The sequence below is a fragment of the Ixodes scapularis genome, unplaced genomic scaffold (genome assembly GCF_016920785.2).
Source record: "Ixodes scapularis isolate PalLabHiFi unplaced genomic scaffold, ASM1692078v2 PGA_scaffold8__174_contigs__length_109621045, whole genome shotgun sequence".
Classification (NCBI taxonomy): Eukaryota; Metazoa; Arthropoda; class Arachnida; order Ixodida; family Ixodidae; genus Ixodes; species Ixodes scapularis.
Window position 1 is genome coordinate 63,362,812 of NW_024609883.1, and position 72,089 is coordinate 63,434,900.

Consider the following 72,089-nt stretch of genomic DNA (forward strand, 5'->3'; position numbering starts at 1 on the left):
GGCCTGCACCGTGTCGGCCGTGAACTGACTTGGCGAAAACTAAATAAACGACGACCTGAGCCGTCGACTTCCGTGGCAGCAACTTTACGTCGAAAGTCCAGCACTGTTTACGGCGTACGGATCCTCGTAGGCAACGCCGTCCACGCACAGTTTGTTTCGATACCGCTACCGTTCAGGCTCGGGCAACAAGCTCAAATAGTCGGGCATAGCATACGACATACGTTATGAAGAAATACGACGCACAAGTAAAGATACAAGCGTCCCTACAACGTCAACAACGAGCGCACGCCATAGAGCGCAATGGCGAAAACACGGAGAGCCGGGATGCTTTTGCCCACATAGCTACCGCGCATGCGCGGCCTCCCCCCCCCCCCCCCCCCCCTGGTGAGATCCGGGGTGGCAGAGCCCCCCCCCCCCCCCCCCCCCCGGCCGGGACATAATCCTTACCGAGGCACTGTTTACGTGCCATGTAACAAGCTTCTAGTAGTGGCATGTAAACAAAATAACGCACACAGAGACGGACACGTGGCGATATACATACGCTGTAAAATCTACCCCCTAAAATAAACTACTGATAATTGACGCTGTACAAAATATTGCGCGGAAAGGCACCCCCCCCCCCCCCCCCCCTGGGAAAATGGAAAGTGTACGCCGGTGTACATATATATATATATATATATATATATATATATATATACAGGGTGTTTCAGAGGACGCAGGCTAAATGTCTCCTGCGAAAACTACTCATCGCAACGAAAAAAGGCTTGTGGCGTTTTGGTCCTGGGCCAGGGGCCCATTTAGGAGAATTATTGAAGTCCAGGATAATTAAGTTATTCATTATTTTTGCGTAATTAACTTTTTTAATATTCTCTGAAGAGGTGGTCGCCTTTATTTATTACTTTTTTTTCGACCGACAGGACGGCTTACCCTGCTCTGTTTTGTTTAGCCGCCTGACGGCGCTTCAGCCGGGAATGGGGAGGCGCTTTGGGAGTCGAGTGTCGCGTTTCAAGGGGTCCCGTGCCGTTACAAGTTGGAATTCTGCTTGTTTATGAGCTTTTCCCGGTATCAGTTAAAAGGACGCTGGCATGTCGCCCTCTTCGTTGCATTTCATGCGGAACCCCAGTTTTCGAACCCACGTGAAAGCACTTAACTTGCAGACGAGAGGCTGCGGTCTCAGCGCCGCGTGCGTCTACCCCTTGACCTTGAGACGCGAGGCGAAACGCAAAAGTTTGCCGGGGAACCCACGGCCGAGACATTAACACGTCGCCGGTCGCCAGGCCGTTTGCTGGGGGACAAAGTGCTTCAGAGCTCTCGCAGTCGTGTGTCAGAATTCTTCCGTGACGCCCGTAGACTAGACGCTCCCCATATATTCTGTATAAGCCTGGCGTGCCTTTCTTTCTCTTTTGTTTCAACGGCATTTCGTGGTGGCATCGCATTGAAGTGCCCCAGCCGACATGTCTCGGTGGTTCTCGTCGTTCGCGAATGTGTATCTTCTGTGGCAGATAGGAAAGCCATAAGTCGTATTTTATCCTCGGCTTCTGAGAACCAAGCCTTGGCTTTTGGTTCACTCTCGGAGCAATGACGTCTCACCCGATTGGTCGGAAGTGCGTCGTGTGTAGGTCCCTCTAGCCAATGGGACCAGGGTCGAACCCTGATTGACCTAAGAGGGTTCGAGCACGCTCTATTAGATTCTGGCCGGACAGGGAAATCTGAGTTTTGGAACGGGCTCGTGAGCGACCCCACTGACGTTCAGCTCCCGCGGTGCGCCGTGCTACCTGTCTTGCGCGACAGCGTCTTCGTCTTCGCGGCTACAAGGCAGTCGCCGTCCGTGCGCGGTAGGACCATCCGACGCCGAGGCGTCTTTGCAGTCTGTAAGCCGTGCGCGGCAGTTTATTACAGTTCGCACTTGTATTTTATGTAATTGTTTGATTCTTTTTTTTATCGATGTAAAGTTTCGTTGAGCTCGTTAACCCTCCGAGTTGTCGATCGCCTCTGCATCACCACCGACGCATTCAGCCCTCCAGCAACTAGCTCCATCCACGATCACCCGGTCCTCGACGGCAACATCAAGGTGGTCCATCGAGGTCGGGAAAAACAACCTACCTAACATTTACTTTGTGTTTTAGGGCATGGTTTAAATTAGAAAATTGCCCAGCATCATCGAGAAACACTAAATCAACAAATTGAAGAACGATAGAAGGCACGCAAACCATTTTACGGCTTTCTGAAAAAACTGCACAAATTCATCTCGGCCCCGGCGGCACCGCGCCCCGTGGAGAGATAGTGCAACCAACCTCTGCTGCGCTGTCATCGCGCGACGCAGCAGAGGCTGGTTGCACTATCTCTCCGCGGGGCGCGGTGCCGCCGGGGCTGAGATGCGCTCCGATAGCAAACCGAAACTTAAAAACCCGTCGATTTTGTGCAGTTTTTCAGAAAACCGTAAAATGCTTCACGTGCCTTCTATCTTTCTGCTATTCGTTGATTTAGTGTTTTTGATGATGCTGACCAATTTTCTAATTTAAACCATGCCCTTAAACACAATATTAAAAAGTTAATTACGCAAAAGTAATTAATAACTTAATTATCTTGGACTTTAAGAATCTTCCTAAATAGGCCCCAAAACGCCATAAGCCTTTTTTCGTTGCGATGAGTAGTTTTTGCAGGAGGGATGTGTCCTGCATTCTCTGAGATATAGATATACGAAAGTTGAGGAGCTTCAGGAAAGGCCTTTACTTCAACAACGTTTCAAGCGGGGACCGCTTTTCTTCAGGGTGGGATGGTGTGTCAAATGTCCTCATCTTTTGTGGAACGTTGGTGAAGTAAAGGCCTTTCCTGGAACTACTCAACTTTCGTTTCACGTCCAACCGGCCCGTTGAACCTTCTAACCGTGTATATATATATATATATATATATATAAACAGAAGTATATATTACTTCTTACTCCTTTTTAAAACGTTTTTGAGAAATTATTTGCGTGCAATGTATCGAGGAGTGCAAGTATTATTCAATTACGTGGTAAGGTGTGTTTGACCGTATATTCCAGCTTCTTGAGGTCATGCCTGAATTAGATGATATTGCAGTACTGTATGGGCCTGAGGGCTGTCCGAATATTCAAATAAAATCTAAAAGCTACAGTTGCTACATTTACAAAGCATTCGTTATTTGGAGAACGCTTTCTCGTTCGGAAAGCATCTACAATAATACGCTTGAGCAAGTTACAAACTGCTTATAAAGGGCGGAAGGATATGTAAAGAGGAAACTAAGATAATGCGCCGTCCTTCTGTAGAAGCAAACCGCACCGTCCCCCCAGTCTGGAACATTCACCCCTTGCGGCCTCTCTTCGACGTGTACAGCAAAACTTTATATAATTATATTTCACCCAAACGACTGCATAAATCGTAATATTCCAGAGATTATTATACACATTAATAAAATTATTAATAATACTAATAAGAAGGGAGGAAAGCATATATATTAGAACTGATATATTTATTTGCTTGGGTCCTCTGGACAATTTTCAGAAAATATTTTGGACACCATATTTAACAAAGTTTATATTCCCGAGGATTGCAATAGCTCAAGACTCAAAGTAGATACACAAATTAATATTTTATTATTTCCATAAACCTCGTTATTGTACTTCTTAAGAACATTTTATGACCACAATTTTAGCTCATGTAAAGTTGCCATTCCCGTTTACATCATGGCGCTGAGGCCAAAAGCCTTTGCAAACACCCATGGTGATAGGTGTCATGGTATGGGGCGTCGGCAACACCAATCACATTTAAACACTACTTGGGGTCTTGTTAAAACGGAACGGAAACGAACAATGCAAACCATCGCCTTTTCGCGCGATTATACTTGATGGTTACAGGACGCTACAAACGGATGTGTTCTATATGTGGACTGCCCAGAGTATGCCCAAACAACCCGCCACGTTAGGTGCATTTATTAAATAAGTGTATTAACGAAGTGGTGAGTGAAAAAGACCAACCCTTCGCAGAACCGTTAAGAAGAATCAGTATACTGATTCCTCTCCAGTTTCTGTGAAGTGTTGGTACAACCATGAGAATTCATCTGTTAGTTTCCTAAAGTGAAAATGAACAACTTTCATTATTGGCAGTTTCATATGTTATTCATAATCTATCTTCCTGAAAAAGGTTGACCGATTCATATTTAGTGATTAACAGAGTTCTACACGTCTTACACTCAAAATAGTTTACATATTACAGTTCATAACATCTTTCCACTGAGATACGTGTCTGGTTGAATTTAGATTATTTTAACAAACTCTAAAACTTACCTGAGACTTGCAGCAAACTCACATTAACCTCGTGTGTTTTATCACAGTCTGATCCATCTCATTTATAGCGCAAAGGATCCATACCGTCTCTCAGAAAGAAGCAACGAAACAAGAAGAGCCAATTGGCTGTGATTCAACACTTCGTTAACAAACAGTGTCCCTTTCAGAAAGGTCGACTATGACGCACAACAGAAGAATTCCGCTTTTCATTCGTGATACGCACCTGGACTGAAATTGAAGCAAAGTATAGGCGTAAGCACTCTTGTTTTGGTTTCGCTGTAATGAAATTTGCGGATACAAAAAATGCACGTCTGGAGTTTACACGGCAGATGCGTATTATATCGCGGGAAAGAGGTTTCTGATTAATTTCTAAAGGAGTGAAGAGTGCGCGTTTGTGGCTTTGATTTTATTGCCACATAAAGTTGCCCTCCACTTCGTCTGTGGTCTGGAATTCCTTAGAGCTGTTTCGCAAATGAACTTAAAGACGCCCAACCATCACGGTGCTCGTCAGGTGTTCTGATTTTCGGGCCTACGAGACAATCTAATTGACGGCTGCACGCTACTTAAAACAAAGCGCATTCCCCTCTGACTGCTTGCAGTCCTTAAAGACGGCAGCTGTAATGGTCGAACAATAGCATTTAGATGCTCATTTTGTTTCGTACGACAGACCGACAGACCGACCGACCGACAGACAGACACAGACGATCGATCGATCGATCAATCAATAGATAGATAGATAGATAGATAGATAGATAGATAGTTAGATAGATAGATAGATAGATAGATAGATAGATAGATAGATAGATAGATAGATAGATAGATAGATAGATAGATAGATAGATAGATAGATAGATAGATAGATAGATAGATAGATAGATATAGACAGACAGACAGACAGATAAATAGATCGATAGATAGATAGGTTTTTTATTTATTAATTTAGTGCGTGTCAACAGCCGTGAGGCTTACTGGACAGTACACATTGTCATCTACATTGTAGCATGAATAGGAAGCCCTACACAATATGTTAGTTGCCATGGGCACAATAGAGTTAGGTTAGCATCTAACAATAGAGTCAACATACTTTTAACATGTAACAACACTGTCGTTGGCACGGACACATCAAGGTAAAGAGGTCAATTGAAAATGTCAACCTGAAAAAAAAAAATCGAATTGTATGTGTTGTAACCGTGTCTTAGACCTGAACGACTGCATAAATCGTAATATTCCCGAGATAATTATACACATTATCAAAAATTATTGTTAATACTCATAACAAACTCAGGAACGCATATTCTTTAGAACTGACATATTTATTTGCTTTGGGTCCTCTGGACAATTTTTAGAATATATTTAATTTTGAACACCATAATTAACAAAGTTAATATCCCCGAGGATTACAATAGCTCAAGATTCATAGTAGGTACCGAAATTTTGATTTTATTGTTTCCATAAACGTCGTTTTTTTTTTTTGTTTTTTTTATTTCTTAAGAAGGTTTTACGACCACAATTTAAGCTCATGTAAAGTTGCCATTCCCGTTTACATCATGGCGCTGAGGCCAAAAGCCTTTACAAACACCCACGGTGATAGGTGTCATGGTATGGGGCGTCGGCACCACCAATAACATTTAAACACTACTTGGGGTCTTGTTAAAACGGAACGGAAACGGGAAACGCAAACTTTCGCCTTATCGCGCAATTATAAATGGTGGTTACGGTACGCACCAAACGGATGTGTTCTATATGTGGACTGCCTAAAATGTGCCCAAACAACTCGCCACGTTAGTTGCATTTATTAAATAAGTGTTACATTGACGAAGTATTAAATAGGTGTTATACTGACGACGCCTTCAGCGCTGCTCCGGCACTGGACGCGTCTTATTATTCGTAGCAGTCGAATTCTCTTTTCGACCAGCCAACTTTATAAATACATACTAACACTTACTGCATATGGTGCACATTTACGAGGTGGAGCAGCAAAAAGAAATGCGCAGCTTACTTTACGTCTTGAAAGTCCTCTTGTTACTGAGCCAGCCGTGCGTACCGCAGGACGAGAAATACGCCGCAGCGTCAACACCCAGATCAGTATCGTTGCCAACGTTCTACGCCGCTAGTTTCGGCTTCGCATTGTCGCAGTAACAAAACTGAGTAATCTGATATCTACAAAACTACACATACTACCGAAAACCAAAATATATGTTGGGATTCAGGGTTGTCCATCGGCTTAGTTAAAATGATGATGACCCAAAAATCGTAAATATGGAGTAGAGTTACCCTTTCAGGATAAGAATGGTGTCAAATACCTTGTATTTGACGCCATTTGTATTTGACACATAGCTAGTCATGCTAGTTTACAGTGAAAGTTTTATAAATCAAAGCAATACAAGGTCTGTGCCTCTTGGATATTGAAGGTCTACTAGGCCTGCTGATTTGATTAGATATGTTGCCTGTGGTTTCCCTCTTATCAAAACATAAATAACTATTCAATGCCACAAATTGCGTTTATAATTCATTACAGAACGCAGACAAAATTCAAGAAAACTTTTTTCACAATTCATAGAAACGCACGGGTCGCGATGTCTGACTTAAGTCTTGCAAAACGGAAACGTATCTATTTTTTGTGATATTGAGGCTTAAATATAGAACATAGAAACAAAATACACACTTTATCGACTTGCTTTTCGAGTAGACGACTATCATGTCTACATTTTAGCAAAAAAATAAAAAAATAAAAATGAAATTTTCGAGAAAATAGATTTCAAAATTTATACTTTTAGGTTTAGCATAAAATTAACGTAAACATACCGCAAAGGACATTTTATACAGCTGAGTCATCTTATTATATATATATATATATATAAAGAGCGCGGTTTGGGCTCTCCATGGACATAAAAAATATTTACGGAACTTGAGTAAATCGCCAGTATTTAATTGTCAAAGCTCATCAACAATTAACCGAGGGGGCGCTTTTGACATTTTTACAAAAAAAAAGCAAAATGCTTCAAATTATTTCATGGCATTAGAGCCTTTTACCTGTGCTGACAGAGTGCTTGAAAAGGTTAATAAAATATGGACCCGAAATCCACTGCAGGAGATCGAGCAAAACATCCGACCCACGACGGATGTGAAAAACACTGCGGTCTTTTTTAAAATTCGGAAGTCGAGAACAAAAAAAATCTAACGAACTTGCGGTTTGTGGCTACTGCGTTTTTAGAGACGACGCCATAACATATATTTTTTTTCAGCGAAATTAAAAATTCGACCCTTTTTGCCTGCACGATTTGAGATGAAATTACCCATATATATGTATGTTTATAGCTTATGCTTTACTTACTGTTTATGGCATACAAGTTACTACGAAAACCGCCGGAATCAAGTCCGTTTTTCTGATGGTTTGTCTGGGCCGTTCGTACCCTTATCAAGTGTGCCCTGCGGCTCTAACTTTGGGTCGTTGTTGTTTTTAGTGTTCATTAACGACTTGCCGTCGCAGGGGCAGAACTCAAAAGCATTACTGTGCGCCGATCGATGACTTGAAATTGTTCAGCAGGGTTTATGATGTGCAGGACTGTCTTTTGTTATAAAACTGCAAATGTTATATTGAGCAGTGCACGTGCATATGCAAATAGACTAAACTTAATCTCAAGAAAACTGTGGCCATGTCAATCGCCAGAAAAGACGGGAGCATATTGTTCAACTATAACCTCTCCGGAGGGCAGATGCAGCCGTAGCTCTTGGGATCTTAGTGTTCCAGTGGACAGCAAGCCAGGTTTTCACCAACATCTGTTACAGATAGTCAATCAGGCAACAATAAAATTTCGAAGCCCTCACTGCGCTTGCTCTTTTTATTGTTCACTTGTCACGATACCTTGCAAACAGATATTTCACAAGTCATTCAATGGTGCAATATATATGGCAGATGACTCTCAATTTCGACAAATGTAAATCCCTTACCTTTTGTCGTCGTGCTCTTCAACCTTTTTCTTACCATTTTGACGCGTCCCTTATCACCGTTTGCAGTTCATATAAATATCTCGGTATTCATTTAACATCTGACCTTTCATGGACGTCTCACATCAGTAATATAGTAGCTAGCGCAAACCGTACCTTAGGTGTTTTGCGCCGAAACCTGAAACCCGCAACACCAGAGATAAAACAATCAGCATACTCAACTTTGGTTCGGTCTAAGCTTCAATTCGCTTCTTCTGTGTGGTGCCCTTGGCAATCTTACCTATCTAACAAACTTGAATCCATCCAAAACAGGGCTCTTCGTTTTATTTTTTCTGATTACTCACCATTCACGAGCATATCTGGATTGCCCGAAGCAGCTAACCTTCACACGCTTTCAATGAGGCGCCGAGTGTCCCGTCTCTGTCTTCTTCACCGAATCTTTCACCATAACATGCCTCTTCGTGAATCTCTGCTTTTACCCCCGTTGCAGATTTTCCCCCGCTTTGACCACTCCTGCAAGTTGCGGCCCATTTTTTCGTCAACTACTTCATACAGTAATTCAGCTTTACCTTTGACAATAAACGATTGGAACATACTACCAAATGACATTGTTACCATAACTGACACACATAAATTTGCCGCCTCTGTAACCACTTTCATCTCTTCATTATCCGACTAGTTCCCTCTTCTATTGTGTTAAAATTGCGTGCGGAAGTGTTCGATTAAGAAAAATAATAACAAATGTACCACTCCCTTGTGTAATGCCCGTAAGGGCCTTCAAGGATAATAAATGATGATGAAATGATGATGACTTGTCTGGAAAAGTTTAGAGTTTGCACCTGTAATATGGACCTCTGCTTTACCAACCTATATCAATGTAACTAAAGAGGTAGAGCGGAAGTTTATTCGTATTATATACGATAGGCAAATTGGTCGTCGCCATTTTATATATATAGTTCTATCTTTGCAGACCTAAGCCTTCAGTTTCTTCACGACAAGAGGCTAGACAGTGATATGACATTTTTACGCCAAGTTCTGCGCGGTACTCTTGACTGTGTTGAGCTGTTGGTGTCGCTGTGCTTCCGTGTTCCATCTGGGAAAACCTGTAAACGTCTCCACACGTTTTATGCAGATATTGATTCAAGGAGCTCTAAGACACGGTTACAACACATACAATTCGATTTTTTTTTTCAGGTTGACATTTTCAATTGACCTCTTTACCTTGATGTGTCCGTGCCAACGACAGTGTTGTTACATGTTAAAAGTATGTTGACTCTATTGTTAGATGCTAACCTAACTCTATTGTGCCCATGGCAACTAACATATTGTGTAGGGCTTCCTATTCATGCTACAATGTAGATGACAATGTGTACTGTCCAGTAAGCCTCACGGCTGTTGACACGCACTAAATTAATAAATAAAAAACCTATCTATCTATCGATCTATTTATCTGTCTGTCTGTCTGTCTATATCTATCTATCTATCTATCTATCTATCTATCTATCTATCTATCTATCTATCTATCTATCTATCTATCTATCTATCTATCTATCTATCTATCTATCTATCTAACTATCTATCTATCTATCTATCTATCTATCTATCTATTGATTGATCGATCGATCGATCGTCTGTGTCTGTCTGTCGGTCGGTCGGTCTGTCGGTCTGTCGTACGAAACAAAATGAGCATCTAAATGCTATTGTTCGACCATTACAGCTGCCGTCTTTAAGGACTGCAAGCAGTCAGAGGGGAATGCGCTTTGTTTTAAGTAGCGTGCAGCCGTCAATTAGATTGTCTCGTAGGCCCGAAAATCAGAACACCTGACGAGCACCGTGATGGTTGGGCGTCTTTAAGTTCATTTGCGAAACAGCTCTAAGGAATTCCAGACCACAGACGAAGTGGAGGGCAACTTTATGTGGCAATAAAATCAAAGCCACAAACGCGCACTCTTCACTCCTTTAGAAATTAATCAGAAACCTCTTTCCCGCGATATAATACGCATCTGCCGTGTAAACTCCAGACGTGCATTTTTTGTATCCGCAAATTTCATTACAGCGAAACCAAAACAAGAGTGCTTACGCCTATACTTTGCTTCAATTTCAGTCCAGGTGCGTATCACGAATGAAAAGCGGAATTCTTCTGTTGTGCGTCATAGTCGACCTTTCTGAAAGGGACACTGTTTGTTAACGAAGTGTTGAATCACAGCCAATTGGCTCTTCTTGTTTCGTTGCTTCTTTCTGAGAGACGGTATGGATCCTTTGCGCTATAAATGAGATGGATCAGACTGTGATAAAACACACGAGGTTAATGTGAGTTTGCTGCAAGTCTCAGGTAAGTTTTAGAGTTTGTTAAAATAATCTAAATTCAACCAGACACGTATCTCAGTGGAAAGATGTTATGAACTGTAATATGTAAACTATTTTGAGTGTAAGACGTGTAGAACTCTGTTAATCACTAAATATGAATCGGTCAACCTTTTTCAGGAAGATAGATTATGAATAACATATGAAACTGCCAATAATGAAAGTTGTTCATTTTCACTTTAGGAAACTAACAGATGAATTCTCATGGTTGTACCAACACTTCACAGAAACTGGAGAGGAATCAGTATACTGATTCTTCTTAACGGTTCTGCGAAGGGTTGGTCTTTTTCACTCACCACTTCGTTAATACACTTATTTAATAAATGCACCTAACGTGGCGGGTTGTTTGGGCATACTCTGGGCAGTCCACATATAGAACACATCCGTTTGTAGCGTCCTGTAACCATCAAGTATAATCGCGCGAAAAGGCGATGGTTTGCATTGTTCGTTTCCGTTCCGTTTTAACAAGACCCCAAGTAGTGTTTAAATGTGATTGGTGTTGCCGACGCCCCATACCATGACACCTATCACCATGGGTGTTTGCAAAGGCTTTTGGCCTCAGCGCCATGATGTAAACGGGAATGGCAACTTTACATGAGCTAAAATTGTGGTCATAAAATGTTCTTAAGAAGTACAATAACGAGGTTTATGGAAATAATAAAATATTAATTTGTGTATCTACTTTGAGTCTTGAGCTATTGCAATCCTCGGGAATATAAACTTTGTTAAATATGGTGTCCAAAATATTTTCTGAAAATTGTCCAGAGGACCCAAGCAAATAAATATATCAGTTCTAATATATATGCTTTCCTCCCTTCTTATTAGTATTATTAATAATTTTATTAATGTGTATAATAATCTCTGGAATATTACGATTTATGCAGTCGTTTGGGTGAAATATAATTATATAAAGTTTTGCTGTACACGTCGAAGAGAGGCCGCAAGGGGTGAATGTTCCAGACTGGGGGGACGGTGCGGTTTGCTTCTACAGAAGGACGGCGCATTATCTTAGTTTCCTCTTTACATATCCTTCCGCCCTTTATAAGCAGTTTGTAACTTGCTCAAGCGTATTATTGTAGATGCTTTCCGAACGAGAAAGCGTTCTCCAAATAACGAATGCTTTGTAAATGTAGCAACTGTATCTTTCAGCTTTTATTTGAATATTCGGGCAGCCCTCAGGCCCATACAGTACTGCAATATCATCTAATTTAGGCATGACTTCAAGAAGCTGGAATATACGTTCAAATATACCTTACCACGTAATTGAATGATACGCGCCCTCCTCGATACATTGCACGCAAATAATCCCCCCTCCCCCCCCCCCCCCAAAAAAAAAAACCGTTATAAAAAGGACTAAGAAAAATATGTACTTTTGTTTACGTATACACTAGTCGTATGTAAGTTTACACGATTAACATAGTTTAAGGTATCAAGATCGTGAGTCCATTTAGCAAGTAATAAAATTACTAAATCGCGGTGAACATTATTCTAGTAAATACAGAAATGGGTTTACATGTTCTGTTGAGGGTTGCTAGTAAACTTGGCTTGCATATTTTATTGGCGGTAATGTTATAGTGACATCATTTCTGAATCACAAGCTTGTAAGTTAGAAGTTATAATTTGCAATTTATGTAGGTTAGAAAGCTTATTGGTTGAATTACGCAGACATATTCTGAACATTTTTGTCTAAGACATCAAAAGCTTGAGCTCTACTTGGCCCCAAATCACCAATCACTACAAGTTTTACTCCATACCAAGATAAATCGGGGATTGAATGACCTTTGTATCAAAATGCATAAAAAAAAAAGTTTCAAATTTGTTTTTGATGACAATCGTCCCACAATGAAAAAAAATGTGAAATTGTCGCACCAATTAAAATAACACTCTTGTTATTTCCTTGTAAAGCTGATGAACTCTGCCGGTGCGTTCGCAACATTATTCCGGAAGACAAGAACTTTGTTATATTTTTTTAATAATTCCGTAATAACTTTGTAATTCATTTTCACATGCGATAGCTTATAGTCAAGATATCTATTAAACCTAAAGAACATGGCATTGTAGGTATCTTTGTGATGTTATATAATTACTGTAGGATTGGATTCGTTCGGTTTGAAGCAGCTTGAATTTACAGCAAACTGGCTTGTTGACTGCTTAGGTTCGAAGTATTTAATGCAGCAGTTTCACCAATTCAATCTCTACGTATTTTTTTTTAACATTTAGTGAGACTTGTATCAATCGTGTTAATGTTTCCGAGTCGTATGTTGTTTTAAATACAGGGTGTACGACTTCTTCAAACATATTGTTTTAAAAAAAAAGGGGGGGGGGGGGAGAGAGTTACGCCCGCGCATTAATCAGGCGCGGCAGACATTAGATGGGAAAATGCCCAAAAGTAAGTTGTCTAATTAATTAAATTATGTTGATTATCTCCGTACTTATTATGGGCCATGATGCAGTTACAGTTTCGACGAGCTTTGAAATTGGAGCTTAAACCAATTTAAACATGACACAGAAAGAATAAATCAAACTCGGAACAAAGGACGGCGACCATACCTTTAAGATATTCGAGAAAAAAAAGAAAACTGAAACCAAAAGTTTAGAAACAAAGGTTTCTCAACGTTTCGGGGTCGACTTAACTCCTTCAGGGGTGACTTAAAATGGAATGGGACAGCGCGAGCTTCAGCCTCTGTTGTTTTGTGAACGTGACGCAGGCATAGTGTGTTGCCCGGTGTGCATGGATATGCCACGACACCAAGAACAGGCGTTTTCGAATATCTGGCTCCGTGTCTATCGCGTGCGCGTTTCTGAAGTCGATCCGATGATCAAACACCTCGCAATGTTCCGCGACGGTGCTGCGCTCGCGATTGAAATTGCGCACATCGTTCTGGTGCTAGCGCATGCGCTCGGAAAAAGATTTAGTTTCACCGATGCAGGCGGCGGGGACTCCCTGTCTTCTCTGTTTGTCTTAAATGTTCCTCTTTCCTTACCGTAAACGGGGCACTCTGCACACGGTATCTTATAGACCACGCCTTGTGCTTTCTCTTTTGGGAGGCGATCTTTCGGCCTTGGCATGAGCCGTCCTAATGTTGACACTGGCTTGTGCGCCACTTGGATCCCTTGTTTTTGGGGCACGCGCGCCAGTGTCTCGCTCGTCCCTTTTACACAGGGGACGCTGATGCGCGCGATGGGGCGGGGCTGTGTGTCACCCGACGATCCATGGTTATTGCGCGTGCAGCACTGTCGACGGGCGACGCCTTGAACAAAACTCCTTGAATAGCCGTTTCTTTGGAGGTCAGAAAGTACGTCTGTTTCTCCTATCTTCTGTCTCTTTCCGACGAGCAGATGGTCATTACTCTGGACAAGAGGGTAGAGACCATTGACGTCTTGTGACTCGTTGGGTGGTTCGTCGTCCATTGTCTCGAATTTGTTTCATTCTTTCTGTGCCAACTTTACCATTACTTTCTACAGTTTATGGTCATTTTTAACAGTTTTGGAAAAGGTAACGGGCTTCAAAACATGAATCACCAGGTTTTCACGTTTTTGAGACACTATTTTCAATCTAGGCAAAGAACGTGCGCTGCAACTCTTGTTCATAATAATGCGTGAACGAGTGACCTACTTGTTTCGAACCTTTCGTCATTAGGGAGTTCTTGTAGATTGTTTCTGCCGGCTTGCAACGCTCTCCGTTTCGAAGACGCTCCTACTGCGTATGCGCGCCGCTAGCCTTGTTTGCAGAGTTTCGGGTGTCGTTGCGGGTTGCGATGAGAGGAGGTACAGCGGAAAGGATCTACAAAAACTCCCTAATAGAAAAGTTTTACTAGGTCGTTCCGATACCTCCGATAACGATACCTTATAAAGATACGATGTATGCGCTTAGGCGTCGGCGGTGTATCAGGCATCGATATCAAAGTCATCGGAACGATCAACTAAAACCCTCTAGTATTTTGGCAGCGTGACATCGGTGGTACTTGACGGATAATAAAGAGGTGCGCGAACCGTCTATGACACCTTTTTATGAATCATTGTGGACGAAAGTTTCGGCGTTCTTTCTGCGTCCAATTTCAAAATCAGGCAAAAAAATGAACAAGAAAATTTATTGATGAGGATCTCAAAACTAGTAGGTATTTCGGAAACTGTTTTAATTGGCTTAGCTTCTAACTATCGTCAACACGGCAAGTGCAGCATAACTTACCAATGAGGCAGTAACCATGACGGTAACTGCCTCATCTAATGTTCACCCAGCCTGGTAAATACATGGTGAACACCGGCATTCGCCTAACTCTCACCTACTTTAAGAATCTGTTAGAATTAATGTCAAACAGCTTACACACACAGGATGTTTCAGCCAACTAGTATTTAGACTAACAAAAAGTGGGTGCACACTACGCCTGCCCAACCAATGCAGTATTGTTCGCAGTCCTGTTGAGCAAGTCAAGATACATTTTTTGCAATGTGCCAAACTGGCTAATTTACACAGATTAGCAAGCTAAATTTTTAAATACTAATGTTTATGCGAGCCCTCAAATAAAGAACTCTTAGACCGCGTCGAGAAACATCCCATGGTATCGTTTCCCTAAAAGTAGACTTTATCTGTGTTTTCGAGCATTATAAACCTAACATCAACCGCGAGATTTGGAAAAAAAAAAAAAAAAAACTCTCACGTGACTATCGGCTAGCGAACCGAAAATTTTAAAGATTCATTTGGAATCTTTTAAAATTTTGGCACAAGTTAGCTGAAGCAACCTGTATGCTACATGATGTAGGAAAACCATCGACTTCAGGCACGCGACAGACATGTGTCCAATTTTTTTTTTATTTCAGGTCAGAGTTCCAGCTATTGCCACAGTGAATTAGAAGGAAACAAATCCCACCCTGAAAAAGAGCAATGAATAAAGCAATATTCATCGTCATGGTAACTTCGCATATTTTGTACCATGGTAAATGCCATTACCCTTTGATCTTGGAAACTCCTATCTCGGCAGCCTTCCCCGTGTGCTTTCTCAACTACGGTCACTGACCGGACAAACGCCAGATGAACGATTGTTAGGTTTTTGTCTTTAGCAGGTGCCTTCTTTGAGGGCAGGCTCGAAGCTTCCGCGTTGCCAGAAATTCATAGAACAAAGGGCGAAGAAACTTGCTTTCGTTTCAAAGATAGGGACTATAGACATCCCCGAAAGAGTTATTATTGCCTAACAACTGAGACGGACCCGTAGGACGTCAAATACAGCGCAGTTAAATGAAATAAAGGGACAAAATATTGAAACATGTTAAAAATATATATTTTTTTCACAGCATGTATGAGTATAGAAGCAAAGCAATACTGCTCTAAAGTCTTCAAGCGATGGAGGCAGCGGCGAATAAATCTCCGTGAAACGTTTTAAGCCTGGCAGGCTCCTCGTCAGCTGAACTAGTTCACTTCACTCAAGAAAAATGAAGTCAACTAGTCATAAGAGTGACGCAGGTTGTTCACACCCAGCCATAGCTTCCTTTATACTAAAAACGCCTACCCAATTTTTGGATTTTCTATGCTGTGGTGCCGCTGCGTCTGCTTCACATAATTACCGCCAAAGCGCCACCTCCCGATACAATGAAAATGATGATTGTCTGCTGTGCGCTGCTACACCGCAACGTAGGTAATTCCAATACTTCGGAACACATATTTTATAGCTGGTGAACGACAACATATTACTGTGGGACACGAACGCTCGCACCACAAGGAGTGTAGTGCAAGACGAAGGCTCACGCAACTAAGAGTGTCGTGCAAACAGGGTGTTCGGATTACCTTCTGCCATAAAAATATGTAGTTTCCCAAAGAAAATAAATATAGAAAACAATAGGTATGACCCATCACGAATTACAAGGCAGACGGACGAACAGGTGGTAAACTTTCGTAATGCCGAAACAGTGAACAATGAAAGTTTATAATGTTGAGGTCAAGAACCAGCGCGACGAAGAGCAGGTGAAGAGGAATTGCAACGGCCAGGGTCCTCTGGAGTTACAATCACTATAATCACTACAAAGTCCCCTAAGTAGCGTGGGAGGTGTCAGATGTGTCAGGGCTCACTTTTCGTAGTGACGTAGTATGCCTGTCGTCAGGCACCCTTCACTACCTCGAGCTGCGAGAGAGCGCTGGGCAGGTCAGTCACTCAAACAGCTCCGAAAGATGCCGCGGCAGGATATATGGTCCGATCCAGCTTTGACGACGGGGCGGCCCAAACCAAGCTGGGCTTTGAGTGAAGCTTCAGCATGATGCTGAGGATTCACTCACACGAGCTTTAAGGAAGGTCTGTCTAGACAGGCCTTTCTTAATATATGTTGCAAAAAGGTGCCTACTCTATACTTTCGAGTAACTGAAGGAAGAATTTGGGACGCAGTCTTTCCTCAAAACGGGCGCATCCGGAAAGAAAATGCGCATCCGCAAAGAAAAGTAGCAGCTCTTCATGCCACAGGCATACACTAAATGTACGCAGCGCACCACAGTTAAGTGCCGAGCGACTACGTTTAATGCCTAAATGAACCTTAATATTGAACTCCATTACATTATTACCGTATTTTCCCGGCTATATGCCCGCGCCGATAGTTAGCTTGGGACAGTTTAGCTAAGAAAAAAGTGTTTTTCTTTAGATAGACCGTATCTGCATAAGCCCTCACTATGTGGTTGCTTTAACTGTCCTACTCACGTTAAAAAAAAGTATTAGTCAGCTAAAAGGAGCGCGCAATGGTGACAAATAAAACCATAGGAAGGAATATTCATCTTCGTTTCAATAGTTTTTTTTTTGTTATTTTTAATATCATATTGGTAAAAAAAACCTGACCGTTTTTTTTTTTGTGGAAATCGTGGCTACATGTAGTAGTAATTTATAAGTTATAACCGCAAGCTGTGGATGTTTGTACCATCAAAACCAAGCTTAACATACCCAGTCCGCTTGGGTACAGCTGCCTTGCGAGTCACCCTCGGAGGCATCGAGATCAAAAGCCACACACTGGCAGTCTCAGCTTTTCTTGCTGACAAACGGCTAGTGTAAAATAGCATTATTGACAAGCGCACTCCCCTCTGACAATATATTTTGAAAAAGAAACCCTTGTGTAGTCCGGACCTTCAGAAACTCCGCAAAGAGTAGAGTGTCAAATATTGATACATGTATTTTCCGCGGACTGTTGCCAGAAAAAAAATGCGGTTTAGTTTTCACGAGAGCCCTTCAGCCCTGAAAGAAAGCTAAAAAAAGACCAGCGATAGCGAGGAATTGTAGCGAGACAAAATGCAGACAAATTTGTAGCCGCTCACTGGAAATGCCAGTATTGTGGAAGCAATTACACTTCGAAAAGTCGTACCTCAAGTTTCGTAGGTACTTTCTTGTTGACAATAGGCTCGTTCGATTAACCTGCAGCTCCTGCACCGGTGCAGAAAAGGGTAGGGCAGCGTACTTCCAGTATGTGTATTCAGATACGAACGGAAGTAAACTGCCCTACGCTTTTCTGCACCGGTGCAGGAAGTGCCGGTAGATCGAACGAGCCTAATATAATCACTCGTTATAGTCTGACAGTTTTAAGAGATTCATAATTGTTCCTCTTAGTTGTTCTATGCGTTTTGGACTACATTATAAGCATATAGCCATTGTATATATATGTGTGTGTGTGTGTATGTGTGTGTTTTGTGCTGGTTGATTACGTTTAGATTACAGAGCTTCAAGCCTAAAGGGTTCGCTGCAATTTGAAGAAAATGTAGTCATGGCTCTGCACTTGTTTCAGTTGTGGGACACGGAAACTACGCCAGTTTATGAGTCGTAGTATTTGAGATTACTATCGTAACCCTAATCAGAAGCATACATCATTTTGAAATATTAAAGGAAGGATCTCTAAAAAAAAGTGCTGTCGTCATCGTTGGCACCTCGGATCCAGCTTAGAGGCAAGGAACGGCGGTCTTACACCACCGACGGCGTAGATATTACTATACACGTTTTCACATAAAAAAAGAAGTGTATGAACTAGTTCGCGGTGCGAGTTCTTGCAAGATTTGAGTGTCAGAGGGAGAGATTATGTTTTTTGGCGTTTGAAACCTGCGCGTCTAGATAAAATAACGTGAAGTTAATCTAAGATGCATCTACAACGTGAACCCCCCCCCCCCCTTTTTTTTTACATTTTTTGTATTGCCAAAATGAACTACGCATCGCCGAACGCTCATTCTCCGCCCAAATGTAACACTCGAGGTCCAAACCAGATGCCAAATTTTCCAGTTTTCTAAAGAACTTATAAAAACAAAAACAAATTCCAGAATCATTTTTGCATGTCACATTCAAAACATTATGCTAACACAACAAACAAAGTTCACATTTGAATGTAACATTTTTATTTATTTAATTATCTGCAGCGGTTTCGCAACAACTGAGATGGGTAGATGTGGAGCAGGAATATGGATTCTACGACTGCATGGTAAACTTGGGATTAAAACTAGACGAAGCATGCCAGAAGTTTGGAACAATAGGCATGGTGCGTGATCGACGGATCTTCTATAACGTACCTATAAAAAAACTTTTATAAAATTTATAATACACTGCAAAAACCAACTTGTCTAATTTCTTCAAAACGGGTGGGCAGGAAACTGTGAACTTCACTGACTGCAAGATGGGATGCAAGAACGATACAAAGGACGGATTTGTCAACATTACGTACGACATTCCCGACAACACCCCTTGTGGATTTTTCGGCGAAGTAAGTCCACAAAAAATGTTCCCGTTTTATCGACGGTTTTATGTGCAGAAAAAAAATTAGAGGTCACATTTTGCGCATTTGTCGCTTATTCGTCGGTTCAAGCTGCACAATCAGATCAAAGTACGGGGTGAATCTGTTCTGCTGTATGGTCCGTTGCAGCCTTAGAATAACAAGGCGAGCACCTCTCACAAAGCTCTCTGCTCGCAATGATTTATTTATTTATTTACTGCCTCAGGGCCCGAAGGCATTACAGAGGGGAGTGGACAGAACATCTATAATGCAACACATAGTCAAATGTGTTGCATTATAGTGATTGGTGCCTCTCTCCTCTCCCCTCGCCTCGTCTGTAGCATTCGTTCTGATAGAGTGGGAAGAACTTTCAAGAAGGAGCTTGCCCTGCTATTATTTACCTCCAACACACTACAGCTGATTCTGCAGCCGGCCCGTAAACAAAACATCCAGTAAATTATGTTATAGAGTGTGCCTATAGATTTGAGTGTTCACAACTACTCAATCTAGGTCACCTGGTTTATGGGTTGCGCTTACAATACAAGGTGTGAAGAGGCACTCCGCTTGATTGGCCTCAAAATTAGCTCAACATATTGTTACAGGGATAATGTAAATGATTTACGCTGCGGTTTTTCTTCTTCGTTACGTTATCCCACTCCAGAGGCAAGCGTCGTCCCGCCGTTAGCTGGAACTAAGTACGGTCTGAGTCGCACAACGTGGGCGGTGTCGGCTTGAGTGCGGCGGTTATCGCGAGAGAGTTGTAAAGGTTCCATGGTGGGACGCATAAGGGGCAAGTTGGAGAGAGAGATCATGGAAGCGGCGCGTATACTTGCCTGTGAACCAGACCTGTGAACCAGACCAACAAGTCAGATGCACTGACCTGTTGGTCAGTGCATCTGATCAACAGGGAATTACTATTTCTCAATAGAGCGATCTCACCAAGCGTACGGCGCATGCGTGACGCCGCCATAACTTTAGTTCACAGAAGGAAAACGGCAGTGCATGATAGGGCTCGTGGCGTCTCGTGCTCAACACGCGCAAAGCTCCAGCGAGGTTGTCGCACGTGCGGAAAGACTAAAGTTCCCTCGATGTATTGCGGCAGCGGGGGCGTAGTCAAACTGCCTGGTGAGATCGGTCTATTGTGACCGCATACTGTACACGCGATCTTTAAAGGCCTAAGTGGTGTCCAGAACACGCTGCACGTGGTGCGAACGTAGAGTGTACGCAGCGCATGATCTCATTGTTTTCTCGTGCCGCTGTCAGAATTTTAATATTTTTTAATATTTATTCTGGTCACGCGTTTTGCAACCTCCTCCTAGTGCCGCTGTTTCTTTCTTTATTAGCATTTATCTCTTTTGAAAGAGAAAGAAGAGCTTCTGCTTGCGCGGGCCACTGTGCGCGCGTGGAAGTTAGGGTAAACCTTTGGTTGTTAATCAGCGTATGGTCCTGTGTTCTTCTTCTACTTTGTGTCTTGTCCCTTTTTCCCTGTTTCTCATTATGACGTTCCACCAGCCCGTTAATCTGTAGGTGGTAGACTGTCCTATTTTGGTGGACGATGGCGGATAGTTGTAGAATTTTGGCCACGAGCTGTGACACAAAAGGGCGCCCACGATCAGACAGAAGTTCTCGCGCTCGCCGTGCTTGAGAATGAGGTCTTCTAAAATAAACTGAGCAGCGTCTACCGCCGTACCATGTCAGAAACGGCCTTGTTCTGGCATAGCGTGTTGCATAATCAACGGCCACGGCGATCCAGCGGTTTTCAGTAGAGGAGGAAGGCAGCGGACCAAGGAGGTCCACTCTGTCAAATGGGCAGACCATGAGACGCAGGGGCTACGGAGACCAGCGGGCCGAAATTGTGGGGCCTTTCGGCGCTGGCAGGAATCACATGAGGAGACGTAACGTTTGATGCTCTTGTACTTATTGGACCAGTAGAAGTGATGCTTGACCTGTGCGTAGGTGCGAATGACACCCAAATGATCGGAGGTTGGGGCATCGTGCAATTCGTCTAGGACTGTACCTTGGAGGTGTTTGGGGATTACCAAAAGAAGAAACGGACCAAAGATGAAAGAGCGTGTTGGTGAAAATACAGGAGTCAAAGGAAGAATAAAAACACTTAGGGACAAGGACAGACAGCGCAGTTCTTTCGAAAGAACTGTGCTGTCTGTCCTTGTCCCTAAGTGTTTTTATTCTTTCTTTGACTCCTGTAGAAACGGACCACCTTGCCGAAATTTGTGTGGTACAGAATGGCATTATGAACTGTGTAAAGTCTAGAGGCCACGTTAGGCCTTTTAGCCTTTTGCACTGACTTTTCTTTCGGGCTCTGCCCAAGGGAAAACAAATAAATAAAGAAAGAAAGAATCTGTAGTGACTTCGTCAATGATGGTATGTACAGGGTGAAACAAGTAGACGCCAAGCTCTTTAAATCGACCGGAAAATTCGGTTTCTTAACCTATCACGCTACGACTTTGTGCAGCGTTGCCCACAGATGGTGTATTTTTTTTTTTTTTTTTGTAAAATTGGCGAAGAGCGAACTTACCTGAGGAAAAAGTAAAGAAAGAAAAAAAGCTTAGCTCCTATGGAAACGCAGCGACGCCACCGGTCTGCGAACAACACGGCGCCGTTTCGCACGGGAGACAAGAGATGGCGCAACAAACGCCGCCAACGCAGAGCCGTTTATTGAAAGAGTTTGGCCATACATTGGTTTGAATAGGCGAGCATCTCTGGGCCAACCACAGGCCGCGAAACAGCCCCTAGCGGTGGTCGTGAACTCTAAATTTGTGACACGACTAATTCAAGCCGTTTTAGCGTCGCTAGAGTTAAAAGGCGTAACTCTCAGTGACTGAAAACTTTGTGCGTGCGAGGTTTTCGTCACGCCAATATTCAAGTGTAGAATAAACGAACGTGCGCTCCGAACCAGGGCCAACTTGCTACAAACAGCGTCTCAGCTGAGACGGTGAAAGAAAGCACTGCATGCCTAAGCCAGCGCACGAGCCGAGCGGGACTCCGCGTCTCCAGACGCTCGCGCGCCCAACCCTTTGATTAACGATTAAAACAGCGCATGGACACGGACAAGAACAAGAAGGTAGACAAACAAGGCGCTGACTTACAACTGAAGTTTATTCGTTCTAACAGCGAGTATAAATACTGTATCGTCACAACAAACAAACATGAATAAAAAGCTTGACCTGGATGCCACGTGCTCACTAGCCATCGCTATGCACTGTCACTGTGTGTCTAAATAGGAACGTTCCTTATCTGATAAAGATAGTGACGGAGTGCTGACACAGTTTTGCCCCAATCTTCCAATTTCGCGCGCCTCAATGATTTCCCGAGTGAGTTTGTCTTTATTTTTCCTAACCACTTCACACTTGTCAAAGACGGGAGCGCAGCAACAGTCTCGGCAGTGCAGGCCAAGGTGACCTGACACAACTCTAAACACGTTATACTTGTGCTCCCGCAGCCGATCATTGAGGCATCGCCCCGTTTGCCCGACGTATCTCCTGCCACACGAGAGGGGAATAGAGTACACTACTCCCTCCACACAGTCTACGAATTGGTCCTGGTGTTTTTTGGTGCAACCCCGCTTTTCTTTAGAACAGGAGTTCACTTTTCTGCACAGCCCAGATAGCTTCTCCGGAGCCGAAAAAACCACATCAACTCCAACCCTACGGCCAACTTTCTTAAGGTTGTGAGATATCTTATGGAGGTATGGTAAAACAGTTACTTTTTTGTTAACTTTACGAGCCTGCTGGGTAGTTTCCTCACGTCCTTTCTTAAGTAAGCTCTCAGCAACTGTCGTCAACAGGTAAGACGGATAACCCGCGTGTCTGAGCCTTGCCGCTTGTGTGTCGAAGCTTTCTTTCACCCTGTGGGGGCAAAACTTGAACAGGGCATTTCTAAAACAGAGGTTAACAATTCCTCTTTTCACAAGTTTGGAATGCGCTGACGAAAAAGGCAAGATGGGTTTCTTTGCTCTTGGTTCATATATCCAGCACACATGGCCGTGACCAAGTTGCAGGCTCAGGTCCAGAAACCTAATGGCCCCATTTACAGGTACTTCATGCGTCAGCACCAACGGTTTCAGACACTCTTTGAACGTTGACAGGACAAACGACACAGCCGAATCAAATTCCTCATTGTCACAATCTAGGAGCTCCAAATAGTCGTCTACGAATCTAAAAATTTTCCCCACCTTGGTTCCTTCCAGCGTGCCTGACAGGACTTTGTCGTGGAACGCAAGAAATATATCGCTAAGTACTGGGGCTATACATGACCCTATGCACACGCCATTTCTCTGAATAAAAACACCGTCATTCCGGATCGCGAACGTCGACTTGAGATAAAAAGATAAAAGTTCTAGAAAGTGACTCACACTGAGTCCAGATTCATTCTGAAACGCCACGGTACCATGATTGTCAATACATTCTTCCACAGATGCCAACAGCTCTTTATGGGGAATCGAATAGTACAAATCTTTAATGTCAATTGAGCAAGCCAACAAGCTTCGGTCTGGATGGTCTTTAAAAAAATCTATTATCTCATCAGAGTTCTTCACCCGAAAGGGATCATCAATCATTAACATATTTAGTTTTGTTTGCAAAAATGAAGCCACAGATTTTTGCCATGTCCCTTTCTCAGACACGAGACACATACACATGGCGTCTGGCGTCAGACACATGGCGTCTGACGTCTAAAGCGTCAGACGCCATAACGGCCACGTTTAAGCGCAGGGATGACGTGTCACTTTCGAAGGTGAAAACTGAAGCACGTAAGCTTTGCAAACAGCTAAGCCTAGATAAACTGGGCCAAGCCATTGATAAGGGCAAATGCTTAGGTTTAGATTTATTTTTTTCTGCTAAAACGCACAAGACTAACTGTCCGCTACGCGTGATCGTGTCTGAGAAAGGGACATGGCAAAAATCTGTGGCTTCATTTTTGCAAACAAAACTAAATATGTTAATGATTGATGATCCCTTTCGGGTGAAGAACTCTGATGAGATAATAGATTTTTTTAAAGACCATCCAGACCGAAGCTTGTTGGCTTGCTCAATTGACATTAAAGATTTGTACTATTCGATTCCCCATAAAGAGCTGTTGGCATCTGTGGAAGAATGTATTGACAATCATGGTACCGTGGCGTTTCAGAATGAATCTGGACTCAGTGTGAGTCACTTTCTAGAACTTTTATCTTTTTATCTCAAGTCGACGTTCGCGATCCGGAATGACGGTGTTTTTATTCAGAGAAATGGCGTGTGCATAGGGTCATGTATAGCCCCAGTACTTAGCGATATATTTCTTGCGTTCCACGACAAAGTCCTGTCAGGCACGCTGGAAGGAACCAAGGTGGGGAAAATTTTTAGATTCGTAGACGACTATTTGGAGCTCCTAGATTGTGACAATGAGGAATTTGATTCGGCTGTGTCGTTTGTCCTGTCAACGTTCAAAGAGTGTCTGAAACCGTTGGTGCTGACGCATGAAGTACCTGTAAATGGGGCCATTAGGTTTCTGGACCTGAGCCTGCAACTTGGTCACGGCCATGTGTGCTGGATATATGAACCAAGAGCAAAGAAACCCATCTTGCCTTTTTCGTCAGCGCATTCCAAACTTGTGAAAAGAGGAATTGTTAACCTCTGTTTTAGAAATGCCCTGTTCAAGTTTTGCCCCCACAGGGTGAAAGAAAGCTTCGACACACAAGCGGCAAGGCTCAGACACGCGGGTTATCCGTCTTACCTGTTGACGACAGTTGCTGAGAGCTTACTTAAGAAAGGACGTGAGGAAACTACCCAGCAGGCTCGTAAAGTTAACAAAAAAGTAACTGTTTTACCATACCTCCATAAGATATCTCACAACCTTAAGAAAGTTGGCCGTAGGGTTGGAGTTGATGTGGTTTTTTCGGCTCCGGAGAAGCTATCTGGGCTGTGCAGAAAAGTGAACTCCTGTTCTAAAGAAAAGCGGGGTTGCACCAAAAAACACCAGGACCAATTCGTAGACTGTGTGGAGGGAGTAGTGTACTCTATTCCCCTCTCGTGTGGCAGGAGATACGTCGGGCAAACGGGGTGATGCCTCAATGATCGGCTGCGGGAGCACAAGTATAACGTGTTTAGAGTTGTGTCAGGTCACCTTGGCCTGCACTGCCGAGACTGTTGCTGCGCTCCCGTCTTTGACAAGTGTGAAGTGGTTAGGAAAAATAAAGACAAACTCACTCGGGAAATCATTGAGGCGCGCGAAATTGGAAGATTGGGGCAAAACTGTGTCAGCACTCCGTCACTATCTTTATCGGATAAGGAACGTTCCTATTTAGACACACAGTGACAGTGCATAGCGATGGCTAGTGAGCACGTGGCATCCAGGTCAAGCTTTTTATTCATGTTTGTTTGTTGTGACGATACAGTATTTATACTCGCTGTTAGAACGAATAAACTTCAGTTGTAAGTCAGCGCCTTGTTTGTCTACCTTCTTGTTCTTGTCCGTGTCCTTGCGCTGTTTTAATCTTTAATCATGAAATACCAACTAGCCCAAACTTCTACTTTAGCCAACCCTTTGCACTGTTTTCTTTGCGCCAGTCACTAGATGCTGTTCTAACCAGGGTGTCGAACCGGAACCGAACCGAACCGAAAACCGGAACCGAACCGGTATTTCCGGAACTGAACCCGAACCCGAACCGTTATATTGTTATCGCGATGAACCTGAACCGGAACTGAATCGGAAACAAAATAACGGTTACCGGCTCATGTCAAAACGGTTCGGCCACGCGCTGTTGACAATGAATGTGCTATCAATGTCATTTGTTTTTTAAGTGCCGTCAACTGACACACACCTCGCTTACATATTTTTCTTCTCCCTCAGTCTTAGGAATATAAACGCTGCATCCGTGAACCTTGACATAGGAACCAGTATTGCGCTGGTCGCGGCTTGCACGGAAGAAAGAGAATTGGAAGGCTGTGCAAAAAAAAAAAAAAAAAAATCGCGTTACGGGATTTCATTTTCCTACAATCTCGTAAATCCTAAATGCTGCTGTGTGCTCATTTCATAACACGTTTCTAAAACGCGCGAGTTCTTGAAGCTTGCTTCCATCGGAATGAGAAAAGAAAAGGCTGTGGAGTTTGATAATAATGCATCCGGTTTCGTATAGGCACTTAGAAGCTAACATATTTGTGAGACAGCGAACTCTTCTATTTTAATATTTATCCTATTACGTCCTTTTGGCGTTGCGTTCGGTGAAGTGTTTTTCATATTCCGTATCTTGTCTAATGAAAACTTCTTTAAGGGTCTAATTTGAGTTACCGAAGGCTAGTTCAAATAGAGTAGAAAGCTGTATTTTCTCCCCACTGTTCCTTCAATTGCTTACACGCCGAGGTGGCGGGATAGTTAGCGAGTTCTACTTGTAAGTGGGTTTGTAAGGAGGTCACGGATTTTACAGCTACTGCGTCGGACCCAATTAGATGAAGTCCGAATGCGTAAACGTCGGTGAGGTAACCTTTGAGTGCACATAAAGAAACCATTCCTGGTAGAAATCCCCGAGCCTTACACTACGATGTATCCCGTTTCGTATGTGCTGATTTCAGATGTCTTATTTGTAATTTATTTTGATGTTGCAATTTGTCATTTATATTTTCCGAACGGGTTCGCGAACCGGTTCGCGGATCGAATTAATCGAACCGGAACTGAACCGGAACAAAATAAATTTACCTGAACCTGAACCGTAACCGAACCCGTATTTTTTTCGGTTCGACACACTGGTTCTAACAAGCCAACATTAGCAGTGCAGACAAAGGCAAGGGCACGATCGCGTGGCTTTCGAAAATGGCTCCTATGCACGAGTTCTCGTACAAACAAAAGCGTTTTGCTGAGCTAGGCTCACGCGCCTGTACCTTTGCCTTCACTGCTGGCATTTGTGAGATGGAGCAGAGAGGCCGAGATTGAACTTGCTTAAATGTCGTTTACAATATTGTGACGTCGCGGTCTCCTGATTGGTCGACGCTGTGTCACAAATTTAGTTTACGCTCTAAACGCGGGGGGAGTACTCGGTCTGGCGGCGGCCTTTGCTCCGCCTATTGGCCAAACTCTCTCAATACACGGCTCTGCGCCAACGAACGAGCATACGGCGCCAAGAGCAGGCCTTTTTAGCAGACGATCTTTTCGACTCAAAAGCGGCGCACGTTCCGCAGGCGGCGACAGTCGCAGAAACAAAAAAGACAGGGGCGGTAATAGCAAGGAACTGCAGTTCCTTGTCTGCAAAAGGGCCGGCTCTCGGCGTCGTCTGCTCGTTCGTTGGCGGCAGTTGGCGTCGAGACCGCTTGCGCCATCTCTTGTCTCCCGTGCGAAACGGCGCCGTGTTGTTTGCAGACCGGTGGTGTCGCTGCGTTTCCATAGGATCTAAGCCTTTTTCTTTCTTTGCTTTTTCCTCGGGTAAGTTCACTCTTTGCAAATTTTACAAAAAAAAAAAAAAAAAATGCACCATCTCTGGGCAACGCTGTACAAAGTCGTAACGCGATAGGTTAAGAAACCGAATTTTCCGGTCGATTTAAAGAGCCTGGCGTCTCATTGTTTCACCCTGTAGAGCTGCGTCACGACGCTGCTCTTCTGTGATGTTCATAAAATATGAGATATGAAGTACAGCAAGGTCGGTGTCGTCGACTGTTTCGTCAACAGGATCGACAGGGTGTCGAGACATGCAGTCGGCATATTGGTTGAGTTTTCCAGATTTGTGGATAACTTTGAAATCGCACTCCTGAAGAGAGAGAGCCCAGAGTCCAAGTCGGCCGATAGGGTCTTTTAAACAAGGAGAGCAAACAAAGGGCGTAATAACCCCCGACCCCCTCCCCCCCCCCCCCCCCCCCCCAAACAAAAAAAAAAAAATTGCCTGCCAAATAAGTAAGTATGAAATTTCGAAATGGACCACACAACAGTGAGACACTCACGTTTCGTTTTCATGTAGTTTTGTCCTGCTGAGGATAATGTGCGACTGGCATAAGCTATTACACATTCTTCTCTAAATCGGTGATGAGCTAATATGGCGCCAATTCCATGACCGTCGGCGTCCGTGCGTCATTCAGTAGGTGCGGAATTTTCAAAATATCCTAAAACGGGATTAGAAATAAAGGCGTCCCTCAAACGAGTGAAAGCAGCTTGTTCTTCCGGCTGCCAGAAGATAGGTTGATTTTTCCTGAGGCAGTTTGTCGGGGGACAAGCAATTGGAGCGAAATAATGAATAAATTGTCGAAAATAGGAGCACAGCCCAAGAAAAACTTCGGACATCCTTTGGTCCTTGAGGTGCCGAACATTGTTGGACGGCATTTATCTTGTCAGGGTTTGATTGAACGCCTTGCATGTTGACCAAGTGACCTAGAACTTTAATTTTGGAGCTGCCGAATCTGCAATGTGACGAATTTAGCTAGAAACCTGCTTCTTTGAAGAGGTCCAGGACTTGATCCCAGCGTATACGATGGGATGAGAACGAACTGGAAAAGATGATGAAGTCGTCCAAGTAGCACAGGCAGGTTGTCCAGCGTAAACCTTATAAAAGGCGGTCCATCATTCGCTCAAAATTAGCGGGAGCATCACACAGACCGAATGGCATGGCTTTGAATTCGTAGAGGCCGTTTGGAGTAATGAAAGCCGTCTTTTTTGTGTCGGTGTCGTCCACACTAATTTGCCAGTATATCCTGACCGAAGGTCGTTAGAAGAAAAGTACTTGGTATCGTGTAGACAGTCTAGGCTGTCATCGATGCCAGGCAATGGGTACACACCTCTCTTGGTAATCTTGTTCCGCCTACGGTAATCGACGCAAAAACGCCAGGAGCCATCTTTCTTTTTGACCAAAACCACAAGGGAGGACCATGGACTAGAAGACGGCTGTATTGTGTCTCGCAAAAGCGTTTTGTCCACCTCGGTTTGTATTACGCGACGTTCGCTTACCGAAACTCGAAAAGGCCAGTGGTGTAAAGGTGGATTGGTCCTGGTGTCATTACGGTGTTTAGGTGGCTAATCGGCCGAGAGGATGCGCTGGCAAATCGAACATTTTTGTGATATTTTGAGAGAAGACTATATCTGCTGTTTTTGCGTCCCGTCTAACGTAGAAGCAATCATGTTCACCAGTTGAACGAGATCCGAGGTCAACGCCGCGGACCTTAATTTGAGTTGGTCGGTCGTCGTCGGTAATAACCGATAGTCTTTCTTCAAACAATGGGGATGTGATGGGAAGAGAAGTTCGTCTGAGTAGTTATTGTGGACTATGCCCGAAATTCACCACCCAGATGAAAATGGAACCATCAAGGGCAGAAACAATTGAATGTGCAATACTAATTGTTGCTTGGTGAAAAAGATGCCCATGTTCGGGGACACGACGTAGTCGCCATCAACTGCAGGGTTTTCGGGTAACACCTTAATGGGGACTGCTTTTAAGGGTAGAATGCGGCAAGTTTCCATAGAACATAGTTTGCAAATAACCGGGTCCTGGGGTTAGTTCGAAGCGCAAACATTAAGTTCAATGTTTCCTCATTGTGCAATCTACAAGGGCAATGAGGGCGGATAGGAAGTCACATCCAAGGATCAATGCATGAGGACAATTCAGAATGACGGTAAAAAGGACGGACGTAGTCTTATCTTTCAGAGCATTGCGTGCACTGCACATGCCAAGAGAGGGAATTAGACAACCGTCCGCACCACAAAGTGATGTGGAATTCCGTGGCGTTAATACCTTGCGTAGCTGACGCCTCAGATTCTCCCTCATAATGGGAATAGCGGCACCAGTATCGACGAGGGCTGTGTTTCAATATTGTCGAGTGTAACAAAAATCCTATTATGGGGCGTCACCGAACGTTGTCGAATAGGATTTGTTACCCATGATACTGGAGTAGCTTCAGCTCTCGAAGCTGCATTGCTTAGTCTTCTGATTGACGTGGGACGTTCGACGGAGACATGGGGCAGCGGGAGGCCAGGGGCAATCACTGGCGACGACGTGGAGATGGCGAGCGATTGTATCGAGGAGGAGCGGTGAACTGTCCGTTATCTTGACGATTGGGTCCGGGAGGTGCGAAGAGCTGGTGAACAAACGAAAACCGATAATTGATCGATGTGAAGGTGCATGGACGGTTGTTCCACTGGTTTCGGCGATAGGGTGCAATCTGCCCAATGGCGTTGCCTTAAAAGCATATAGGTCAATTCTCAGGGGTCCTCCATGCTAAGGTGTCATGACGGTTTGATAAAGAATTTTGGGGGGGGGAGGGGAGTCATCATCCAACCGTGTGGAAGGAGGCCGGTGTCCAGGTGGGTATGTTGGAACATGAACTGCTTGGACCGCTGAGACCTGTGCTGTGCTGTGCTGTTCAGTAGGCCGGGCGAAAGTGTTAGCAGGGAACATGGCTTCGAGTTCTCGGCGGATAAGCTTCGCTTTGTGGTCAGCTTGAAAGCTAGGGTTTTCACTTGTCAATGTTAACTGTCGTGTTGGGCAGGCGCACAGACCTTGCTGTGATCCGTCGTTTTTTCGCTTCTTTAAAACGTCGGCACTCTTCGACAGCTTAATTGGCTTAATTCCTCCAGTGTTACGCAGTCTGAAGACTAGAAGATAAAACGGGTCGTTCGCGATACCTTTGAGGACGTGGGGGAGTTTTTCCGAGACGGGCATGTTGGAATCCGCTTTCTGGCAAAGGGACAGGATGTCGTGTACGTAGGTCATGTTCGATTCCGTGAGTGACTGCACACGCGAAGCGAGCTTGCGCTTAGTGGGCAGCTTGCGACCAGTGGGGTCGCCAAAGAGATGCTGGAGTTTCTCTTCGCACATGTCCCAGGATGTGATTGTTTTCTCATGTTTGAGAAACTATGTCCGAGCAGTGCCTTTGAGGCAAAAGATAACGTTGGCAAGCATAATGGCTGGATCCCATCGGTTACGTGGCTGACTCGCTCGTAGAGGAGAAGCCATTCTTAAACATCCTGGGGCCCTATGTTGCGCTTTTTCGACTCCCACGGCGACTAGGGGGAAGGAAGTGACGTAGGTGTGAATGACCGTATCTTGGCAACACCACGCATCGCGGAAACTCACCTTACGCCGGACGACATCGCAGAAATTCGTCATCAGCGACTCCACCAATCAACATCCAAAAAGCGTTGTTGACGTCACTTCCTTCTCCCTAGTCGCCCTGGGAGTCCAAAAAGCGCAACATAGGACCTCTGTTCACCAAATCCAGTAAATTTTCCTGGGTCACGCGGTTTGGAGAGGGACGAGGAAGCAACGAGGAGGGGATGAAAAGAAATACTTTACTAAGAAAATTCCTATCCCCCTGTGAAAATCAAATGACCTTGGCGCAGACGGGTTTTGCGTTGTTTGAAACGCTGGACGCACCGCAGTCTTGCTGTCTTGCTTTTTTGACTTGAGATGGGCGGCTGCCGCCACCTGTTGACGTGGACAGCTCGAGCGCTAGCCGAGACAGCCGTCTCAACTGTCTCAGCGATTCCGGTGATTGGGTGCGTCAATGGTAAAGGGCGGTCCAAAAGCCCGAACCTGCCCGCAAAACGTTGTCCGATACAATCCGTAAAACGGAACGGGCGGAGGGGGAGGGTTGAGCGGGAAAGAGAAAAACGCAAACTATACTTCGTTTCAGCTTTGCTCCGAGCGGAGCCAAAGGCTGGGGGATGCGCGGTGTTCGCTTCTTCTGAAATGCCAAAAAAAACTTGCCTTCGCGCATCGCTCGGAGCATGCGCTGCGAACAACGTCCAAAAAATATGCGTCCCATAGAAGAGTGACACAAAGAGAGGATACACATTGCATGCCCTTAGGGGCAAAGGACATACAATTAAGTTACACTTGATAGAGAAATCTAAAAAATATGTACTTGGATTTCGTAGAGAATGGTTCGCAGTGAATGCCAGGTCCACAATTTGGAGGTGCTGATTGAATGTGTCAAAACATGTTGAGCTAAAAAAAAAATTTCTTCGCTATAAAATAAAAAAAAAAAGGCGCACCGAAATAGACGCATGCCGAAAGAAGGGCGAAAAAGCATGTCATGTGCAGAATAGTCCTCGTACAAAATGTGCACCACAAATCATCCATTTTCCGCGCGAACCATGCGCATGATCAGTTACGTTTGTGTTATCTTGCTCAGAGCTCTCGCTGTTCAGGATAGGCTTACTCATTTTGATGCATTCTTTTTTTCCGCTCAGACATGCCAGAATGGGACATGCGTGGGCACCTGTGACTTACCTGCACCAAACGGATGCAAAAGGAGGCCGACAACATGACAGATCAGTTAACCCGCAATTTCAAGCCCACGCTATAAGTGGTTTGAAAACCATGCGCTCCACTCGAGTCTATCGATAAATATTTGTGTCCAACGTGCTCTAATTAAATTAATTGAATCATGCATATGTCTTTCAAAATCAGAAATAATTTGCGTCGCAGTTTACGTGTCGGAAATGATGATCCCCAACATGTGAAACTGATGGGGCGAAACCGAGTCAATTTAAATAAAATTATCCTTCGGGTGTCCTGTTTAATAGAAGCATTCCTGCTCGTATCAATGCAAAAGCATTAAAACTGTCTCCAGGAGCGGAGCCGGTGTTGGCTGTGACCGCGAAAAACAGGCACCTAAATAAACGGCAGTTAAAATGGCTGCGACGTGTCATATCAGATGCTTCGACACGGAAGTCGGGGGCACGCCGGCGGCCTCGAAAAAAACAACAACAAGAAAACACAAAGAAAAGCACAGCAACGTAGATGGACCGCCATGGAAGGCGTGGAGCCGGTGGAGTTCGCCGCGCTTGCGCAGTGGGGAAGAGAGATGTAACCGCCGGAGCGCCGTGTGCTAAAGAAAGACATGGCGCGCTGCTTGTATGTATCCACTGCGTGCAGCGTGTTCGAATGCTTTCACATTCCTTTTCGCGTAAGCAGTCGATATTTATCTTTAAAAAAAAAAAAATATGGAGGACACACATCCTTCCCGGATGGCAACAAAATGTACCAGGGAGCTCCCAAACGTATTCCTGCAACTTGCCCTTGCAGCACAGATGGTTCTTTCGACGTCCTCGCGATGTCTTAAAATTCGATAGATGCCTTGTAGGCGTTTATAGGACACCTGTTCCGTCTGGGTACATCCCAGAAACTGCCAACGAGAGCGCCTCATGAAGTGTCAAGAAGGGCCTATCGGACTTGTGCGAGATGTAGATGGTCTATTCATAGGGACGTCAGATCTCACACGAGACAACGTTGGGACTTGCAGCTGTGACGATGCAATTTTGACACTGCTTGAGTGGCTCTATTAAATCGCAGTGTCGGCTGAAGCAACTCCTCCTAGACAAAAAAAAAAAAAAAAAAAGGTCCAAGTGCTGAGTTGTTTTGCGTCATTCAAAAAGGCGACCGCAGGGCGCTGATTGGGCGCGACTTTGGTCTCAGCGTTAGGCCGGAATTCTCGTCCAATCACCCGAGTCCCTTTTGGTGACGCAGGGAAATTCCGCACTTAGTACACTCTAAGAAAAAAGGGAGGAGAAAGGTAGCAAAAGCGACTGTTCCTCCTTGTTGCGGACAAGTTGCCCAGAGAAGGGAGGAACAGCAGTTCAGATGAAAGGAGGAGGGCAAGTTCCTCCTTGTTCAGTTGGCGGGAGAAAGAAGAAGACGCCGTTCGAAACGGTCGTGTTTTCAATGCTCTCCAGTGAAAACGCACCGGCCACAGGCCGGGGAACTGCTGAGGCTTCGGCCAGTACCACCGAAATGACGACTGAAGAGTACCGGACCGTACTTCCCCGTCTACCGACAGGTAATTTGAGTCTAAATTCTGTCTTTCTACACGGAGATCTCGCCGCGCGGCCATACCGAGCAACAGACTTTCGAGACGCTTTGCGGGACGTGGTTGACAGCCAGGATATCATCGGAATCGGCCAATTCCAGATGAGTCACGTCTGGATGGTGACCTGTGCAAGCGCTTTGGCCAAGGCCAAACTTGTGACCAAAGCAGAGCTCCGCGTAAAGGGGCGCCGATGCCTAATCATCGACCCGGACACCAGAGACGTCAAACTGAAACTTCTTTGGATACCAGTTCACATGGACAACCAGCGTATCGAAGAAGCACTGGCGCCTTTTGGCACGGTCCGTTCGATTGTTAGAGAAAACTGGCGCTGCGCCGGAATGGAGCAGATGGAGACGCTAAACAAAGAAGTGACGTTGACCCTTCACGAGGGAATGAACGCGAGCCAGATACCGCACCAGCTCACAGTGTTCGGCTGTCGAAGCTTGGTGCTCGTGCCTGGCCGCCCTCCACTGTGTCTACGATGCTACCGAATCGGTCACATTCGTCGCGAGTGTAGGACCCCAAGATGCGGTGAATGCCGACGTTATGGTCATGCAACAAGTGAGTGCGTCACCACCTATGCGGACAAGCTCCGACAAGCAAGAAGCCCAGCTGAAGATGTCGTTTTAGAACACCTAATGGACATAAGCGAAGTGGTCGATGCAACAGGAGAAGTCACCCCTTCCAGCACCACTTCAGGGGTACAGCTGACGGCCCCACTGCACCCACCACCTGACGTCAACCCTGAGTCGGCGACGATCACCACTGAATCTGAAAAGCCTGAATCGCTTTTGCAAGACAGCGAATTCCCTCCTTTAAGTACGACGTCAACGGATGCTTCACAGTTTTCATTACATCGACGAGAGCGCTCGACCACGTCCAGTGGAACATCTGTCAAACGACCCGCCCCAACATCGGAAAAATCGTCTCAGTCGTCTACCACGGATGTCGCGATCGGCCACAACAGCGACGAGAGAGGCGACGCCAAACGCAGGCCAGCTGAGGTGTGTGAGCACCATTACAGTAAGGCCACACGGCCTGCTGACGTAGTGAAGGACGGTGATGAACTACCCCCTTAGCTAACACCTCCCTGGCATTTCCTCCCCTGAGCTTCGCAACCATCAACGTCAGAGGACTGTGTTCGCGTGCACGTCAGTCCCAACTGTATAGGGTCCTCTCAAAGGAACAGATTGACTTTGTTGCCGTCCAGGAGACAAAGATATCGTCCGACGAGGACACAGCTCGTGCATTGGACCCTTTCCTCTCAAGTTATGAGGTATGTGTGAGCCACGCGGATGGCTTGTCGGGAGGGTGCCTTTTATTCTTAAAGAAGAGACTAGAATACTCGTCATTTTCACATGCTGTGGATGATAAGGGCAGGTTTATATGCTGTGATTTTTTCTTAAATGGTATCTCCTGGCGTTTAATTTGCATTTATGCCTACAATGATGTTCGACAAAGACGTTTGTTTTTTGAAAATCTCGCCCCTTTTCTTGACACCGACAGGCAAGTTGTTCTGTTTGGTGATTTCAATTGTGTCTGTAATATCAGTGATAGATCAGTGCCTCCTACAAGACCTGACAGCAGTGCTGACATACTAAACAACCTCACATACGACTTCCACCTATTTGATGTCGGTGCTTCTCAGGTTACTGCTAGTCGATTCACACACATTGATGCTTCATGTAACGCGAGGCTTGACCGAGTTTACGTTTCAAGCCAACTTTTTTCGCATGTGGCTACTTATGAAGTAAAACCCATGTCCTTTTCTGATCATTGCCTTGTAAAGGTTCGTATTGGGGCAGACGTACGTCATAAGTCACGTCCAAAATGGGAATTATGGAAATTGAACACAAGGCTGTTTGGCACTGATAATTTTCAAAAACGTGTTCGTGAATGTTTTAACAATATGTCAACGAATGAAAAATTCGGCATTTTCGCCCAATGGGACTCATTTAAACAAGAGGTCAAAAATGAAGCGATTGAATTTGCTTGTATTGCGTCTTTTCACGCAAAGAAAGACGAAACTGCCCTTTTGCGAAACCTAAATAGCCTTCACGAATTGGAATGTGAAAAATCTGGTGAGTTTCAGGAAGAAATCATTCTTATCAAAAGTCAGCTGCAGCGCTATGAGCAAAATCGCTATAATGGTGCACTGGTACGTTCTAGGTGTAAGCGTTTCTTGTCATCTGAGACACCCTCGCGGCGTGCCATTGATGATGAAAGACGCCATGGGCTTTCCAAAAAAATCAAACTTTTGGACTGCAACGGAACCCTCTCAACCAACGATGTTGATATAATGCGCACATTCGAATCCCACTACAAAAACCTATTCCAGAAAACGCCATCTTCCAACAGTCAAATGACAGACACTTTAGTTTCCATGTTGCCTAAAGTAAGTGAGATTCAACGCGAACTACTCAGTGGACCAGTAACGCTGGAGGACATTCAGAGTGCGATAGATGAGTTGCCTAACTCTAAAACGCCAGGACCGGATGGACTCCCAGCTGAGTTTTACAAGGAGCATAAGGAACTACTGTGCCCTTTCTTACACAAAGTATTTCTTGAAGCTTACGATAGTGAACGCTTACCACCATCTTTTTATAGCAGCCATACAGTATTAATCCCCAAAAGTAAGGATGCAGATAAACTTATACACGTAGAAGGATATCGCCCTATTACTCTCTGCAATGTGGACTATAAGATATTCGCTAAGATTCTGACAAAACGGCTTCAGTTCGTCGCTTCTAGTGTTGTTGGCGACCATCAGACATGTGGAATTAGGGGGCGAAGCATACAGACCAATATACACGTCGCACGTTCGGTCATAGAGAGCTGTACTCGGCATAACAACCAGGTCGCCATAGTCCAAGTAGACTTGGCGAAAGCCTTTGACCGCGTATCTCATAACTTCCTTTTCGCCATTCTTAGACACATAAACCCAGGACCAACGTTGCTGAAAGGAATCGAACTATGCTACCGAAGCTGTGCTACCCGTCTCATTGTTAATGGTTCACTCTCGACTCCTATAAATTTAGAATCGTCTGTTAAACAAGGGTGTCCCTTATCCCCTCTTTTGTTTGCTCTTTACTTGGAACCTCTTTGTTTGAGCGTACTTTCCAACCCTACAGTGGACGGTTATCATTTTTATTCCGCGGAAGTAAAAGTGTTAGCCTATGCTGACGATATAGCGTTTTTCTGCGCTGATAAGAAAAGTGTCGATAATGTCTTTACCTTAACCCAGACATTTTGTGAAGCTTCGGGAGCGTTGGTAAATAACTCAAAATGCGTTGGCTTCTGGTGCGGCCAGTGGGCCACAACACCTTCGAAGTATGCTGGTATTTCGTGGAGCTGTGTAGCTCCTCAGTATTTAGGAGTACCGTTGAACTGCATTCGAAACAGTGGCCATTACTGGTCTGAGCGTGCGGCAAAGATCAAACGTCAAGCCAATTTAATGAAATCAAATCGGTGGTCAATCTTTGGACGCGCAAAAGCATGTAACATTTTCCTTGTAGCGAAACTCTGGTACGTGCTCCAGGTGATTTGCTGTGCGAGAGGCCAAATTAAAAAATTCCATAGAGTTTTTGCGACTTTTGTCTGGGATTCCACTTGGGAACCCATGCAACGAGACAACCTTTTTCGCTCCATTGATACAGGGGGACTTGGGCGGATTCATCTATTTTTAAAACAGGTGGTTGTTCGTTTTATGTTCTTCCGAACTGTATCCCATCATTTCCTGCGCACTTACGTGCAGACAGAACTTTCAGAAGCTTTACCATACTTGGTAGTCTCATCTGTGCCTGTAGGCACATTGCGTCCTTTCGGTTTCCTTGGAGAGGTAGTTAGCGCGATTGAATTTTTGAAAACCCGGTTTTCTCTGGAGTATTTATTTAAAGTTCCCCGAAAAACAATTTATGCTGATCTGATAGACGTTGTTTTTCCTGTACCTTTGTATCGAAGCGTATTTGGTAACGGTTCGGAACAAGATGTTTTTAAACGTGTGAAGAAAATGCGAGTGTCACCTTCTGCAAAAACCTTTTTCTTTAAACTTCACACTTCCACGCTACCTGTTAAGCCTTGGCTTCAAGAAAAAGGCATTTTCGTTCCGTGGTCAGTGAGCTGCCGCCTTTGTAACCAACCGGAAACTATAGAACATTGTTTTATTTTCTGCACTGATGCTTACCTATTCTGGGATGTGTTACAAAGAACTGTGAAAAAAGATTTAAATATAAGTGCCTACACAATCCGTTTTCTACCTTTAAACCCGAATGACAGCTTCCCTTATGATCTGTTTACACTGATGGGTTTGCATAGTCTCTGGAAAACGAGAATGATTGACAGAAATGCTGATGCTCCCCGGACAACAAAGTCGAATTTTATAGAAACTGTATCACATGTACGAAATGTATTTGACCATCTCGGTGAACGCCCAGACTGGTATGCTCTCTTAAATCGATGCATTCATCTTCCGGATTTTTAGATGTATTATTCAATAGAATACTTTGTTGAGTTGTGAAACCGCACTCGAACCTATGAGGGGAACTAAACCCCCACGATGGTGTGAATTTAGATGAACGAAATGTATGTCGACGCCTGTACATGACACCTAACGCCAACCTTGGTGTACCGTGATTTCAAGTGCCTTGTGTTTTCTGACCAAATACCATGTAATAAAAAAAAAAATTGTTCAGTTGGCGCAGAGGTAGAACATCGCGCTACTGACGAAGTGGTCAACGGTTCGATCCCCAGGAAAGTGGGTTTTTTTTTTTTTCTTTTTTTTTTTTTTTTGTAAAGTTTTTTTTTAAATTTTGTTTACCAAAACACACATAAACAAACCCAGACCGATGAAAGGAAAATTAAAGTCCTTATTATTCTCCGAGACGTTTTCCTCCTCCAGGCAGACCGGAGAAAGCTTTCGCCCTCCCGACCCATCTTCTTTCGGTTTCGTTTTTCGAGCACATCGCGCACGTTGTTTAATAAATTAATGTTGAGTTGATTGAGCTTCAGCGGCAGCGAAGGCCGCCTGTAATTCCGTCTTCTAGTCCAAACGTGCAGAACATTTCGGTTGCATTGACGTTTTTACCACTAATTTTATCAAACGAGCTAACGAAGCCGCTAGAAACAGCGAAGTTCCGGAGCAGTGCCAGCAGCGCTACATACACTGGGTAAGACGGCCGTCTCCAATTTGCGGGACACACGCGGAACTACAGCAGCGAAACCACGAGGAACTGTGTCGACGTTTTCGACGTTATGAAAATCGCGGTAACTGCAGTAACTGCGTCCAAGGAAGGCAGGTTTTCCTGCCGGCTGCCTGGGTGTCTTCCGTGCTGAGTTCGGTTCCGTTGTCCCGTGCCGAGTGCCAACCGGCGTTCAACGTGATTCTTCTGCGTGTCAGCAACATCGTCAACGTGGTTCTGTATTTCTTCGTGTCAGCGACATCGTGATGGCAGTGTTGTGGGTTGTGAACAGAAGACTGGAATTATCGCCGATGTGACCGTGTGTTCGCGTATCAGTGGTGTAACAACAAAATGAGATGACGTAAACTGTCGGGCATTGATGCCGCTGGTCGGGCCGTTATCGGAGGGGCCGGGGTGTCGCAGGATGTCATTCCGCTTTACATTAAAGAGTTTAAAACCACTTGAGGGATTAGGTGCAGTCGATCGACGTGTGGATAGTCATGTTGGAACGCTGGTCTGAACGGTAAGCTCCTATCGTACAGTGGCCAATGTGACTGTCGGTCCCCGAGAGCGATTGCGCTCTGGGGAAAAGACAACACTACGAAAGTATGACGGAAAGTACGTATATTTATAATGGAAGTTTAGCATAAAAAAAAGACAGGCAAAATCGAAAAAAAAAAAAAAAAAACGCTATCCTTTATTTTACTGTTTAAATATATTACGGTTCCTGTAGAAACTGCCCTCTAAGTGGCGCGCTGGGATGAGCGCTAGAAGTTTTCGAGCTCGCAACGGCGCAGCTCCGTACACTTAAAAGTTGTCGGAAGTAGCGGCTTTGACTGCATTCAAGTTGATCGAAAAGCGATTTCTGTGTCCGTGAAGCATCACTTCCAGCTGAGTGGATATCCGCTCTACAGAGATTAATTCAAGACGGCAATTTCAGCTTTGCGCGAACAGCACAAATAGAAAAACGAACACTACAATATAAATACTGGCTACGAAGGGCCATGCGGGAAAACAAACTCATGGCTTGGAACCACATTGGAGCGGCTCGATTTATTGGCTTTCAAATAATTATGGCATGATCGAGCGTCTTCTTTTTAATAAGAGATTCATCCCCTGAGCCATTAAAAATAGCCTCAGATGTATGACATTGCTGGAAAAAAATGAACATGTTCGGAATATTTTTTTTTGCTTAGGGAGTCACCGAAAAATTCTATACGTTCAAAACGACCACTATAAAAGACGGAAACGCAGGGCTCGGTAGTAGTGATCGGGGTAGTGTGCTGTTGTATTGATGTTTGTATGTGCGATGCCTGTGTATGCGTTCAATATATGTTGACCTGATGTTTGAAGTGTGCGCAACGTGTCTACATGTGTTATAGCATCCTCGATCATCCGCACCGGTGCGCACCGGGGCACTGAGGTGCGCCCCTTCATCTTCGATCAAGTGCACCGGTGCGCACCGTACGTCCTCGATCAACGCAGCGCACCCTCCCGGTGCGGTTTTTCGTTGCCCCAACGCGCACCGAGAAAATCCGCGGTGCGCCGGGGGGCAGTCCCATCAGGCATTGCAGCCAGGAGCGGGAATCGAGAAGATGGCGGGAGTAGCAGACGCGCAGACTATCGAGATGGCGATCTTGCAAAAACGAACACGCCTCGCAGCTGCACTAGATGATTTCCTAGGGTCTTCTGACGGCGAGACGACGAGCTTCTCACCATCGCCGCGATTACTGGCGATTGCTGCGGTGGCAAGGAGCGCCCGAAAAGCACGAACTTCGTGGAAAGCGGCGCGAGGCGTTTCGATGACAGCGAGGTACGGCTATTATCTGGTGTTTCGTTTTCTTGAACTAATAATGATGGCCAACATATACATGTGGAATTGTCACCCGCTTCGTGATGGACAATCACGTCCACGATGTTAATTTCTGTGGGACCGTCAAATCCGCGAGTAAAAAAATAGAAGAAATTGACAGCAGACGGGCACCGTGCGCTGACCTACGCAAAATAAACGAACAAAACGCGAAGTGACGCAAGGTGGAGCTCGCCGCGGTGCACCGGCGCGGCGCAGTTTGTCCTCGATGTTGCACCGGCATCGCGCTGCACGACCGAGGAGCGCTGTGCACTGTGCTGGTTTCAGGGCGATTCCGGTGCGAGTTGATCGAAGATGCTATTAGAGATTTCGAAGAAAAGGAAACGCAAGTGTGGCGTACGAAAATAAAAATATTTTTTTCTAAAACATGAATTGGGCGGTACCTAGCGCCACCTAGCCTAGCTACGTGCGATTACTCTGCTTGACCCTGCCATCTGGTGGCAAGCGATTTAACATCCTTTTCGCTACGCGGCTACGCCTAGAGCACTATATAGCTCCTACGGAGCAGAGTAGCGCAATCCTTTGAACCCCGTGTTTTGCCGACAACATGGCCGACAGAGCGGCTCGGCGCGAGTCACGTGGTACTCAGGGTTCCAAGAGGCGGCCCGCCCTATGGGAGAATACATGGAGATCGATACAACACGGCTGATTAAAAAATGAACGGCGAGTTCACACTTTTCAAAACTAGTCTGTCGTGAAGTTAGTAAAGCACTAAACACTTTATCAAAGTTTTAATAATATCGGAATCGTGTGCAAATTTTGACAAGGCAACTTCCAAGGCAATGGCGTTTGAAGCAGACGATTTTTGCTCGCAGCGGAGATGGGCTTTTCGGGTTGGCCGGAGCGGGTCACGTGAATGGTGTGACGTCGCCGTGTCGTCTGCTGCATGATGCCGCTCAGGCAATTTTTAAAAAAAAGTCAGGTCCTTGCGGGGCACAAAACTTAGCACAAATTATTCTAAAGTGTTCCATTATTATGTCAAAAACAATTGCGATTCCGTATATTCCCACAACACTGAAGGAACAACGATTTTCTCACGTTCTTTATGCATTTCTGACCGCAGTTGGAACCTCCGGGCGTTCGCCGCTAGTCGCCGAGAGGCGGCGTTCTAGATTGCGCTACTCTGCTCCGAAGGAGCTATATAGTGCTCTAGCTACGCCTAGAGCACTATATAGCTCCTACGGAGCAGAGTAGCGCAATCCTTTCAACCTCGTGTTTTGCCGACAAGATGGCCGACAGAGCGGCTCGGCGCGAGTCACGTGGTACTCAGGGTTCCAAGAGGCGGCCCGCCCTATGGGAGAATACATGGAGATCGATACAACACGGCTGATTAAAAAATGAACGGCGAGTTCACACTTTTCAAAACTAGTCTGTCGTGAAGTTAGTAAAGCACTAAACACTTTGTCAAAGTTTTAATAATATCGGATGCGTGTGCAAATTTTGAGAAGGCAATTTCCAAGGCAATGGCGTTTGAAGCAGACGATTTTTGCTCGCAGCGGAGATGGGGTTTTCGGGTTGGCCGGAGCGGGTCACGTGAATGGTATGACGTCGTCGTGTCGTCTGCTGCATGATGCCGCTCAAGCAGTTTTAAAAAAAAAAGTCAGGTTCTTGCGGGTCACAAAACTTAGCGCAAATTATTCTAAAATGTTCCATTATTATGTCAAAAATGATTGCCATTCCGTATATTCCCACAATACTGAAGAAACAACGATTTTCTCACGTTCTCCATGCATTTCTGACCGCAGTTGGAACCTCCGGCGTTCGCCGCTAGTCGCCGAGAGACGGCGTTCTAGATTGCGCTACTCTGCTCCGAAGGAGCTATATAGTGCTCTACTCCGAAGGAGCTATATAGTGCTCTAGCTACGCCATAATTTCGTGTTACCGTGCTGAGATAAGCCAAGAGGTTGCTTCGGATTTGCTTTTTTTTTGAGAGCGGCTTTTGGTTTTGCGAGCGAATGATTTTCACTCCTCCGTGATGTGCGGTTGACGCTACGGTTGACGAAGGAATTGTGGCTCGAGGAATAGCAAAGGTAGGACATAAAGTGCGCGAACTGAGTGCCGGTTGTCTCCGTTGAACATCGCAGAGCTGACGATGAGAAGACTGAGTGACTGCATGCTTTCGAAATGTAAGTTTCTTTACCTGCAGGGGTAAAGAAACTTCGGAAATAAATACAGTTCGCGGAAAGCTCGTGTTACGTTTTTATTTCCTGCTCCTCTCGCTTCGTGCAATAGACTTAGTGTTCTCGTTAAGCCTTACCGAGCTCGATTTGCTCGATTCGTGGCCGCCATAATGAGATGCAGTCGACGGAGGAACTTTTCCTCCCCTGCTTAAGGGACGAAAGTTTCTCCTTTTCTGAAGGAACATATGTGTCAAGAGCGTTCCTCCCTTTAGGGAGGACTATACTGACCCTTTTTTCTAAGAGTGTAGGCTTTCTTATATAGAAGGTGTTGATAGAAGTAATTTTGTTCCATCGGCCTTTAGAAAGAGAAAAAGAAGAAACAGAAATCAATTGCGCCATTTTATTAGTTATTCACTACAGCAACAGGAGTATGCAATGGCGTACTTTGAACAGAGTGGCGCAATCGCTTTTGGTTCCAGCGTCATAGCCGCCCTTTCCAGAAGGGTACATGTGTTTCTCAAGTTCAAAAAGCTACAAGGAGCAGAAAGGAATGTTGCTTTTAAGTGTAGTAAGAAAATCAAGATGGCAGGCACGCTTTATTTATAATTTTTTTTTATATACAGATCATATTGGGTGCTGGTGCGATATAATAGCCCGCGTGCACATACGACGTGAGTTCGGTGCAAGGTTCTTTGGGTGAGTTTTGGAATGGTGTTGTGCGAATATTCGAATAGAACATTTTCTAGTAATACCCTCTTCCTTTGCAAGCTGCGGGGAAGCAATACTCGCGGAGCCCGCGAGCTCCGCTAATATTGCTTCCCCGCAGTATGTAGGTGCTCGGTGAGAAGCGCACTCAAAGGGGCTAACTCGCCGTGATGCTTTGCAGCATCTGTGCATGAGCGCCGCCATAACATACCTTCAAGTTTTGTGTCCTCTTATTCCATTTACTTCATTTCATCATCGGCATTACCATAGCAGGCCCGGTTATCACCATCTCAGATGCTATAGTGTCCTCCTCCCCAACATTGACCTTTATGGAGGCTCGTCAGCGCCAGTTTCAGTGGCGCGGAGAAGGTCAGCAATGGCGGCTGTAATCTGACTCGTGTGCAAAGCCTCTATACGTTAGGCAGCCGCAGCGATGTCTTGACAGCCCGCGTTCATCATTCGTGCTTGTTTCTTTTTTAGGTCAAATTTGAAATGCCGAAAAGATCCTTTGAAAATAGCAACCAGATTTACTAATCCCCTCGATTAGGATAGTTGCGACAAATCAATCGTTAACCTGCTACACTTCATATCATTTTAAAATTAACTGAGCTTAGAAGTGGACAAGTGCAAGGTTAGGAGTTCAGCTAAATGTTTGTTTAAGCTTAGTGCACAGTAGTGAAAGACTTTTGAGAAACTATTCGATATTAAATTTGAAAATATTTGACCAAAACCATTATTCGTTTCGAACTCAAAATCCACTATTATCACACGACTAGTTTTTAGACTTTGCATTCTTGTTCTGAACTTAAAATGAGACGTATCTGGGAAGAACATAGATTTATAATATGTAATTCAGCTTGTTCTGTCAGACGTTACAGTGTTTGGCTTCTTGGTCGTTACATATAAATCATTACGCTAAAGATTTTTTTACCCCAAAGAAAATTGCACAAAAATCAGAAATTGAAAAAAGAAATGACCGGATCTCCACGTGGTGAATGATGTTGATTGGGGCGAAGCTTTGGTGGTGCTGATGATACAAATTTTATTCTTCATAGGAAGTGCTGATGGTGCTAATATTTTTTTTAATTCCTCATAGGTAGTGCTGAGTTCCGGGTTGCGTTTCAACTTCATTATTACTGCTTTATGGTCGGTGCAATGCAGAGCCAGTGGTTCTTCTAGCGGATCAGCTTGGATCCGCTAGAAGCCGTGGGAACGTATCTCCACCGCTTAAGTCAACGGTCCATGTCAGAAAGAGAATGTGTGGTATGGAACGTGGTTATATACGCATTTGAGCATTTGACCTCAGCGCCCTCTCGTCTATAACGTTGATGTTGATGTTTCTTCTCTACCCCAGTCTCAGGTTAAATCAACATGGTTGAGCCAATGCATGCAAAGTTTAACGCGATCATATACGCATTTGACCGCAGCGCCCTCTCCTGTATAGACGTCAGAGTGTCGAACCGAAATTTTTATCGGTTCGGTTCCGGTTCGGGTTCACGGCTTTCGGTTCGGTTCCGGTTCGGTTCCAGTTCAGTTCCGGGGAGCAAAAAATAACGGTTCAAACCGGTTCGAACCGGTTCGAACCGGTTTGAACCGCTAAATTGAGAATATATTTTTCGCGTTGTTCTGGCAATATACACTATTTACGCCGTGAAACGATTAATTATATAGTTTCTTCGATCGTCCGTGCAATTTACTTTTGTTTTTAGGTACCATAAATATTAAATTCAGATCTTTAATTTAGACGCCAGAGTAGGAAAAAATCTACATTAACATACATAACGTCGTGTTCATACGACTCCACATCCCTTTGTTTACCAGTAACATATATTTTACCTGAATCAAAATGTTTAAGTACAAGAGTAAAGAGTTGAGGTGGTTGGTGATTTCATTTGAATTCGACCAAACTTGTCGGGGGGGGGGGGGGGGGGGTCTTTAGATTTAATCGTAAAAAATATATATGATACCCGAATCCTTGTGATGAAAGAAACTGCCTTTGAAAAAAATTACAATTGTATAGTTTGAGAGAAAAAAATTCTGAGGCGCTGCAGGGTAGAACACGTCAAATTCCCAATTTGATTTTATTTCGACTTTAGCCGCCATTTACAAAATATCGAATTCTTGCAGAATTATTATATTTATTACGCAATATTTACGCAGACTTGGCTATTTTAGAGGTAAATTTCTGTCTTCTGTTATTTTAAATTAATTTTCTAAAAATCTCAAACATGCAACCTAGAGCAAGTGTGACGCAACTTCGGACAGCTATATAAAACGAACGGTCGGGCGCAATGACGTGAGACAGATATCTGTGCGTAGCTATCAATGTGAGCTATCGGTTGACATGTATTTTCTGGTTATTGTGTTTACCGTGTTGTTTTTATTCTCCCACAAATATAGACAAAAATGAAAAATATGCAAATTTTGAAGTCAATTTTCTCAAAAGCCATTTTTTATTTCGTTCATAATTTTTTAATTTATTGCCCAGATTCTGCTTAATAACCGGGTATAAATATTGCTTGACCTTTTTTTGTTGTAGTTTTAGGACAACCAGTTGAATAAGTCATTTTTATCGCGTAATACCAACCTCCGGCTCCGGTGTGCGGGCTTCACCGCAACATTGATAATTGGCTCAGCAATATCAGATTTCACTGACAACCACTTTACCTCGTTGCATTCCTAGTAATATACTTTTTACAAAAAAAGAAATGTCACAAAAAAATGACAGAAGGCAAGTGGCGTAGGCAAATTTTTTTTTCTCTTTCAAACTTTTTTAATTGATTTCCCGTCCTTACCAGCTGGGTATGCACGTTTTCTGGCGCTTTTCTTTATGTTTGTTTTTACATCAAAAGAAAGAGCCATGTTCGTTACATCAGTTGCAACTGGTCCAGTTGTTAGGTGAAGTATAGGTTTAGTAACCTCTTCGCGAGCGCCAGCAAAAGGCTGCGATTCTTATCATGAAGATTACCATGCGACTCTTAGTTGACCTCGGCGTGCGCCGTTGCAAGAGGGTTATACTAATCTTGTTAGAGTGGAACTCGCGTCGTCACAGGCTGTCGCAATGCATCACAGCGAAGTGGAACTGTGTGAAGCAGTCCTTGTCCTTCTCCCAATAAATTTATAGGCGGAAGCTTGAGACTCTTTGGTGCCCGAAGTTTCTGTAGCTCGGCTGGGTCAAGTTTGTCAAAAGGAGAAAACAAATGCAGTAAACACTAGACATTATCACGCCGGTCGATGGAGTCGTAACTGTATACATACAGCTTTTGCGGATACTTATTTGTTTCGAGGGTGGCAAGTTATCACCAGTACAAACATGGCCACAGTGTCGGCAAGAGCATCAGAACAAAAAGGAAGGTTTGGTTGGCTTATCATTTTGTGTCTTCGTTGCAGCGCTTTTCTCCGGAACTAATGTTTGTAGTCCTCTTTGAGCCCCTGGTGCTATGGTCTGTCTGTTTCTCTTATCCATTATTTATTTTTACTTGTAAGCGAATAACACGCACCATGACATTTCTGGCGTCCTTAGGTTGATTCGCTAATCAGTGTCTATATTTGACAAACTCATCTAGTATAAGAGAATAAAAAAAAATATAAGAAGAGGGCTTGCAGCAATGAATTTGTATAAGAGAACTGCGGAACTGCGTCGAAAGCAGAAAGCCGGAACCTCCCGAGGAATGAACGCGTAATTTTGAACTCAGTCATGGCTGCAGTTTTCAGCTTTAAAAGAAAGAGTTGCGCGGACTACTTCGAGAGACATAAGCGAAGGGTATACCGCAACCGACGTTTTCGTTATGTCACCGATCTCAACGTAGACGCCTTGAAGATGATCCTGCCTCCATCGAAAGCCGCGGCTCTTGCGTTGGATGACGTGCTCTGCCAGAACTGTTTCCAGTACACCGGTGAGAAGCTTTCATCATCTGTCAGTGATCCATGCTCGAGCTCTCCAGCAAGCTGCATCGAAGAGCACGAAGTAGTGGAAGGTCTTAACGAAGAGATTTCTGCTGCTGGGCTTGAAACAACTCCTTTGCGCATGCCTTCTACAGTAAACCCGAAAAGCCGTCAGGCATATGCTGAAAGAAAACAGCGGGAGATTGAAGGATCACACAGCCGACAGGTACGAAAAAAGTTGGCGACTGCATATACCTTGGAGCCAAGTGGGTCAAGTTCTCGCAGTGATCAACCATGCCTCGGCTGCGACGGGTGGTGGGCAAACATCAGAGAGGCCTTTGTGAAGGCGGCATCTTACCAGGAGAGATGTCAGCTCCTCACGCTTGTGCCCAAGGGCGTAGCCACTAGGAGGTAGAACGGCTAATTCCTGAGGCATCGAAGTACCTTCTGAAGAAATCAAAGCAGCTTCGTGAACGGTTCGGCGTATGGGAGCGTCCGGAGCCTTATCACGGTGGAAGCATACGCGAGGACACCATACGGGCAGCCACGCAATATTACACCGACGACGATCTCGACTGTTCTCGGCAGAGCCCAAACAAAAAAGATGCTGTTAAGCTTCTGAAGGATGGTGAAGAACATGTGGTCGTGAAGCGGTATATGACAAGGTCTGTCCGAGAGACGTACAGGCTGTTTAAGGAAGCAAACCCGGACTCAAAATTAGGTCTGACTAAATTTTACTCGCTGCGGCCAAAGTGGGTCAAGCTAAACCCTGAACAGACTGTCTGTGCATGTGTGTGCTCTACGAATTTCGATTTGTGCTTTTCCACCCTGAACAGCATGCGAGAAGAAAAAATAACAAAAGAGGAGATTCTCGCTTTGTGCCTCTGCCCTGAACCCTCGTCCGAATGTTTCAGAGGCGAATGCAAAGACTGCCCCTCGACTGACAGACTCTCCTTAGAATCATTGGAAATGGTGCCTGAAGAGGAAATTACATTTTTCACATGGGAGAATGGTAATTTGATAAGCAAGACTGCCGACTCCAGCGCCTTTTTGAAAGAGCTACAGAAATGGGCCACAAGGTTTTCCACGCACGATTTTATTCGTAGGACACAACGGGAAGCCATACGGATTGAGAAGTCTAGTGTGACCTCAAGACACATCGTCATGCACTTCGATTTTGCGGAGAACTGGACGGTAATTTTGCCACACGAGATACAGGAGTACCACTGGCACAAGCGTCAGCTCTCTGTGTTCACGTGTGTGGCATCCACGTCGCAAGGCTCAAAATGCTTCGGCGTTGTCTGTGAGGACTTATGTCATGACACTTCCCATGCGCTGCTGGCTCTGAGACTTATAGAAGACTGGCTGGAGCAGCACATCCAAGTTTATGCTTCACTAACGTACATATCCGACGGGGCACCTGCTCATTTTAAAAATAGATTTCAGCTGCATGAGTTCGAACGAGTGGGCCATACCCAATTGAAGTGGATATTTTCTGCCTCTGGGCATGGTAAAAACTCTTGTGACGGGGTTGGAGGGCTTCTCAAACACCACGCAAAGGTGCACAACCTCCGTTCACCGGAGGAGCAGCTCGTCCGAACATCAGTAGATTTTGTGGACAAGGTTGGAAGGCGTGTCAAAAACGTAACTCTCATGAACTTAACCGAGAAGGAGGTGAGTGACTTCCGCAGAATCAAGAAAACAGAGTGGAGTTGCGTACCGACTCGGAAAGGCATCCGCGCTTCGCACGTGTGGCGACGCGAAAGGGGCGAAGTGCAGCTTGAGCGAACTGTTCTATCTTCGTCTTAATGCATGAACCTCTGTGGTGCACGTGCGGAACTCTCAGATGATCTACGGCTTTGTTTTGTTTTGTTGTTAAAGCCTCTTCTTGTACATTTGCGCTTCTGTGAAAAATTATGTGTTTCTATAGGTGTGCCTTGTTAACCCAAATAAATTACTCAATAAATAGAGGGATTTTGTTAAACTGTTACCTATGAATGTTTTATTGCATACTGCCAACAAAAGAGTATGATTACTGTAAGCTGAAAAGCAACTTCCGATATGCTGTGCGTAGCCCAAAAAATTTAAACGTATGCAACAAGTAGTCCAAAAGCCGAAGGATGGACAAAATATAGTCAATTTTTTTTTCACGTACCTCGGAATACTAAGGGCCAATGAAGGATAGGCGAAAGAATGCCATGCGGTAAATTTAAAAAATTCGAGCCGATTTTCCGATAATGTTTGTATAAAATAAAGATTGTCCGAAACGCATAAACGGGGATATTGTTTTTCTGGACTGGATAGTGCCGTAGAATGCAACCCGAAATGATCGAAACGGATGAAACGTCTTGGATCTCTCCACTCGCTTAGGCTAGTTAACATTGATGTTAACTAAATTTACTTTTGTTGTTGTTTATCACGGCACAATGTTCAAACAAATAATTTAAATATATAAGTTTCGTGCAACCTCAGTAGTAAAACGTTGTCGTGGCGACGTTCGAAAATGCAAGCTGTGACTTCGCAGACATCACTTCGTCAATTCAGCCATCTCTCATTTCTTTATGACGTTACTGATTTTTTTTAAAATATATTAGTAAAAATTCAACGGGGTAAAGTAGTTTTCAGTGAAATCTGATATTGCTGAGCCAATTATCAATGTTGCGGTGAAGCCCGCATACCGGAGCCGGAGGTTGGTATTACGCGATAAAAATGACTTATTCAACTGGTTGTCCTAAAACTACAACAAAAAAAGGTCAAGCAATATTTATACCCGGTTATTAAGCAGAATCTGGGCAATAAATTAAAAAAAGTATGAACGAAATAAAAAATGGCTTTTTTGAGAAAATTGACTTCAAAATTTGCATATTTTTCATTTTTGTCTATATTTGTGGCAGAATAAAAACAACACGGTAAACACAATAACCAGAAAATACATGTCAATCGATAGCTCACATTGATAGCTACGCACAGATATCTGTCTCACGTCATTGCGCCCTACCGTTCGTTTTATATAGCTGTCCGAAGTTGCGTCACACTTGCTCTAGGTTGCATGTTTGAGATTTTTTAGAAAATTAATTTAGAATAACAGAAGACAGAAATTTACCTCTAAAAATAGCCAAGTCTGCGTAAATATTGCGTAATAAATATAATAATTCTGCAAGAATTCGATATTTTGTAAATGGCGGCTAAAGTCGAGATGAAATCAAATTGGGAATTTGACGTTTTCTTCCCTGCAGCGCCTAAGAATTTTTTTCTCTCAAACTATACAATTCTAATTTTTTTCAAAGGCAGTTTCTTTCATCACAAGGATTCGGGTATCATATATATTTTTTACGATTAACGACGGAACGACGACGGTACGAAAGACCCCCCCCCCCCCCCCCCCCCCCGACAAGTTTGGTCGAATTCAAATGAAATCACCCACCTATAAATAGATCAGCTTCAAATTTAGAACAATACTGTGTTTTATTGTGCTTTCTTCGTGTTTAAGTAAAATTCTAAAGTTCAAGGTGATCTATTTACACGGTATAAAATGTTGTCGGAAAGTGTGGTAGGTCGCCTAAAATACCCGTGGTTAGTACAACTTTGTGTCGCAGTGTTAAAAAAGAAATCGTGATTGTGTCCTTTGAACTGAGGAATTAATTACATTACATAAAATTATGAAATGAGCACCTCGTGCTCATGCTAATTATGAAATAAGGTTTAAGAAATACACTTCACAATATATATGTATATGATGACGACACAACTGAGCTAAAAGCAATGAAATTTTCAGAATGTAACAAAGTCTTTTTTTTATATAGAAACACCGAGCGGCAATTCAAACGCTTGTTGTTCTAACCAAACATTATTTACACTCAGCACCGCATGCATGCCACTAATCATACAGCAAGAAGTAAACGTAGTTGTTCACTCTAATCTATACGCACCTTCGCACTCAGATCAAATCTGGCCCCAAATAGCGCTTGCCCAAGTGAACATTTTCTTGTGCAGAATAATACCCCTGTCAGACGGGCACGTTAAATGACATTTAAGCAAAATGACATTACAGCTTGGCCAATCCGCGTGTTTAATACGCCGCGCTGCGCGTGCACGCGCCACGTGCAGAACCAGCATCACGAGCTGATTCGCCGAGCTGTGAATGACATTCGATCAAAATAACATTTACTTTGCCGTCTGACAGGGGTATAAGCTGGCATAGCCTGGCTGTCGAGGTTTGTTCTTGACAAGATGCCGGTCAATTTAATTGGCAAATGAGCATCACCTTTGCTAACTGATGATTTTAACTCGATAGCGTTAAGGAGCTCATGTCCCAAAAAGCCGATGTCGGTGGCGTGACTGAAAAATCCTGATTGGTCGATAGGTTCATGACGTCAGAGCTACATACCCTCGCGCAAGAATTTCAAGGAACCCACAATGCTCACGTGAAACGTGACATCACGCGTGGAATGAGAGTGATTAAAACATGACATGTAGTGCGAATTAAAGGTCGCCGTATGTCTCAAATGATTTCACTTTTGAAAGTAATTATTTTGCCTTAAATAAAAAAAAATTAAGAATTTTAGGCGCGATTCGAACTCACGACCCTTTAGTTGCGAGCCAGACGCTTTTCACTAGGAACGGCGCGAGCATCTGGCACGATAAAAACGTGCTTCTTGGTAGGAGCGTTTTTGCAAGCAAAGTAGTTTCCGGAGGCACGCTTTTGTTCTGCGCCAAAGATGCAGGGAAGAGGAACCTTTACAACACCGTATGTTTTTAAAACTCCCCCCTTCCCCCCCTGCGCTTGACTGCGTTGCAGCTGCTAGAAACCAGGACATCCATGCTGCTTAAATCGCGTGCCAAGATGATTCCTTGGATTGGATTCCACGCTTCATTCGAAGCACAGATGTGCCGGTGACTCGCTTGCTGTTCTCGACGCAGCGCAGTCAAACGCTCTTAAACGCAAGTGTCTGAACCGGCCTTAACAATGCCTGGAGCTGAGCATGCGTTTTGTTCCTTTTAAACCCCAGCGTGGCGGTATGATTAACGTTGGCGGCATAAGATAGGCTCAGGCCACATGGCCGCTTCTGGCTCCGAGTTGAGGGGATGAACGATGCTCATGTTTCTCGAATTTTTTGACGACTGCCATTGCCTAGAAAAAATAGCAAAGCCAAGTTCAAGCAGTTATTAACGTTAGGAAGTGATCCTGAGTAGTATTTAGTGATGTGTAGAAATATTTTTATAGCTCCTTTAAGCAAAGTACAGAGGGAGTCGAAACTTGGGCAATAACTTGAGAACGACGCTCGTGTGAGACTTACAGCGACTGCCAACGTTCGGCTGTCTCTCTGAGGTCACTAAAATATCCTTTTTTTTTAGTATTCCTTCCGTACGCACGTGTAGTTTTATGTAACGTCATATTAATAAGTCGGATTTAGCAATTTCAGTACTTCTATTCTCAGGGACATCTTTCGGATGCAGTTCAGCAACAACGAAAAAATATTTGGGTGCCTCAATAATGTGAGATGGGTCTTGCAACATTTTTTCTTGTACTTTCAATAAATAGTGTTAAGAAATAACACCCAACGTTGATAGCTTGCGGAAACATCCACTAGTTTTCCCCTAATAGCAGATGCAGAAAAAATAAAGGAAAGAGACAGCTGTCGATACCTCAACTCGCAATTTAAACAAGCGGCCTTGTTTTAAACAAGCGGCCTGATACCGCCAGTGTTCATCACAGTCATGCTCTAGGCGGCTAGGGTTTGGAAACCAAAAACTTGGGCTGAGCCTCAGATATTGTTAGAGTTGGGCTATTATCATATGTATTTGACATGAGCCGTTACCCGAATATTTGGCGATGCTGATTGTCATGAACCCGAGCACTCGACTAGGGGTTATGAAAATCGCTTACGGCACGGTGTCACGTGATTCTCGGTGCGAAATCGTGATGTCATGTTACGTCATGCTGTCAACAATGTTAATACATCTATACTCCGCGACAACTTTTCTTGGCAATGCAGTGGAAGGTACGTCCCGCGCCCCCTCTCCCATTTTGAGTGTACGCAGGATCTCCTCCTCTCCCCGGAAATGGGGGAGGAGGAGAGCCTGCGTACACTCAAAATGGGAGAGGGGACGCGGGCCTGTACCTTCCACTGCATTGCCAAGAAAAGTTGTCGCGGAGTATAGTGACTTCCTTAAATTAAATCGAGCTGACGCAGTGAGTCACGCGACGTCACGAGGTCACGTGACAACATGTATTGATACCATGACGTCACGTGACAACGTGACACATGGTTAATCATAGTGCCATGAAACCCACAGTTTACCATACTTTTCAATTCTCTATATGACGATTTGATCCATTGATAGAAATACAGCCGCCAATTTTTTATTCCCATATGTTCATTTTGTGATACTAGCAAAAAAGAAAAAAAGAAAGAAAAATTCCCTTGAACCGTTTTGAACCGGTTACCGTTATATTTTTTTCGGTTTGGTTCCGGTTCAGTTCCAAGATGGCGGCAAAGATTTCGGTTCGGTTCAGTTAAAGTGAACTAGTTCACTTTAGTTCAGTTCCGGTTCGGCTAAAAATAACGGTTCTGTTCCGGTTTTCGGTTCGGTTCGGTTCCGGTTCGACACCCTGATAGACTTTGAGCGGCTACATGCAACGTTTCATCCATGACATCCCCAGCTCTTGAGTTACTACCACATCTCAGAGCCCCCTCCTCGTCCCGCAGTCATGGCTGAGTGGTTAAGGGGGGACACTATCGCATTAAAAAATAGTAAAAGTTGTGACTGTGATGGTTTGCAAATAAAACCTGTTAAATACATAATTGACATTATATGCAGTAGAAGCAAGGGCATTATATGCCCTTGCCTGACGCATATATTGAACCTTTGCCTTTTAAACGGCGTGTTTCCCAAGCGGATGCAATTGGCGAAAGTTGCAGTTTTATATAAGAAAGGTAATAAAAATGAATTGGGAAACTACCGACCCGTTTCAATTTTATCAGTATTCTTAAAAGGCCTCGAGAAACTTTTGTTAACTCAAACGACAGCGTTTGCAGATAATCATAGCTTGATCAGCACATCTCAATTTGGCTTCCGCAAACAAAGGTCAACTGAATTTGCTCTTCTTCAACAAAAGGAATATATTCTTAAAAATTTCGAAAATAAAAAAACTAACGCTTGGCTTGTTCATTGACTTTACAAAGGCTTTTGACTATCTCGATCATGACTTGCTTATCAAGAAGTTAGAAATGTATGGATTTCGCGGTCAATCAGCAGCGCTTATTAATTTACATTTGTCTTATCGTAAACAATATGTACATATCAACGGTCAAATGCAAAAATGTTCCAAAAGCCGGGTGAATTCATGATTGAAAAGGTTTACTCCAACTTAACATAACAAATTAATAACAAAAGGTACAGACGTTTCGCCACCTATGCAGGTGGCATCTTCAGTATACACTGACACAAATGAGGTGAGGTCCACCAGTCTACTTGTCACGCACGTCCCCGTAAACGTCCGGCAGGGGGCCACGGTTGGTGTTGCACACCGATGCGTCACGGCGAATGAACCAGGACTCGACGAATTTTCTTTGCCCCCACCTTTGTTCTCGGGCCAGCGTCGTCGCATTGTCCAGGTCGAAACTGCGTCCTGTCGTCCAGCAGTGTTCGACATTCATCAGTAGTAAAATCAATTAGATCAGGCGTTCCTCAAGGAAGCATCCTTGGACCGTTTTTATTCAACCTTTATGTAAACGACGTCATAAATATATGCCAAACAGCGAAGTTCATAATTTATGCTGACGACACCACTTTATTGTTTACTGGTGATACCACCACCGAACTCATAGATAACGCGAATGATGCCTTCAGGCAACTAGAGAGATCGAGCAAAAGTAACGCTTTAAAAGTGAGCGTAAATAAAACTGAGGCAATTTTATTCCGCCCAAGGAATAAACAAATAGATATAACCAATGCAATTTTTTTGAACTCCACTAAAATAGAATTAGTTTCAGCATTTAAAACCCTTGGTATATCTTTCTCGGAGACTATATGTCATGGGATGATCATATTAATTTCATTATATCCAAATTATCCAGCGTTGCTGGCTTAATATACCGCAATAAGCATATCTTGCCACGTAGAATAAAACTGTTACTATATAATTCTTTATTTTATTCCCATATAAACTATGGTCATTTATATGGGGTACAACCACACTTACCAATTTTCAAAAAGTATTCGTACTGCAAAAAAAGATATTAAGAAGTATTTGCAATGTTTCACGGGAATTCCCGGCAGATTTGCTTTTCAATGAACTTGGTGTAATGAAAATTTTTGATTTGTATAGGTATTGCCTATGCTTAAAATATAAAATTCCACAAAATATGCACATACGACATCTTAAAGAGTTATCAAATCTAAAAAGAAGAGAATACAGTTATCAAACACGTATAATGTTACCCTGGCAAGTGCCTTTCTCTAGAACAGATATACGGTCGTCAAACCATAGCTCACACACTTCCAACAATTCTGAATCAGCTTTCTACAAATCACATAGAACTTGATAACCTATCAGTGGGCGGTCTGCGGGAAATGATGCTCTTTAGCCGGAACGACCATGACTGAAAGATGCTTTTGAATGTTTTGTTGTTTTTGAATGTTTTGTTGTATTTCTTATACGAGAGTGGTTTTGTGCAATGTATGTTTTTCTTGTGGGTGTATTTCATGTGTTTGCGTTCGAAAACACTGCGGCAGTGTCCTCTTATAGAGCTCGACTTTGTTTCTGATATACTTGCAAATGATTCTTCCGTGTAAACATAATGTTAATTTTTTTTCTCGTCTTTTTTTTTCTGTTCTGTCGCTGCTGATGTCGTGGGGGCTTGGGACCAGTCAAGCTGTGCTAACAGCTTTTTTTTCTAAGCCGCCCTCCAACCTGTACTTTGTTGGAAAATAAACTCCTATTATATTCCCAGTTAAAAATAACCATTGACTCCAATTAGGATATTCAATTGGAATCAATTGGAGTCAATGGAATTCAATTGGTTCTGGGTCATCCAACTGGTCATTCTAATTAGTTTCAATGTTTCCAATTGGTCACACCAATTAGGACCAACAAAATTCAATTGGCACTGGGCCACCTAATTGGTCACTCTAATTGAATTCAATGTTTCCAACTGGTTACCCCAATTAGGACCAACAAAATTCAGTTGGCACTGGGTCACCTAATTGGTCACTCTAATTGGATTCAATGTTTCCAACTGGTTATCCCAATTGGGATCAATAAAGTTCAGTTGACACTGGGCCACCTAATTGGTCACTCAATTGGATTCAATGTTTTCAACTGGTTGTCCCAATTAGGACCAGTAAAATTCAGTTGGCACTGGGTCACCTAATTGGTCACTCTAATTGGATTCAATGTTTCCAACTTTGTTTTCAATGTTTCTAATTTTCAAGTTTCCAAAGATCGCAATTTTTTTTTTTTTTAGTATTGCGTTGCAATAAACTTTTCCAACATCGCAATTTGAAAAGGAAAAAAAAGTCGTACGCTGTTTAATAAAAAAAAAAAAATATCTGTTGCTAGAATTAGTCGGAATTGCCGGCAGCGTCGGGCTACACTGGGCGGCAAAGATGGCGCCGCGAGGACGGTGGATCATGGAGAATAGAAGGGTAGGAGAGGGCATGACGTCAGCCGCGTAGCCTCCACAAGCCATGCTCCCTTGACGCCTCGCCTCTATCTCATTTTCCTCCTTACTCTCCTCACTTACCATGCCAACGTGACCACATCACGTGACAGTAGCTAGCTAACTTTCAGGGCGCCGAAAATACACAAGGACAAGATACAAGAAAGGAGACGTGAACAAGACGTGAAGCGCCTTGTTCACGTCTCCTTTCTTGTATCTTGTCCTTGTGTATTTTCGGCGCCCTGAAAGTTATCATGAACCAACTAGCCCAGATTGCCATTCTAATACAGTAGCTAGCCTTCGTCTTGCTATGGGGTACTAGAAAACACCACAGTCTAGCCTTCGATCTGACAAAACCAACCGGACGGAGCGCGCGCAAGCCTGCAAGGAGTTCTTCTACAATCAACCATCCATCTCACACGTGACATGTCACGCGCACCAATCGCCAGAGAGATCTGCGGTCACGCTGGGCACAAAATCGTTTAAACTTTTTATGACTAGGCTTCACCAATATTGCAACGTGCCCCCCCTAGTACTTCTAACCTCCTTGCGGTGGATGCATGAGGCACATGGCGCCGGTGGCGTGCACGGCATTCGTAGCATGGTTCTGGCAATGATTCAAGAAAGTTCTTTTTAGTGTTTTACTGCTGCAGAGTGCTCAATGGTGCGGTGATAATTACTTCATTTGACCTGCCAGCTTGTTAGAGCGCGAAGGATTGGCAACAAACGTTTATGGGAGCAAGGTAAGAAATTTTCTTTGTCCTTGCTGCGCTGCAGTTCGGGGATTTCGGATTGTTAGATCTGCTGAGACAACCGTTGCTTGATCTTCAGTGAACGATACGAGCGTGAATGTATAGCTTTAGAGAAGAAAATTTTCCGGGCATATTAGTTCGGAAGTTGTTGGGTATCCGCGAGGAAAGTTAAGTGCGTTTTAAGCATCTCAAAACTAAACTATGAATTGCTGAAAACACTGACTGGGCACAGTTTCAAAAATTGAAGCCTTGGGATTCAAAATTAAGCAGTTTTGGGGGAATTTTCGATGAGTGGGAAGTGGGGTGGGGGGGTCGGTCGGTCGGTCGGTGATGTCGGGTCATTACCTCCAGAATTTGAGGACTTCTTAATAAAATAACAGTAGGTGCCGAAAATTTTGCACCTCATCCGGCGGACTATTTGCAGCTATGTTTCAAAATTTACTCTGTCTCACTCAGGGTAAGTTCAAAAACCTACCCGCATCCAGCGTTGCCTCTGGTCCCTTCGAGTAAGATTTGGAACACAGCCTGCAATGCATGATTTCTTTTCGAGATACGAAAGACACTTATTTTTTCACCCATGTACACTTTAAGCATTTTTCAGGTGCACTGGCCAGCTTTACAGAGATCCCTTTGAATTTATTGTTTTTTCTCCTTATAGCAGAGAATATGTCTCACAGGCTCATAGGAAACTTAGTAGTCTTAAACCATCCCAGATGCAAATTTAGCCCAGTCTCGGCAAAAGCTTCATCTCCTAATTTTGACCAATGTGTTTCAGTCACCCAGGGATGTTTGCCTTTTAATGCAAGGCCTGCAGGTTTATACCACTGCAACTAATTTCTTTGCAGCGAAAAAAAAATGTTTAGTATGTTTCTAAGCTTGATTTAAACATTTATAGTCCCATAAGGTCATTTAATGCATATTTGTCCTTTATTTTAGGGAAGCTGCAGCTGCTATCCTGGAAGAAAACGACGATGCCTAGAAGCAAGAAACCATTTCTAATAAGTTAAATAAAGACTGTCGTGATTATCTACCTTTAGATCTAGGTGCAACTTTTTCTAGTTTGGGATATCCGAACACTAATAGTTGTCCCAATTCGTATCTGTCAATATGATTTGAACAGTTGGACCAATTGCTTTTTTCCTATTGGGAGTCCGAAAGCAGAAAAAGGTTTTTCCAATTGGTTGCATCATATTGACTATGCCGAACTGGTTCGAATTGGTGATGTTCAATTAGATTTCGACAATTGGAACTAATTGACTTTTTCTAACTAGGAGTCCGAAATCACAGATAGGATTCCCCATTGGTTCTAATTGTGAATAACTAATTAGAACCAATTGACTTTTCCAAACTAGGAGTCCGAAATCACAGATAGGATTCCCAATTGGTTCTAATTGTCGACAACTAATTGGAACCAATTGACTTTTTCTAACTAGGAGTCCGAAATCACAGATAGGATTCCCCATTGGTTCTAATTGTGAATAACTAATTGGACCCAATGGTTATTTTTAACTGGGTTATAACTACCCCAAAAAGTGAATGTTTGAACCGCTTGTTTGATTTAAATTAGATTTACAGGGCTTGTTTCTGTTAACGTTGAGAACATTTCTGCCAAATTGTGTTAACCTGGGTGATGTACAAAAAAAAATTGCAAATGTTCAAAGATGAAAGTGGGCGTGTCTGTGTAGGAAAACTATCGTTTTGAAATTACTTACAAATTTGTCATTTTCATGTGTTATACTGCTATAGGTCAGTTCAGAGCAGATAACTATGGAGCTATATTTCTATTTATTTATTTCAAATACTGCCAACCCTTGACAGAAAACCCAGAGAAACACAAATACTGTTTTTTACGCCTTACACGCTACGCGTGTACGGCGTCGATCCGTACACGCTACGCGTCGGCGCGGGCACCACTCCAGATATGCGGACGTGCTGCCAGCCCCGACGCATGTGTACATAATTAACTGCCTGGTTTTGTCGACGAATTACGTGTCGCCGCAACAGATGAAGGCCTTCAAGGCCCTGGATGCCCATAACTATTTCAAGACTGGATTGGCGAAGAGCCTGACAACGATCCGTCTCCCATCCAGTGTTGGGTAAAGTACATCTAAAGGGTACTTCAAGTAAAGTACAAAACAAATGAGGCGTGATGTACTTTAAGTAAAGTATTAAGTACACTGGGTGCAACATAATTGAAGTAAAGTACTATAAATACAATGCATTTTCAAAGTAAAGTACAAGTATTTTAACACAACCTTTCATGATGCCCTTTCATTCCACCATACAGTGATATTTTAACTGGTATGCATTGCCCAGGGGCAATCGGGGGTGCATGAACTATTTTCAAGAAACAGCGGCGAATATTTGTTACAGTCAAGTGGCCACAGAGTAGTTATTTTCAGGAATGGAGCCAAATTCAGAAGTCCCTCTTCTGAATCTGGCGCCCCTTGCACTGGATTGTTGCACCCAAGGGGGTTAAATGTACTAGGAGAGAGCATGACGCCAACCCCGTAGCTTCTGCAAGCCAACCTCTCATAGAGGAGTGTCTCTCCTTAATAAAAAAAAGAAAAGAAAAACTAACAGTGAGTGTGCAAGCGAGCTGGTGATAATCAATGTGACACCTGTAATTGGGATGCGAAAAAAATTAAGGAACTTTCAAATAGAAAGAAAAGACAAAAGAGAATGTATCAAAACATTGTGACGTTTTCCTCTGTTGTTATTTACCTCGACTTGAAAATTTAATTTTTCGCACCACAGTCTCAGGCGCTACATTATGATTAATTTTGCTATCCTAATATTTTAAACCTCCTCGCTTGCGCGGACTGACCGAGAAGCAGCGAGAGTTCAAAAAGCTATGGGAAAGCCGCCCCCAGAACAAACGGAGCGATGCGTCGTCTGCTCAAGTTTCTGGTGAGAGTACAATATCCCTCCCCTCCCAGTATTTCTTCGGAGCTGACAAAGCATCATCTCGTTATACAAATTTAACAAAACCAAATTTGGGGAATGCACCGTGAAATCGGGAATTGTACTTTCCTCGGAAAGTACCAGAAAAAAAAATACTTTATGTAAAGTACAAGTACATACTCAGAGAATGTACTTCAAGTAAAGTACAAGTTTTCTAAACCTACTTGAAGTAGTACTTTAAGTACAATGTACTTAAAGTACTTCCCCACACTGCTCCCATCAAAGCGTATCGTTGTGCTGAGCGGGGCGAGTTTATAGGCGATAAAACAATCGTCTTTATGAGAGCCGGAGAGCCGAAAGTTTGCTTGCAAACGAAGAGATGTGCCTGTATTTGCCGCTTTAGAATTCGCAGCATCTTACCTGGGTAAAGTCGGCGCCGCCAGCGCAACACCATCGAAACTAGTGCGCTAGAAACACTACCCAATTACAGAAACGCTGCGAGAAAGGGAAAAGCAAATCCCTGCAGCGTGACGAAACCAGGGGTGCTATGTTGCGCTTTTTGCACTCCCAGGAGACTTGGAAGAAGGAAGTGGCGTCAACGACTAGAGCAAACGCAGATTGGATGTTGACAGAAGAAAACAAAATCAACATCCAATCTGCATTTGCTGCGTTGTTGACGTCACTTCCTTCTCCCTAGTCTCCTGGGAGTGCAAAAAGCGCAACATAGCCCCCCAGACACCAAACACTGCCTCGGCCGCTATGGCAAGGCGCACAGGTAACGAACAGAAGCGTTCAAGAATCCACGTACCGTTGAGCAACGTATTTCTTACCGGTAATGAAGTGACGACCGCAGACACGGACGTTGTCCATCTTTCCGATATACGCGAGAAAGTCGGAGATTTCGGTGTTTCTCGGTCAGCGGCTTTGTACGCTCACACTGTCGCGTTAATTATAACCTTTGGCAAACGGTGCAGCCCTACATTTGGTTCTGTGAACTAATCTGCTGTTCAGAGGACTTGCTTCTGCTTCAGCAACCGAACATCGCGCACATCGGCATGACTGCACCATTGCGCCCGAGTCCGCACTGTGTGCGCCGCAAACATAATAGCAAGGCAGCCAACGCAGCAGCGGATCCCGAAACCGAAACCGAAACTATGGCAGTACCTGATAATCGTGGTAATGGCGCTGACATTTCTCATAGCTGTGACGTCCGTGAACATTACAAAAAATAAGCGCCGAAATTTCGTTGTAGTGAGCGTTGGTTGTAGTATCCCTTAGCAACGATTTGTTTGGATCAGTGACTTTACACACATCAGGTATGCTCGGCTGAGTCAGATACGCTTATAGAGTTATTACAATAAACGCTAGAGGCTCAGCTGGCGCTAGTGTCTATGGGACTTCCGGTTGCAAATTGAAGCAGACAGCATGCAGTCTACTTTTCCAGTCTTCCTGTGTATTCCTATGGGAAAACGCGCGTGAATTTTGTCTTGTCGGCGGAAAATAACATTAATAACTTTTGTTATTTCGGTTGTACCGGGTAGTATGTACCTTTATAAATATTGTGAAAGTGTAATTGCTTTAGTTACAGCATTTTTCCTTCACCACTGAACGATGTTAAACTTCGCTATATTTCAGGCCCAAACCTCTGTTCCATGGCAGGTATGTACAAACGAGCGACGATTCTAAGCAAAATAACGATCGAAAGGAATGTAGAGTGTGTTCAAAGTTCGCCAGCATTTCGTTGGTGCTTATATATTGCTAATATGCCTGTCCTCTCACTATATGAAAATGACCTCGTCGTGCATCTCTACGAGCGGTTAAAAAGAAAAAAGAACGTTCGAAACGTAAAGAATAAAGTACGTGGGCTACGAAAGGTGTGTTTTCTTATTATTTCCTATGTTGGGGAGTTTTTTATCGCGCACCTGTCCTCTGGCTTCCCCCTATTTGCAAAGATTTGGAGCGTGCGGGCGATGATTTGAACACAGAACAAGCATCTTCGCACATATTCATGAGAAGAAGGAATAAAGCAATATTTATTGCAAATCGAACTATATTACGTGACTTTCAACTTATTTTGATCGTCTGCAAGCACAAGGACTTACTTACCCAGTGTTACTGCGTAGTTCTTGCCGTCTCTCTTGGTTTTCCACATGTCGTTCGTTCGTTAAAGCGTCGACGCCGTGTTCGCGCTAACAGTGTCCGACAGTGCCCATAAATACACGTACGAAGCGGTTTTAACACCGTTTTTAATGCCGCGAATTTCAAATAAAAATGCAGTAACTGACCAATTATTTCGTCTGCGTGACTGAGAAATGTTTTAATGTGCCTTGTACGTACAAATTATTCGTGATATTTGCTCTTACAATCGAGCGCAGAGAGAAAATGCACTCGCTTTTTCCCATAGAAATGCATTACCGGAAGTCAATTTCTGACTGCACGCTGTCTGCTTCAATTTGCAACAGCACACTAGCGCCAGCTGAGCCTCTAGCGTTTATTGTAATAACTCTATGGGTAGAGGGGCTTAGAGTGATAAACCGGAAGTTCGGAAGTGGCACCCCCCCGGTTGCCGCCATATTTTACGCAAATGTGACCACTCGTCACGTGACCTTCCAAGAGCCGTGACGTCACAGGTAAGATGGCAGCGCCCAGAGCTGGCGGATGCGAGTTTGTTCGGTGCGCGGTAGCCGTGATGTGCAGCTGCTTTCCGACGACTTCGGGCTTCTTCGTGCTCGCTGACGCAGGTATAATGTGAAAATATGAAGGAATGAGACTTTATAACGTTTTTGCGCAAGATCGCTCTGGATCATCTGGATATTAACGCCTGTGAGACAGCATCAGCTCTGCATCGCCGTACCGGTGCTTGGATTCCGGGATGTGTCCGAGGATCGATAGAACTTTGAGTGCTTTTAACATGAAATTTTCGCATTCTCTTAGCTTTGTTTGAACGTTGAAATATCTGAGAATCTACGCGAAATGTATACGTCGCGTTAGGGCCTAAGGGAAGTTGTTTCAGCCCTCCGTCACCGAACAACCATAGCAACTTTTAGCGAGGAAGCTCCTGCGATTTTAACCTTTTGTGCTAATCCACGATTCTACATTCGATCGCTTTGCTTCCTTTCTTTTTGTGTGTGTGAGTGCGAAGTGCACCCTTATTTTCAGCTACGAGGTTGGCGTTTTATTGAGTATGGGGAAGAATAAATCGTTGCAGGCACCTGCTTCAAAGCTATTCGACTTGCTATAAGAACAACTGTTTTGATGCATGCATAGATTAACTGCGCATTTTTTCTGTTTTGTAGGATTTATTGCAGCTATACTCTTTTCCATCAAGAGTGCATTGTATTAGTCGGTCAATTATTTAATTGTTCTAATTACCTGGATAAGATGATTCATATTCGTTTTCATCCCTTGCCTGGAGAGCAGTCTTGTTGAAAAATGTTGACTACCATTCCTTTCGGTCTCTTCAATAGACTCTTTTTAAAAGTGTGGGCTGTCTATACTTCGCATCACCGTAACTTGGAAAAGGCCAACCGCCACAGCCCCCTCGAGCCAATCAGAGAGACGAAGCGAAGGTGTGTGACAAATCTGTGCAGACGAGCACTCTGGTGATATGCTGTCATGTGCCTCTCTCCAATGTGTGTATTGACTCACCGAGACCGTAGCCTTTGCCGTCTGCCAAATTCTGATGAAACAAATTACAAACTGTAATTACCCCAGGCTTTCATACTTTGGGTATTTGTTCGACAAGAATGTTATGTCCGCCATCCCTGTGAATTCGGCTCAGCAACTATTGGACTCGAATGCTGCATTGGCGTTCGACATGAACTGGGGCCCATTCGTGTGCTTTGCGCCGAACAAAATGGTGACGGATGTGTTGCTTGAAAAGGTTCTGCAAAGGGTCTATTGTGTCATACATATAAGAAGTGTCATGCTATATAGCAATGCATCAACACATACTATTAAACTATATGCTCAGAGGTGTGTTTGTTTTTCCAATTAACAAGTTACAGCAGTGTGCTTTAATGCTATTATCATGTGTGTAGTTTTAAGTATCCTCTCTGCAATGCCTACGAAGGACCCTGGCAGGAATAAATTAATGAATAACATTTTCACATCACTGCAGTTGGTTTTCGGATGCACCACACGTTCAGGAAAGTTTGAACGAGTGCAGCCCCTTGCAAGAAGTCTGCCAGTCTGGTATGACCCCTTAATTAATATTGAAGAGTCAGAGAAGCGAGTGTCCTCGTAAGGTCTAGAGCGTGCAATGGACACAATTCTCGGTGTGTAGACTCTCAAGGCATGAAGGCAAGCGGAAATATGTTTATCTGGTTAGTGTATCAAATATGTTTATTTCCGCTTGATTACATAATTATTGATTCTTAGTAAATGGTTCCATAACGAGTTCTTTCTGCGACAGTCTCGTGTCAGGCGTTCAGTCGTAGTACCTGTGGACCTTGTTGTCGGATGACGCTCCTGGCACGTCGGTGTTCAGTTTGGTCGAGTGGCAACTTTGACCGACTGATGCTGTCTTGTAATCATACGTCATGTGCACTGAAGCTGCAGGGCTGGCTTCTAATCCGAAAATTTTCCTGGTAGTTTTCGGCATCAATGTAGCAAGCTCGGGCATGTATTGCTTACGTGGCTGTGCCTTTCGCTGTACCGTTGACTTGAAAGCTGGCAACAATTTTTGTTTGCTATCCAAGTCTGGTGATGCTTGCAGTTCACTTTTGAGGGCAACCAACCATTCTATTCCTTCAAGTCACTCAGGGGCATTCTCCCTCAAAGTTGGAAATTGTGTGCTTCGTGGAGTGGACACAGAAAATTGGTGTCAGCAAATTTTTAGGTATTGTCCTTGGACGACAACCGACACCAAATCCACTGTCACTGCATCGCCGCTCACCTGCTTTGTCGTGCTTACCTCTTGTTGAGGTGATGGACATGAGGATCTTTGGGGTAATCAGGGATTCAGAATATTCGATTCAGCACCTTCGGCATCAGGGACAAAGATCGCCGAAGGTAATCCTTAATCTCCCGTGGTCGCTCCTCGAGACGTAATCGAGGGTCGTTTGGCACGAACCCTCGCCGACCAATTCATTGGTACGGGCTGCTTTGGTAGACATGGTCGGCTTCATGCAGTGGTAGCAAAGTGGTTTTCGGTCGCACATTCGCATCACCTACGTTTTCCTCGGTGTACTTTGTTGAGCACAGTCCTACACACGATGTCGGGAATGCTTCGGCGTTAGAGTGTCTCATTGAATTGGCATTGAATACTAAGGGGCAGCCGGTGGCGGTCGTCGTGCCATTGTGGCGTAAGTTGCCCTTGGTTTGTCAGATGCCGCTTCGCTCGCAGAAGTCTCGGTTGAAATACCTGTCAATCTTGTTCCGAAACAATCTCGGCAATCAAAATAAAAGCCGGGCAACTGATGGCAGGAAGTAGCGTCCTGATCTCCTTCCAGACAGCGTCGTGGGTGATGTCGTGGATGCCTGGGAGGCTGGCGTCGAAGTAGTAGCTGGACAACTCGAGTGTCGAGACGCCGGGAAGTTCTTCATAGTGGCAGGCTCGGGCATGCAGTGCACATTCCATGTTGGAAGCCTCAGTGATATGAACACTTCGACTGTTGTTGGGGGGTTGCGGACAAGGCTGCCGAAGGTGTTGTCCCTCACGCGAGGCGCATGGGATTCTTAGGTTCTTGTCTTCTGTAGCATCAAGGCCGGCGTGGGCGTGGGCGCTCGATCAAGCGCAGAACATCCTCCACGAGTGCAGTGGCGCTCTCATTGGGGCAGTGTCCTGGACAGAATCAAGAATCCGGCTCTCTTTCGTTGATGTTGGCTGACGGATGCGCGCTTCAGTTTGATCTTGCAAACTTCCCATGACGTTAAGGAGGATCCATGGTTCTCAGACCAGCGCCGGCAGTTGCTTCCACGAGAAGTATAGGTTCTGCAGGAGCTGGTTGTCTGTCCACCCATTGTGGCGGGCGACACTGTCATATTGTTCAATCCAGTCCTTGACCTCTTCATACAGCTTGCGTGAAAAAGCGTCGGAGTGTGATTTGCGACGGGCATGCAAACAATGGTGGGAGGGGACACGGTTTGCTGCTACAGGTTTGTCATTGTTGGCTTAGTCAGCTTCGGATTTTCTGAGAGGAGACCGAATTCCGGTGGTTTTTCCTGGTAGCAGCAACTGGCTCGGATTTCAGGTGCTTCGTGGTGTATTTCCGAGGTTACTCCTTGTGGTACTCGGTCGTCTTGCGGTTGTTCTGCCAGGCTCGGGTCAGGACTTTGCCTACGGCTCGACAGGGGTATAAGACGCAGAATAGTCCGCCAGCCGTGTCCCATTATCGAGTAACTCGGCTGAAGAGCCGCCGGGTTCACACAGAGTGAAGGGCTACGGGTAAAGTGCCCAGCACCTCCACCTGAACATACGATTACAGCTGAGCATGACCTGCAGTGTCCCAGAATAGTGAATATTGATAGAAGATAGGACTGGAACAAGGATCCGTGACAGTATAACAAATCTAGCAGAAGAGAATCTATCCTGACCACTGAAGAAGCTGCATTGCTTTAGTGGCATTCTGTCGGAATAAATCCTCTCCTTCGGGGTTTGGCGACTGCCGTGGACGAACTGAACTGAAATGGATGTGGGACCACTTTTCTGGTAATGAGCCACTGCAGACTGTTGCCACAAAGCGGCGTGAGCTGGGTACGTAACACGCTCGGTGAAATGTCCGGCCAGCTTGCAATTCGCGTAACGAGTGTGGATAAAACGTTTGTGTTGACGAAACGTGCGGCAGACCAGCGGGATCAATACCAACTGCAACACCTGTGCTCCGTGAAAGTGCACGTCTACGCCGGAACAATTTCGGAAGCAGCACAGCATCACCTAAAGCATGGCACAGGAACTACCAGCTTGAAGGCAGCTCTTCGGTGCGCCGCACACCTGTGCTCCGTGAAAGTGCACTTTTACGCCGGAACAATTTGTAAGCAGCACAGCATCATTCAGCACGGCACGGGAACTACCAGCTTCAAGGCAGCCTTCCGGTGCCCCGCACAACCGAAGTGAGCCCTCGGTCATTTGATCGAAGCTGCACCGCGATTACACACCGCCAAGCACTACTCACGCAATTTCCGTCGCTAAACTGTGTATCCAAATATATTGCACACGCTTCACTGCAAACCTCGAAGATTCCGATGGTCAACGAGAGCACAGAAACGTCGCCTTAAATTATATCCTAGTGGTATCCGAATCAATCCGAGGTCCGAGCAACGTAGGTCAGATTGTCTCTTCCGTGGCCAGGTCGGTCACCAGCGAAATGCACACCGTTTCTCCGTATTTTCACGTTATACCTACGTCAAACACCACGCTGAACTCTGAACGCGCTTTCGACCGGCCTCATATGACGGCTTCCGCGTCTGAAATCAACTCGCCGAGACGAACGACAACCAACAAAGCATCCGACAAGCTCCGGCCCAGCTGGGTCCAGCCGCTGCATGGGCGCTGCCATCTTTCCTGTGACGTCACGTATTTGGTTTGGTCATGTGACGTGTGGTCAAATTTGCGTACATACAATGGCAGCCTCCTTATGGGGGTCACTTTCGAGTGCAGACCGGAAGCCCGGTTTATCGCTCTAAGCCCCTCTACCTCGTTGATCATGGCGCATGAAACTCAAAAGCCGTAAAGTTAGCCAAAACAAGCCACTTCTGGATCCATACTGGAGGCCAAACCTAGCCAAACCGAGCCTAACGGAGAAGAAAAGATTGAGATCACCTCGATGTCGTTCCCGGAAAGTTATTCGGTACCTTGAGCAAAGATTTTTGCCACAGCGCAGAGATTCATACGTTGACCGAAAAGGAAATTGATCATCCCGACATTATTCCGGCATCATGGGCGGCGGAGACTTGGTAAGTACTGTCTCTTTGACCTTATGCCAACGGATTATTTCGCGACGGCCGTCGAAGCTCAACGTTTTGTCAGTTTTGTTTACAGTGCTTTTTTTCATCCACTGTCCTTCGGGCAGCGACTCTTGAACGTAGAAACCAACAGAAGAGCATGCCGGTATTCACGTTTTGGGGGCTGGGATTCACGGAGGCCAGAAATCGCCGTCTCCACCGCTGTTTGGTTCTTGTCCGTCGGTTTTCCCCGTCGTGAAACCCGCCTGTCGAGGTTCGTGAACAGCCGTTCTGCGACGTATTGTCATATTGCCGCGATAAATGCCTCATACTCACAGCCCCGCTTTCGTGAGAACTTGCGTAGTCCCAAAATCAGTACTAGGATAGTGGAAGACAACATGAAAGAATGTTTACTTATTACGGACGTAGTTTACACAAACTGAGCACACTATGAAAATGTGTGTTCAGCCTTTTGTGTGGTTACGTTTGCGAATACATTTTGTTCGCATAGGCCCAAGTACGGGATGATTCTATAATACTGGATTTGGCATCCTTAAGTCGGCAACATTTCTTTCCCATTGTATAAAAATGGTGAAGAAAAACAGCTGTGTCGAACTGAATAGTGGCAGTGCTTTTCTTCCTGCCTCGCTTGACCCCTCCTTAATGTCTCGTTTTCTACACTAAGGATTATGGTCACGGCCACCTTCCACTGATCGTAATGCGCTCTACTGGTTCACTGTTTTGCCCTGGCAGTGCGTGGGTTTTTGGAACTTCCTCGGCAAAACTTTCTTCTACAGGCATCCGCAAAACGAATGTCCATGAAACGTGAACATTCGCTCATCTGTATTGTCTCTGTAATATGCACTTCTTGTGTTGCCAAATTTGCCGCATCGCACAAACGTCACAACGTCAACTAAGGCTGTGTTCCAAGATTTACTCGATCTACTCAGTGTAAGGGTTTTGTACCTTTGCGTTCGAAAACCTACCCGCGTCCAGTGTCGCTCTATCTGTGTTATCACATGACACGACTGGCCGAAGTAGCTCGAATCCATTTTGGTAAGATTTTGAACACAGCCAAAAGTGGTTGTTCAGAATGCTCCAAGAGCTCTGGGCTTTCGCTACTTGTTAAAGATCCCCAGGTGGTTTAAACCAATGGCCTTCAATAAATTGGTTCGTAACCGCTCATCGAGGCGGCATACACTCATTCATTATGTGCGTCCCTGTGCACGGTGCGGTACCATTGGTGCAAACAATTGTTGCCGGGTTTGCTTGTTTTTCTCTTTAAATAAAACACCTGCCATAAAACCTGCTAGCGTGGTGGGAAGTTGTTCATTCAGGGCACCAACCTAAGCAGTAAAGTGCTTGGCCCACTCATATCTTCGTCTTTTCCTCATTCTTTGCGTTAACTGTTTTCACAAAGTTTATCCTGCTAGTTTGACAGTTAATTTAGGACCACCAATGCTCTATTCCAATTAAATGCAAAGAAGTGCATACGTTGTGCTCGCGCTAACACTCAGACAAACAATGGTGCTGGGAACCAAATTTTTCCCCACAGAAGCACATTTCATTACGCTACAGACTGTTTAGCCTTACAATGAACCTCAGGGGAAAATATGAGCCATCTCGACCGATCCGGCACCGTGAATATGTTACGTGTCTATGTGCCTTGCGCGCCGCTGTGCCCCTCTCCGAAGGCCATGTGACGCTTGCGCGTCGCAATAAATTGGCTTGGGCGGCTCATACCATCCACTGCTGTCTGTCGTAGAGTGAAACAAAGCACAGTAGTTGCAGTACCACTCTCCAGCTCCACAAGAAAAGAGGGGAACTTCCACAATCCCACGTTTGCAGCCGCAGCGTGCCCCGGGCAATAATTATTAAAGGAAACTGAAGCAGTGCTGTATGTGAGAAAAAAAAAAAAAAAAAAAAACACTTAAAAATACTTTTTATTTGGCCTCCGGGATCATGATTACCGAAATTATATTTACAATCAGTGCGCCAAGTAGCCACGACGGTGCCTTCAAATAACACAGAAGCCCCTCCTTCTCGGTGCATTTGGTGGTAGGTGAGAATCGCAATGTATTATGCGGACATCTCAATATTTCTGCGCCTTCTGCAAACCTTAGCCGAGCACTGAAGGACGCTGTGTTCCTCACAAGCGGCATGCGCAAGGCAGTGAAAACTGGGTACGACGTTGCACGCGGCGGTTGGTTTTTTCTTTTTTGCTCGCGTCTGTCAGTGCGTTCGGGTAAAATGCTGGCGACATTTGAATTCCCAAGACAAAAATGTGCTATAAATCCCTTCTAACTCATTTTGTTGAAGAGCCTCTTTAGCTTCGCTTTGAGGCTGGTTCACGCATTTGCATTTGAGTGTTGTTGAATGCACTGCGCTCCTTCCAACTGCCTGCGGCGAGCAAACGTACTGGCACCATGTATCGGGTACTGCACAAGCACTTCGACACTTGCTCATATTTTTTATAATTTTTGATGCATCATTCTTTGATTGGGGGCTTTGAAGTGATCCTGGCAACGTTAGAAGTGACAGTTTCTCATAAAAGGTGCATAGATTTGTTCTCTGAATTTCTGAGAAACCTTCGGTCTAGTTGTATGCGGGGCCAGGAGTGTTCACAGGACTACCCAATAGATAGTAGGTGCCAGTGCTCATTGTAGGCAGTTAATGTAACACACATGAGCCGCTCAGGTGATAGTGTTTCAACCAGCCTTTACCTCGCGTGCCTAACGCGGCCTTTCCGCTGATAAACGCCGCCTCTCACAGAACTTGAAGAAGTCATGGCACCCGTCGACGCTGCGCAACATAGAGCGCGTCTGGAAGGCGGAGCAGATGCGGGACCAGGAGCGGGCCAAGATCGAGCAGCTGCAGAAGGAGCTGGAAGAAGAACGCAGCAAGCAGGAGATGCGCCAGTATGCCGAGAACAAAGGAGTCGTCAAGTAAGTCGGCACCCCTTAGCGCAACTGCCACAATCTCCATACCCTGGCGGACTCCCACGTGTCTCTTAACCTTAC

At 44.4% G+C, this 72,089-nt stretch overlaps 4 protein-coding genes across 4 annotated transcripts in view; all 4 read left to right on the forward strand.

The window, feature by feature from the left end:
• Positions 1-15,439: 15,439 nt before the first annotated feature.
• LOC8037392 lies at positions 15,440-32,566 on the forward strand. The gene is made up of 4 exons (XM_029976354.2): positions 15,440-15,549; positions 18,981-19,099; positions 19,208-19,321; positions 32,489-32,566. The coding sequence occupies exons 1-4, from the start codon at positions 15,498-15,500 to the stop codon at positions 32,564-32,566; spliced, it is 363 nt and encodes a 120-aa protein (XP_029832214.2). The 5' UTR covers positions 15,440-15,497.
• A 1,376-nt stretch (positions 32,567-33,942) lies between these two features.
• LOC120841553 lies at positions 33,943-35,186 on the forward strand. The gene is made up of 2 exons (XM_040212451.3): positions 33,943-34,077; positions 34,209-35,186. Exon 2 carries the CDS (start codon positions 34,209-34,211, stop codon positions 35,184-35,186), a length of 978 nt encoding a protein of 325 aa, XP_040068385.1. The 5' UTR covers positions 33,943-34,077.
• Positions 35,187-37,484: 2,298 nt separating this feature from the next.
• LOC120841554 lies at positions 37,485-38,587 on the forward strand. Its single transcript, XM_040212455.3, has one exon. The coding sequence runs from the start codon at positions 37,562-37,564 to the stop codon at positions 38,585-38,587; it is 1,026 nt and encodes a 341-aa protein (XP_040068389.1). The 5' UTR covers positions 37,485-37,561.
• Positions 38,588-68,888: 30,301 nt separating this feature from the next.
• LOC8037393 (pre-mRNA-splicing factor CWC25 homolog) overlaps positions 68,889-72,089 on the forward strand; it is a 24,319-nt gene continuing 21,118 nt past the window's right edge. Inside the window, exons 1-2 of the mRNA XM_029976347.4 lie at positions 68,889-69,081; positions 71,842-72,014. Coding sequence (XP_029832207.2) covers positions 69,064-69,081; positions 71,842-72,014 — 191 coding nt within the window. The 5' untranslated portion in view covers positions 68,889-69,063. The remainder of the gene's footprint in view (positions 69,082-71,841; positions 72,015-72,089) is intronic.

What these genes read in the sequence shown, in the direction of transcription:
- LOC120841553 (XM_040212451.3), top strand. Translation starts at nt 34,209, where the DNA reads ATGAGTCACGTCTGGATGGTGACCTGTGCAAGCGCTTTGGCCAAGGCC.
- LOC8037392 (XM_029976354.2), top strand. Translation starts at nt 15,498, where the DNA reads ATGAATAAAGCAATATTCATCGTCATGGTAACTTCGCATATTTTGTAC. An exon ending in TTCGCATATTTTGTACCATG is followed by an intron (nt 15,550 to 18,980) that starts GTAAATGCCATT and finishes AATTATCTGCAG; the next exon opens with CGGTTTCGCAACAACTGAGA. An exon ending in AGTTTGGAACAATAGGCATG is followed by an intron (nt 19,100 to 19,207) that starts GTGCGTGATCGA and finishes ACGGGTGGGCAG; the next exon opens with GAAACTGTGAACTTCACTGA.
- LOC120841554 (XM_040212455.3), top strand. Translation starts at nt 37,562, where the DNA reads ATGAAATCAAATCGGTGGTCAATCTTTGGACGCGCAAAAGCATGTAAC.